We start from the raw sequence: 67,652 nt of genomic DNA, 5'->3' as shown, positions 1-67,652 counted from the left end.
CAAACGTTGGGCTGGTTGTTAATTGTTTAACTTGACATTGGACATATCTCAGTGTCTAGCATATTGATGATTGTCCACATTATTATTCATATGAAGAAAGTAAGTCACATTCTTATTTATCTGATGTTAAAAAAATTAGGCCGTTTTCTGAAAATTGATTTCTTTTCCATTTCTAGAGGGAAAACATAGTTTATTTTCCTACAACGAATGCTGATCTGAATATCTTTTGTCTATCTCAACTGTGATCACTTTTTGTACAGTTTATTGTTGAAGTTAAGGTGATGTTGAGCCTAACATGGATATTTTAACACTGTAACTGTTCGTAGTTGATGTTGGTTGTTGAACTCAACATTCATAACGGAAAAACAGGGCTCAACGAATATGTCCCAAGAATGAGAAAATTGTTGTTATACAATAAATGCATTTCTAAAAAAATATATGATTATGACTTTGGACGTATTCGTGTTACCTTGACCTTTGAGTTAAAGACCTCATTGATACGTTCGATGCGTCGTCATTATTTTCACCACAGTTATATCTTTCGTTTTCAAAATGATTAACCAGGTATTACCGAATTCATCGATGCAACGCTAGGCAAATTTGATACCATGTTTATCTACGTACGTTTGTGACTAATCCTTTATGATTTTTATCTTGTCTAACACAATTATATATCTAGCTTCTTTCTTCAACATACATCCCGTTGTGCAGAATTGTCAACCAGACACGATCAACATTGCAAATTTTGGCTTTAATGAGTGTCTGAATGTGACATTACCCTTACTCTTTGGAAAAAGACAACTAACAATAAACAGCACACACAATCCTGGTTCATGCATGCAACGTGTGATCTCAATGTTCATGACTGCATAATTATTTGAATATTCATCCATGTATAAGCTATAGGTCCGGAAAAAGGAGGAAGTTGGGACACCACACAAATGTAAATTTACATGTTTTTATATCAAAGTAAGAAAATGGAAGATATTTGTATTTTGAAATCTAAAGACTATGACTTTATATGTTTAAATAAAAAATGACATTCCGTTAGCATGAATTATGCATGAATGTGAACATCTTCCAAAATGGAATGAACAAACTTTACTCTATTCTGTGTAAAGACGATGAAAACAGTTGAACCTTTGTTTGAGAACTTAAATATGGTGACACAGATGTGACATGCATACTTCTTTTTGATTACATTTTTTTCTCATTTAAGTACCTCATTATCACGACATGCCTAGCTAATCTCGAGTTATTTCAAGGGAACAATGTAAGAAGAAATGGGGAAAAGAGAAAATTGCATGCTACCTCTCTGTCACCGTACATATTTGAAGTGTGTTATATTGAATTTATTTATTTATTTTAGGTTTGAAATGAGTCTGATTTGCAACGTGTACCACGCGATTACTCTATGAGGCTATTACAATGTTGAGTATAATAATGCATTATATTTGAAAAGTACACAGCTGCAGCCGAGTTTGGTATAGCTTTTGCAAATGTGCTGGAATCAATTAGAGACAGTATAGCTCTCAACCATGTTCAAGACCTTTTTTCGAAGAACTTTGTTGCTTCATAATAATAATAATAATAATAATAATAATAATAATAATAATAATAATAATAATAGCAATAATAATAATGATAATTATAATGAATTTGATAAAGATGTTGGACTTTAAACAATGCAAACCTGGCTAAATGATGAGCGATATTAATTTCATATGAAACTTTTGGACTTGGCAAATGAAAACGGGATACATGGGGTGTGATATGGATTTGAAATTATCTTTTAGGACTCTGGAAATAGAAACGAAGCTAAATTGATTTGAATGCATCAGAAACAGATTTATGTTGGATCGTCACGTAGTGCTAATGCTGAAAGTGAATTGGTTACATTTTATAAGGTATGAAATGATAACCAATATGAGAACACATTTTATGTTTATTTGCTACCCGCCGTTTGTTTAAGATACACACGCATATAAAATCAACTTGAATGATAAATACTTACGATATAGTCAAATATGCTCTAAAATAATCAGTTAGTCACTATACATTTTGATATAAATATCTTTCAGCCTAATTATCACTTTTTATGACTCAAATTTAAGGTTTAACACGCGGCAACACAACAATTTATTATAGGCCAGAAATTATATCTCTTTCTAGACAGAAAGATGAACTACTAGCAGGTTATTATAACAAAGTGTCAACTACATTATCTAAATTGTTTATGATAATTCTGTTTTATCTTCCGTTTAATACCTATATATTACCAACTCTCTGATAGCTAGGTTTTTAGAAAGTATACAGAGATAGCCTTGAAAATGGAAACAATAACTTTGTTTTATCTAAGTATATATATTTAACCAAAAAAAAAAAGTAGTAAACGTCCCTAAAAAATTTCTTTGCTCTGTAAAACACTTTTTTATTTATTTTTCTTTATTTTTTTCATATCTTATATTTAAGTTCAATCTGTTTTTATAAAATATTTTGTGAACGGCTTTAAATGGATTTATTTCTAGTAATTTAGATAATTGAATCTTGAAATTGTAAAATTTTTAGCAAAAATTGTCTACATCGATAACGCACACATTGATGTTTCTTGTTGTTATGTGTCCATGCCAGAAATAACAAGACAAATAATGGGCAAATGATTGAAACAGATGCATTGCGTAACTATATATTTAAAACTGATATAAAGTATACTTCCTGGTTATTTCGGTTATTTCTCAATAGAAAAATGCGATGTCTAAAAGAAAAGTAGTATACAGCAGGAAATACTGGCTACATAGTTATAATATATGATATTGTTATCTATCTTTTTATTTTTTATAATTATTATTATTAGTAGTAATAGTAGCATTTTTTTGAGGGGGGGGGCTGAGTTATGTCTATCTATCATAAGGTGTATACATTTTTCAGAGCTAAATGTGATAGACACGGCGTGAACGGATCTGTCTATTCAAAATATCTTGTTGGATAAAAACTGTTTTCATAAGATCTGGAGTCTGCCCCCATAAAAATCTAGCAGAACGAAACGTTGGGAGAATTTCTAGCACTTGAAAGCCTGCAACAGCTTCATGTAAATCATTACTTATATGACATTTAACATGTCCTATACACAAATTGGTTATATCAGGAAACGTACTAGACATATGATCCATCTTGTTAACAGGGTAATTCCCCATGATTACTACTTACAACAAAATTCTTTTACAGGTCGGAGGCTAGTTTTGTAAGAGATACATGTGTATCCAATATAGTACACAATCAAATATTGGTACACCAAGTAACAGAAAGACCAATGTATCTATTTTATATTAGTCATATTTTCTACGAATAAAATAACTCTGATTTGAGAGACATATTTTTTTTTATTTATTATAAGTTTGTGAAAGGAATTTGATTTTGAAAGATTTGAAAGAAATTAAACATTTAGCATAATTATTAGAATAAATAATAATATTAGAATGGATAAAGAGCAAAACCGTATCTATGTTGAACAACTGCACTCTGTTTATACAATGGCTTTATATTATCTACATGTAGAGTATTAAACAAACTTCATTATATTTCATCATAAGGAATTTGCAGAATTAATTTTTTCAGTCTTGTATTTGATACAAAAACGTGTTTCACAGTTGTTTACCGTTAATCCCTTTAATCTGGTATTAAACGCTAAAATTATTTTGATATCTCAGTTTAATTATAATCATTAATATTTAACTCAGATCTTTGGTATAGTTTTTTGTAAGACAGAGAAAGGCGGCGCAGTAAAATATTTCATATGATACATAATAAAAAAAAAAGATTGAGATGTTATGCAATTTGGATAATTTTGATAGTTTTTTTTTATAATGATGACAAACCATTGAAAATACTTCAACAGCAATTTACACCATTTCAAGTATCAAGTGACACATCTTGAGGGAGTGAATTATCTTAGGATAGCAAATTCAATGTTTTATCTCATATATTTTGATATCTAATTACTGCATTAGTTTTTGTTCCCTACGGCATAGATATTACAGATATTATCCTTGTGTATTTGTTAATTTTATTATCTGTTGAACTAAAATGAATTTGCTTTCTGAAGTTGCTGTCAACAGAACTAATCTGGCAATAAAAATCAAATGCATTTACCGTCATATCATCAATTATTCGTTTGCTAGATTATTTTAGTAACATTGATATCGCAAAGCAATAACACTTTCACTGTTATATCAAGAAATAAACAATTTTCAAATTACATAGAAATTATGAAAGAATGTGTCAATTAAATAGTAACGAACTACAACAACATTTTGACCAGATAAAAGCAATTCTGGAAAGTTTGTGCATTCAAGGAAGATAAACATTTTGTCGTTCCGTGTCTATATTTATTGTTTAAGTTAACACCAATCAAGTATAAAATAGAGAAACTAAGAATCCTTCAAGAAAATCCACACACACAAAATGACAATACTGCAGCATTAGTTTGATTGAGCCTATTCATGGACAGAACTATCAAATGTAAACTCAAGTACACGCCCCTAAGCACCGGCTTTAGCAGAATTCAAATTTTAAACATTAACATTGTAAAACCTTATTAACTCCTTACAATAATAAACCTAGGCATGAATGAATAGACCGCCAAAAGACATAACCAATAATTATGTTTGCAATAAAATATAGTTTTATTGATGTTTTTAACATTGGTTAAATGCTCTTTACATGGAACTATATGCATTGTCTAGAGCGTAGACTAGTAGTTCTTATACGCACTTGCTAATCAAGTCATATCGGCAAAATTTACATTGTGTTTAAATACTTTACGGCTGACCGAAGTTGAGACCTTTCGATATTTAACATGTAGATCTGTTCGTAATTACATGTATTATGCCAACCGATTAAGATTCTTTTATAAGGCTTTTTAGCAAGCCAACGAATTTGCCATTACATAGAAGCATTTTTTTTACAAAAGTATTGTCTTGTCATCAGTGAAGTCAGACAAGGCAGAAAAGTTTATATTAGGTAGATATTGCCGACACATTTTCGGTACAAAATTAAATTATATTAATTATTGTATTAGGTATCCTGAAGTAGATTCAAGGTAAGTTGATATTATAACGCCGCCATTTGCCGTCACACGTAATATCTTAAAATTGTGAAAAGCACGTACACATTTTGATTTCAAAAGTTTAATAGAATCAATGTATACACTGTAAAGAAACTACTGGCGGCATTTATTCAGACAAACAGACGGATAACAAAAGTAAGTGACCCCCTATTAGTGACTGCCAGATCCTTAAGCATAGTGGTTATTTATTAGCTGATCTAATCAGACTGAAATAATCTATTTTGACCGAAATATTAAATCCGACATATTAAATAGTTATGATTTTAATAAAACTTGAAAAGATTGAAAGAAAAGAAATGTGTATATATTTATTAAAGTTCCACAACGCATTATTACTTTCGTTTTTTATTTTTTAGACAATAATCAAGCTTAAAATAATGTTTGCTGTTGATATATTACCGGTACAAAATATAAGAACATATATTACACTTAAATTAAGTCACCTGTGTATGCATGTATTTGCTTGATTGCTAAACCTAACAGAAATATGAAAGTTACTTATCACTATACTACTTCAGAACAAATGGTATGTCATTAGAACAATCATAGCTTATAAGTATCATCAAACGTGCTTAACCGTTTATTCTAGACTATAATATAATACAATGTATATGAAAGGTTTAAATTATCCTAAATTTTGGTCGGCTTACATTATATTATATACATCAGCTGAATACGCATCCGTACAGTCTTTGTGACACATATTTTCCCTATACATCCCTTTGATCATTCTGCTTGTTGCTATTTATTCTAGCATACTAAGAAAGTGTGCACTTACCCTCCAAATTGCATGTGTAGGAGCTAACGAAGAAAACACGTCAGCAATTAAGACTGACTTGCAAATAGATTTCAATTAATCTGAAAGTGAAATTGATGTATTACAGTTGAAAGGTTATGTTAACGTCATTATGATTTGCTTTCACGGAATCTTTTTGAAAAGAACATATCGTTTGTAGAAATTTATAAGTCATGCTACTGCGTTTTTTGTAAGATTGTTGCTACTATATAATCAGCAGTAGTTTCACGGAAGGAATGCATATGACGGAATTGATTTTCATTTAACGGAAGAAAGACAGTGATATTTTTATTCTATACATTTTCTTAACAACAAAACACACTACAACAACACATTTAAAAGTTCATGTAGACTGTATGACATGACTCGTCGTAATACCATTTCTGGGATTTTAATAACCCAAGAGTAATTTGTTCAATATTTGTTGATTTAATTTAATTTGGAATAATCTTAAATCCTGTTTTGAATTTTCCCTGAGGATGATTTCGAAACAAAACCATTATATCTCAAAACGTTCTAGACATTTTTGTTGACAGTGAGTATTTAGTAATACAAACGATGTTATTTTAATGCAAAGCAAAATCACAAGTATTATTTTCTGTCAGAATTAACGTTTTAGTTACTTAAATAAGAAATTCTGACGAATGTTTAAGTTACATTTTCAGTATTTGTTTACCTCGCAATGTCAGTAATCGTATTTTGTCTTGTTCTTCATTGAAACGTGTTGTTCTTCTTACTATCCTAATCTCCTACCGTTTCCTTCAAAACAATTCCGTCATATGCATTTATTATATATCTCGGGGGGAGGGGGCTGCATTAATTCTGCCAACCCTGTACCATTGCCTTACATCATTCAACTTCTTGAAAAACGAAAAGAATATGTTTTACCTTAAGATTACAACTCGAAAATAAGAAATCATGATAAATTTAAAACATCTGTTAAAATCAAAAAATGTTTCTAAGATATTCTCGTGAACAGCTACAGTTACCACGAAATGTCAACTCAAGGATAAAATGCATGCACTTGTACTGACCAGTTGAGAATAGATACAAAATGTATCATAAACTAAAGTTATATAACTAATTGGCAACACTGGTCAAATTATTCTCTTTTTGTTCAAATATTTTTAACCTTATATGTTATCTTAACTTATATTTGTAGAGTCACCCAGTTACTTAACAACTTTTACAACAAACCCCGGTGGTAACAATACAGCAATAAATGAAATGACTATCATAAGGATAACTTATTGTCATTTCGTGTATACAGTAATCGAAAATTGCAAACCCATGGGCAACATATGTCTGCGTGCCGATTAAGAAATGATTTACATGAATAGATGTGATATCTTGAAAACAATGTAATTTGGTAGACAAAACACTTTCTGTAAATCTCATTTAGTGAGACTTAAATTTAAATTTACTTCATGCTATATGAATAGGTTCGTAGCGATTGTTCTTGAAGTTTCTAGCATAAAGTTACTTTACAAATAATCTTTTATGTTTTCATAAATTAATGATCAGCTATTGTGTAACCTATTGTAAACACAATAACTTATTTCCGTCAACGTTTTGTGACGCTCTTAATAGCTTAATCATATTATTTTGATTTTGTTTCAGTTGTGTTAGGATGATGTTCTTTTAAAGTATATAAAGTTATATATCTGCTGGTAAAAAATAATGTTTGACTTTTGAAAAATGATAATTAAAAATGCTGTATGAAAGAACATGTTAGTAGTATTTCCTTATGATAGTCTGACGAACATAAGTACTCTGTTCTACTAAAATACATTTTTTTTCAGAATATGATATCTATTCATGTAATTCGTTTCTTCCCGGCAAAAAGCGAATGGCGAATGTAGCAACTTATTGCAAAACAGATTAAACCCTTCAAAAAAAGCGGGTATTTCTACAGAAAACATTTAATATGAAAAGCAACGAAGTGATATTTTGAATGGTCATAATACTACCAACTGTTTTGTTTTCAACATTGATTAAGTACCATTAGGCATATATAAGGCTTTTGCGACGATTTATCTTTAAATTTTTACGAAATGGAACTGAATAAAGGGGTCACGTGATCTCATATGTCACTCACGCTACAAAACTTGTCACAACAGACATATTAATACTAGTAATTTCAAACATTAATTAGATGTGTTGAATAAATACAATTATATCCTAATTCAAACGGAACTGTTGGTAACATAAAGAAAACATCTTTACATCGATATTGTGTTGTGGGGCCATCACTTATGAAAAATACATAGCTAATGTGTTTGTTTCTCCCTCTGGCATAAATGCGACTTCGATCATGTTAAAGATAATCTGAAATTTAACAGACACCTTCCGCGCCTGTTGATGTGCATTAAACACATGTGTGTATTGAAACTTGTTTTTGCGATACTCTAAACTGTGTTCTCTGAATTTCTTTCTCATATTTGCAATTATAATGTTCGGAAAAGTCAACTGTTTAAGCAAGCTCGTGCAAGTCTTGACTAAATATGACGTTGCTTTGTTTAAGTTTTATTGCTTTAAATTTTAGGTTTTCATGTTTCTTGCATAAGCAGGTGTCTCTATCGGCTCAAGTTGGATGACGAATATAGAATGGTTTCAGTCTACATAAGAATGAATATGTTATTTTTCTTTTTACACTTTCAGACAGGAATTTTGAATAAAGATTTTTTAAGGAGTCTGGAAGTAACCGTATTTTTTTTCTCCTTATGTACAGTTCTTCTACATGTTTTGTCCAGGCTTAACGCGACTGTTATCGTCAAGGCACATAAACTCTTCAGCTTATCAAGAATGGTGCGACGCTTTCCTCGTAATATTTCTCTTTAATAACTTTTAATCTGCCTGTTAGTTGTACCAAGTGCTGATTTTGCCTGTTGTTGCATTCTATATTTTAATTTGCTTTTAATTGCATTGCTTGATAATTGTTTTTCCTTTTTTGACTGTATTTGGCGATACTTTTGTCTGATGCCAGCTAGAAGAAAAAAGATGAAATAAAAGTACTTTTTCTGGTTGCCTTGCTTACTTTTTGTCCTCTCGAAAGCAATCTTGTTTTTGTTCTAGGATAGTCAGTCTGTGCTCTTTGATTACATCTCTGTAATTGCTTACAATATCTTTCTGCTTGTTTTGTGGCAGATTTTAATTTCTTTTATAAGGCCTTTATACGTCTTTAAGATTTTGACCTCTCTCTACTACCCCTTTTCCTTCCAGAAAACATCTTCTGACTAGGTGGTCTCAAAATGATGGGGAACGGGCCAGGTGCTCCTTTGGGGGATGTTGGTGGTGTAATAGTGATTAATTGTTCTTTCTTTCTTTTTCATGTTGTTTTCTTTTCTTCCATTCACGCCTTGTATTTCTTTGCTGTCAACTACTCATTTCACTTATCAGCTTTATATCACCCATATCCTTTATATGCTCATAGCGCTGCATATTTTTACAGGGTTTTCTTTGAGTCTCTGTCTGTAAAGACGAGATATTTCTGTCGCAGATAGTGACATTATATGCTTTTTATTGCTTTATACTTATGTAAAGTAATGTCAGTGTGTCTCTAATTGACGCTAATATCGTCCACAATGTGGCAAACTTCTTCCGCCCAAAAGCACTCCTTCTTCTGCGGTCGGTCTATATCTTAAATTAGCATGCAATGTGTTTCAAGTGTAAGTAAACTTTCTTTACATGCATTTAGTTCATGAAGAGTTTCTTTTCCGGTATGAACCCAGCAAACACATGACGTTGGTTCAACGTTGCTCAGACGTTAGAGTCCGACGTTGGATAGACATTGGAATTTAGTTGTATATGAAAGTTTTTTTGACGTCAGAGTCCGACGTCAATCCAACGTCATAAAATGACATAAATCCAACCTCCATTCAACGTATATACAACAACTTTTCAACCTATTCCCAACATGATTCCAACCAGTTACTTACGTAATACCAACTAGTTTCCAACGTAATTACAACCAATTCCCAACATAAATCTGACCCGTTTTCATTAAATAATTCCCAAATAAAGAGAAAATACAAAACTTTCTATACTCGAAAAGTGATTTTATTATTTTAAGACAGTGATCATAAAAACAATTAAACAAAATGTATAACACAGTTTCTGATTTATCTATCCATGTAAAAATTAATGTACAGTAAATATATATTTCCAACACATTTGTATAACATCACAAAAAATGACTCACTTTTAATCATTTATAGTGATGATAAAATAAAGTTTGATATTTATAAATTGTATATAAACTTTTAAAATTAAAAAAAATAAGAGCTACATGTCTTTTCAAAATTGAAGTTCAACATTTATCAGACCTCTTTCAGTCAAGGCAATAATACACATTGTGTAATCCAAAATTATAACAAAAAACAGTCAACAAATAATTTTCATTTAAAGGTCTACAGTATACATTAACTATTACAATATATGCCAATTAAAGTATTCATGTTTACAACATGCTTAAAAAGGTTTTCTTTTAAATAACTCATAGAAAATGGAAATCATGGAAAATAAAGCTTTCTTTTGCAGTTGATTTCATCGGTAACAAATCGGATAAGTGAGGGAAAATATTCCTTTCTGTCAAAATTAAGTGTAACACACAAAACAATAAATAAATATTCACATTTATAGAAAGTTTTTATTTTATCTTATTTCTTTCAAAACTAACTAAGTATTAAATTTGGAGATATACTCCTCCATGTGAATAATTCTGGTATACTAAACGTCCACCACTGGATCCTGATTATTTTCATCTACGAAGACACTGTGTCAAACTTGTTTTGAGGTTCAACTTGTTGTTTTTTTTTCTCCTTGAAACTGAAAAAAAGAAACAGAAATAAATAGGTGTACATAACAACCAAAATGGTCAATTAAATTATATTAAATAAAAATATTATTACCAATAGATTACCCTAGCATATCATAAATTAAAATCAGATGTCGATTGATGATGTAGAACACTCAAAAACTGTAACTTCAAATACATGTAATTTGCAAAACAGTAACATGTAAAGGTGCAAATTCAATCATAAGATATTTCACGTAATTATTTTACTTTTGATTAACAGTTAATTATGACAAAACAGAAATTACAGTAAATAACAAAATCAAAATCCATATATTACCTTAATTCGATGCACTTATCATTCTTTTATGTCCAAATGGTGTTTTCTGACGACTGTTTTTCATGTAGCTAATTGTCATCACACAAAAATTAAGTGTCAGTCTATAAAAAACAAAACCCAATGATTATTGACAAAAAGTTATAAATTTACTTTGACAGTTTACTTATGTATTGATAGATCCCTACTTTGACCTTTTACATGTAGATCTATTTGAATAACAATAGATTAAATCTAAAATATTGACAGGTGTACCTTTGTTAACAAATACGTTGTGGTGAAATACCTATTGTTATCTAGTCTACTAATCTGATAAATCGAATTAGAGAGATTAAGGTCATGTAGGGATCTTGGCTTAAAATGACAACACAAATAAAACAAAAAGTTTGACAGAATTTCATACAATTTATTCAAACTTATACAATTTATATATCAATTGAATCCCAAAGTACGAGTTAAATGAGGGCGAATCAGACTAAATTAATTAACTGGTTTAGAACTGAGATAATTGAATATCATGAAAATATAATTATATTCTTAATGTAACTAATAATTTTTCAGTTATTATACTATGCATGCAGTAAGTTAAATACTAATCTACCTTCAAAAATATCACTTACTTTCTCACCATGCGAGTTGTCTTCTATGATGTGCATATTGTCCTTCCTTTGTCTTTGTTTGAATTTGAAAACAAATTGTTGTTGTAGCCTCGTTTTGAAATTCATCAAGTTTCCATTATTTTTTTCAATTTATTTAATTAAAATACTAATATTGTTCCTTTTTATGGTCTAGTATAACAACAATTTAAAAAAAAAAATACTATGGATGTGAAAAAAAATGAATAACAAAATTCGAATGATTATATTGACCTGAAATTAGAGCCACCTATCAGGTTTATAGATCAGAACAAAGGGAAGTAACACAATCAAGACTACTATGTTGGATTACACTGAAATCCGACTATGTTGGATTACACTGAAATCCGACGTTGTATCGACGTAATTTCAACACGTTGATACAAAGTCGCAAATACAACGTTGTTTCAACGTTGTATTTAGGATTTTGACGTCGTGACATAAATCCAACTTAGATCCAACGTTGAAACAACGTCAGGTGTTTGCTGGGCGATATTTCATTATTTGGTCACATTCCCAATTGAAAATAGTATATTATTTTCCCAATCAACAGGAATAAGTTCCCAATTGAAAGTTACACAAAAAAAAAATTGAATAAAAAGCTCTAAAATCTTTAAAATAAGGGCTTCTTCACTATTATAATGCTTAAATGTTTGGAGATGCCATCCTAGACATAGATTTTTGCATTCATTTAATCAAGTGCTGCAAATTATCAAAGATGCATTTTCCCCCAATTTTTAACAAATTCCCAATTCAATGGGTATGGGCCATGTTCCCAAAATCCTGGGGGAAAAATCCTGTAATGTTTAATATATCGGGTATTATTTCTAATGAGTAACAGTGTATGCTGTGTAGACGAGAAGAGTTTCATTTTTTTTAATGACTTTTTAGAAATGGAACTTTAACATTGAACAAGTAAATTATATGTATATTTTCCGCTCAAATCAAGATAAGAATATTTTCTGAGGATAAAAGCAATTTTTTCATAGATAAAATATTGTCATTGTATTATAAGCTTTACCAAGCAAGCTAAAGCAGCACATTGGAATGTGTTTCTGCTGTCATTGTCATACCACTCACTGACTTAAGATTTTATGGGAACCTTGCTGCCCAACCTAACCTGGCAAATGTTATAGTAACTGAGCTGCAAGCTTTTATGATAACTCACTGTCAATTATATAAGTTGCATGGGTCAATGTGATAAAAATGTAGCTACCAAAATAAAGTTGTATATAGTTTATGTTTTTTCTATATATCTCATGCAGTACCATTGCCTTATTTGAAAATAAAATACAGGCAGGCAATTTTCGCCGCGAAAAAATTGGCTCAAAGGAAAAATTTGCCAGTGCTAGCCCTGCAGAAGTACCGATTTTAAAACTTGAATACATTGTATAGCATTTTAGAAATATAGATTAGTACACAGTTTGACAATACTAAACTTAAATATTGTCACATAAATTGTAAAATTTGAATGTAACTTTCCAGGTGAAAAATGGTAAAGGTAGAAGAGGTGCCTCTCCAGACGCTGACAATGGCGAGGACGAAGATGATGATGATGATTTTAATGATGAACCAGAAGAGATCGACAGAGATATGGCTGGTCAGTTTGGAGATGAGGAACCTGCAGGTTTGAATCCCAAGTTCTGTTTCAACGATCTTACATAGTCTATAAGTATTTCTTTGGTTTAAGCTTGTAAAAAAAGGCATGCTCTGTGTTGCTAGGAAATATATGTCACTTAATTAAGTGAAGGCTTTTTGATTTATTAAAATAACTTCTTTTAATCAGGTGAAGAACCAGTGATTTTTCTGCTTATATAACAGACTCCGATAAAGGGCCTCTTCCCAATTGAAATTTTTTCTAAAACCATGCAGTTTTCCCAATAATTTAAACTTCAACTTGCTTTTTAACTTCCCAAATTAGCAATTTTAGCGATAATTTTCCCCAAAATCAAGTGGCTATGGGTTCTTCCCAATTAAGTGTGAAAAATCAGTGTACTCTTTGGTTGACTTACAATCATTGGTATCTTACTGCTGTAGGTTTTAATCCGACTTACAACTTTGAATTTTAACCAAGGTTTTCCAAATAAAAGGTTAGTGTTGTACTCTGCTGCCATCTCATGCCTGAAGTACAGACTAGCACCAGACGTTGTCCTCAACTTGAAAATTGAAAAACATTGTTATGACCTTACAAGTGTGACTTAACATACAAATGTACTAAAAAAAAAAAATTCATTGAAAACCAGGAATAATGTGTGTATAACATAAAAGTTGCCAGTGATTTTTAAGGCCAAAAGTATTATGTTTTTCCCTAATTATAGAAAAATGTTCCTCTAAAAATGTTATAGAATATAGGAAACCCCTAAAATTTTGGAGTGATTTAATTTGAGGAAATTTCTACTGATATAAGCAGAGGTATCCTGGTTTCTAGTATTTTGAATATGAATTATCAATGATTGTTTCAAACCTGTCTGATTTCGGTGGAGGCATGGCCATGTGGTTAACGCAATGAACTAATAATCTGAGGATCGCTATCCTCATAGGTTCAAACCCCATCAAGCCATTGTTTCCTTGAGAAAGAAACTTGACACACATTGCTCAGTACTGGTTGGTTCCAGGAATGGATTCAAGAGTTCCATAAGCTTTAGGCAAACTTTTGACAAGTTAAACCAAACCTTGCTGATTTTTATTTTTATTATGCCCCCGCCATGTAATGGCCGGGGCATATAGTGTTACCCTGTTCCATTATTCTGTCATTCCGTCATCATCAGTTTCAGTTCATTATCTAAGAACGGTTGCACGCATTCAACTCAATTTGACATATGGATATATCATGAGAAAATACAGGTCAATTCGAATTTGGTCATGGTTCGATGATTATTGGCAGAGTTATGCCCCTTTTACTTTGAAAATAACATGAAATTTTCAGTTTGCCTTTATAATCTCCCCAACGGTACAACACATTCAATTCAAATTTGACATATGGATATGTCGTGAGAAAATACAGGTCAAGTTCAAATTTGGTCATGATTCAATGATTTTTGGCAGAGTTATGCCCCTTTCACATTGAAAATAATATGAAATTTTCAGTTTCCGATCATTATCTCCCCAATGGTACAACACATTCAACTCAAATTTGACATATGGATATGTAACAGGAATGCGTAGGTCAAGTTCAAAGTTGGTCATGGTTCAATGATTTTTGGCAGAGTAATGTCCCTTTCACTTTGAAAATGATATGAAATTTACAGTTTCTGTTCATTATCTACCCAACAACTCAAATTTGACATATGGATATGTCAAAGGAATGGTCAGGTCAAGTTGGAATTTGGTAATGGTTCGATGATTTTTTGGCAGAGTTCTGTCCCTTTCACTTAGAAAAATAATATAGATACATCTTAGGAATAAGCAGTTTAAGTTTGAATTTGGTCGTGGTTCAATGATTTTGGACAAACTTATCTTTCTTTAATGTTGGAAAAATTTTGAACTTTCACTTTCAGCACTGAAATGTATGTAGCCATTTTTTTGGCTAGAAATATGAAATATGCTATTTTCAAAAGGTTTAGACTGTATAATTTCAGTGCCTTGAATATTGTATGAAAATGGTTTGTGTTAATATTGAAAAGTTTTAAGGGCTTTGAACTTAAAATGAAAAAAAATAATTTGTGCAAACAAATTTGGAACTAAATATTATTATTATTTTATTATAACATCTGAAATTTTGGCTGCATGCGGGGGCATCCATGGCATGATGACACATTTCTAGTTTCATACAAAATTGCTAATAACAACACATTATTCCACTCTTGATGGGCTTCCACCATCTTTGCCAAATATGTGGAAAAAAAATCTCTGATTGTAATATTTTGTAGATGAAGTAGATAAAGAAGAGACTGTCAAACCTAAACTGAGTAAGAAAGAATTAAAAAAGCTTAAAAAACAGGTAATTAACTAGAAATTCAATAAATTAGAAAATCACGCTAAGTGTTGTTATACAAGATAAAAGAATGTTTAAATGTTCACATAAAACAATGTTTAAATGTTCACATAAACAACTAAGGGCCTCCATGGCTGTGTGATGAAGTTGGCCGACTGAACCACTTACACCTTGCCACTGTGGGCTAGAATCCTGCCTGGGAACTTTGGCTTCTTTCATGTGTCAAAGGGGCATCATTTGAAAAGCTATGTTTGTACAAGTTATGCCCCTTTTTAACTTGAATATTTTGTCAACAGAATGATTTCAAACATTTAATAGGTATTAGCATAAACAACTTGCAATATTTGTATATCTTGGCATGGCATAGTTGTAAGACAAGGGGCATTATTCTGAAAATTATATAGTTAGAGTAGTGCCCCTTTTTAACTTGCACTTTTTGTCAAAATTGCTTAATTGTTAATTATTAGCAGGATGATTTTACAACCATCAAAGTTTTCAACTTAAAACTTGTAATACTTGTTTATCATATAAACATAATGTTTAGACAGGCTAAATTTTAGTGTTATACTTTAGGCTTGTCAATGAAAAATGGTTCTTTTTCACTTCAAACGGTTGTTAAATTTGGTATGTGATAAGTAGTACAAAATGTATATTAAATTTGTGCAACTAAAATTATAATTTATTGAACTTGTTCAATAAAATGATATAATGCTCGCAATATAACTTTATTCAATTTGTTCAATAGATTCAGTATTTAACTTCAACTTATTCAATATCCTCTATTTATGGAATAGGTAATGATTTTCTAATCTTGTTTTAGATGGAATATAACAAACAATTAGAGAGTTTGGACCCCAACAGTATACACCAGTTCTCTGTCTCACAAGCTGAAAAATCAGCCAAAGCAGCTGTTCTAGAAAACCAGCTTGATATTAAGGTATGTTATTTGCATTTTCATCTTAAAATCTGAAATTTTCATTGAAAAAAAATGTTTTTTGATGCTGTTCCCCTTAAATGAAAAAAATAAAGTCTGCACGCTTAGTTCAATAGAAGAGCATCTGATTAGAAATCCAGAGGTGGCTGGTTTAATCCTCCGGCGAGGCGTAATTTCTCGGTGACATTTAATCTCGGACATTGAGTTGGATAAGAAGTCTGTCACTTTCAGAGAAATCGGTAATTACTTGTTTGTAGTCAAGGAAAACAAGTTATGTTATTGACTGGCAAGATATGTCCCAAAAATGTGTTAAAATAGGTTTCAATAACCAACCAAACAAACTGAAATTCAAATACTTTTGTAACAGAATTCTGTAGGAAATATTATATACATGTATGGCTTAGTTACTATTTATAAACTACAGCTCATCAGCAATGATACATTATTATTGTGTTACAACAATATTTCAGGTTGAGAATTTTTCTATATCGGCACGTGGGAAAGATCTGTTTGTAAATGCCAGTTCTTTTATATCACTGGCTAGGCAGAAAAAGATTATGGCTTTAGTAGGTTCACCGAACACGGGTCACGAGGCGCTATCCGCACCGCCGTGTGGCGCTCACCTTCGTAAAGAAGTTATCCTATTCTACATAAAACATTTTCATAATGACCAACGACATTTATATAACTAGACTGCACCAGTAGACTCGATTTTGATTGGTTGCATTTGCTGATTTTTTTAAAAAAAAAAACCCTTTTTTGCTTTTGAAAAAAACTCACTACTACTCAGGCTTTCAAGTTAAAAATCTTGCTTAAATGTGGGGAAGTGTCCACACAAAAATAAAATGCCGTCTCGGAGGAAGCTATCCATGTAGTTAACAAAACATCGTTGGTTCTACTTGGGTACCCGCTCATGTCTTAAATACCACCTGAGGTTTTGCTCCACCAGTAAAGCTGGAAAGTCTGCATATTACATCTACTGTGTTTCTGTGACATAAGTCCCAACCTAAAAAGTTAACCTGTTAGACAGCCAGCCGGCATTGCTCAATAGGTTAGAGCGCGTGACTGATAATCAAGACATTGTGGGTTCGGTTCCCGGGCTGGCCAACTTAAATTACTAATCAGTCTTTCGGATGAGACTTTAAATCGAGGTCCCATGTATGATTGCTGAAACACTTGGCACTTAAAAGGACCAGAAAAAGCTTCTGGAATTGGGGCATATTTCTGTATCTGATTCTTGCACTATCCTCCAAAATCTAAAATGTCTAATACTCTTCTGGAGGACTCGCCCATATGGGCAACCAGTGGCGAGTATAAAATACACACATAACCTGTTAGTGCACTAAGGTGACATTGTGATGAAGAAGTGTATGCATAATGGGGAAGGTGCTCTCTCTGAGACACTACATATGGGCAAAATGAATGTGTATACAGAAGTTACCGCCAGCTCTTTCTGCTAAAGTATGCTTTGAAAAAAAACATATTCAGTAGTGTGATGCCACTGATTTATTGCACATTTTCATCGGCTATCTTACAATTTATAGAGAGCAATGATTTTGTATTTCTATTAGATAAGATCAAATTTCACAACTTCAGTGTACCAAAAGGAAATATGGAAAACCTGAATTTGATTAACAAATATCCTAAGTTTTGAGTTAACATAATATGATGTAGAAGATGACAAGTATTAATATCTTTTTTGAGTTGAACAATTGTTTAAAATCTTTAATCAAAGTTTATTATTACAATTACAGACACGGAAAGACAACTTTGTTGAAGCATATATCAGGCCGTGCCCTTAACATCCCTCCCAATATAGATGTCCTATATTGCGAACAAGGTAAGATTTCACTTTCTCTTTGTGAACCTACTTGTATTGTTTTAACAGATATACAAAGAAACTGAAAGTAATAAGTCACTTTTGATTGTTTTTATGTCCTTTTTCTACACAGGTAATTTTTGTAAACAGTATGAGGAAAAACATTGTAAGTATCTCAAAAAGTATTAAAGGGAATGGATTGAAACTTCACACACTTATTTGAGAGCATAATAGGGAGTCACTCTCCAGGGCTTATAACTCTATCAAGGATTTTGACAGAAAATTTGCCATTTGTAAACTATGAAAAAATCTACATTATCCAGGCTCTTGTTTTACTATCAAGCACTGAGAATAGTCAAGCATGCTTTCCTAATGACACCTAGATTTAGTTTTTTTACCACATTCTTAGCACCTCAAATATATGGTTTGAATCCTATATGAGAGGATGTTGAAGGTTAGAGCTGTAATTGATTCAGTGCAAAGCATATCAACGATATATGGACACAGGGGACAAATTTCGATGATATATTGGTTTATTGCCCTTCCATATATATACCTCACAAATGAATAATCAATGCTTTAATTTATCATTTCGATCATTTGATCCAGGCTGTTCCCTTACAAACCCTATTACAAGTAGAGAAACTGATAGCAAACAGCATGGATCCTAATCAGACTGTGCAGATGGACAGGTTGGTCTGGATAAATGCTAGGCGCAAACACACTATGTTGGTTTTGTCATGGCGCGGCTCAATTTTCTCAATTTTGTTACAGAGGTGATAGCTGATGAAACTCCAGCTTTGTCTGTTGTCCTGAAAGCTGATGTAAAGAGAGAGGCTTTGCTGGAGGAGGAAAAAAAACTTGTAAAGGAAAGTGATGCTGGCAACACGAAAAATTCAGAAAGATTAAATCAGGTATACATATATATATATATATATTTTTTTTTTTTTTCTTTTCCTTGGCTTTTATATTCAAAATACCACTGAAAAGTTGCTAAAATTATTCCTTAAAGCAGCTTTCAGCTTTTCTTAAGGTTAACTATTCTATTTTTAGATGAAATGTTTCAATTAGTTGTCAAATCAAAAGAATATGGAAAATGAAACTTGCCAGTGATAAAAATTTTAGACAATAAGGAAACCCCTAGATACCTCTAATCTACCGGGCGGCTGTCTATATGTAAATTAGTAAGGCGGACAACTTGTTTCCTAATTTTCTATTTTTAGAAACAAACATCACTGTTGCTTTATAAAAAGCTCTCAAGACATATTTGAAGAAGGTTTTTCTCAGTGACATGTTGCACTTTTTAAAGCTTAAGTACTGAAATACTTAGTTTGAAACAATACAGAATTGTTTTTTCCGACAGAAAATAAAAGCTGATTGTTTCACATGCTTTGCCGATTTCTAGTACTTTCAGTACTTTGATTTATTGTCTATGTAAAAAATAATTTCAATATAAACAGGTATATGAAGAGTTGCGCGCTATTGGGGCCGACGCAGCTGAACCAAAGGCTAGAAGAATTCTGTCCGGTCTCGGATTTACCGTAGGAATGATGGAACGGCCGACCAAAAGCCTGTCAGGTGGATGGAGAATGAGAGTTTCATTAGCAAAGTGAGTAATGAATGGCTGTAAAATTAACGCTCCCAAACTTATGTGACTTAAACTTAAAATGGTGCCAGTGGTTTTGTATATTCTGAAATTCTTTCAAAAAGGGCAGAATTTAAAGTGTAGATTGATTTTAGAAAGCATTTGAGCCGTGTCACGACAAAACCAACAGCATTCGCGCAGTCTGATCAGGATTCATGCTGTTCGCTATCAGTTTCTCTACTTGTTATAGGGTTTGTAAGCGAACAGCATGGATCCTGATCAGACTGCACGGATGCGCAGGCTGGTCTGGATCCATGCTGGTCGCAAACCCATTGTGTTGGTTTTGTCATGACACAGCTCATTTATTGTTCATTCTATATTGCTGGCGTGATCTTTTTTCATGAATTTCTTTTAGCAGCAAATTTATATAGTAAGGAATCCCGAAATGTTTTCATTGGGCTATCGAAATAAACATAAAAAAAGCTTTACATACATGAAATTGTTATAAAAATAATTCAGTTTGTTATAACTATAAATTTTATGCACATACAGAAAACTGGGAGTTCCCATAAGAGTTACATTCAAACCTCCGTAATGAATTTAAGTATGAATATGTTAACAGGGCAATTTTATAGTCAGTTTTGTTATTTCATGATATAAATACTTGGCAAAAGGGGATGATTATGTACACACAAAAGTGTAATGATACATTTTAATTTTTAGATAAATTATTTTTACTTTCAGAGCATTGTTTTTGGAGCCTACGTTACTGATGTTAGATGAACCTACAAACCATTTAGATCTAAACGCTGTTATTTGGCTAGATAAGTAAGTTTTCCTTTATTTGAAGTTCCTGTTTGTTGTAATTCAGTCTTTATAGAAAATAAATTTCTAATTACCTCCCTTTATTAACATGAGATGTAAATGCGATAATATCTTTACAAATAATACCTTTTTGAACTTTAAATATTGATAAATCTTCATTTGAGCATTATATTTATGATATAAAACCATAAAAATTTTGAGTTACAGGATCTTTAATATTTATTTAGAATTAACCTATATTTTATCTGTTCTTAGAATATGCATGAAGAAAACTTATTTGATCATTGCACATACATTTTAGAAAAAGTTCCCATGCTTGGCTTACTAATGATTTGAAGGGGCCCCACTGAGGTCAAGAAGCCTAAAAAATGTAAAAACTTATAAACTTGACATGTATCAAGTGATGCATTTAAAATGAGAAAAATTTGTAAAAGATAATAATGAAAGAGTTAGAGTTAAATTGTAAATCATTTTTTTTTGCATGATTTTTAGCCTGGTTTGAATGGGAAAAAATTATGACACTTACCATTTTTGGTCATTATGCACAATAAAAATTATTATTCTGGGGAAATGGACTGAGTTAATGATCTGAAACTTTACACAAAAGATATTAGTCTGGACCTTCATAAAATGATGCACTTGAAGTCTTGAAAAATTTATTTCAAGTTCTTTCATGTAAGTAAATCTTAAGTGGAGAAAGTTTAATTAGAGATAGATTTCTTTTATTCAATTTCAACAATATGTAAGTCTTAAAATAAAATATTGTCTATTTATTGTTATGTTACCTACCCACTAAAAAATCTTAGATGGACATAAGCAAATACACTAGAACTTCTGTGTATAAAACTTCCATTAGTAGATTTTCTTGATTTGTTAAAATAAAATGAAAAGTCGTGATTTTCACCTTATATATTATCCAATTCCCTTGAACTGTGACTAGCCGAGGTTCTATTGTACTCTTATCAACATGATTTTATTTACAGTTATCTTCAGTCATGGAAGAAGACGTTGCTAGTCGTCTCTCACGATCAGAGTTTCCTCGACAATGTTTGTTCAGATATTATACATCTAGATCAACAAAAACTCTTCTACTACAGGGGAAACTATGGTGAATATTTTCTTTAAGTATATTTCATTCAGCAGCATTAAAGTGTTCAGCCCGGTCTCTTCTGTCATTGTACTAAACCTGTAAAATTAGTAGTGATGTTCAGATTGGCGCAAGTCGTCAATAATCATTTACTGTTATGTAAATCCTTTCACAAAAATTTGTTGAAAATGTTTAAAAATCAAAGGTAATTAATTCTGACGGTAATTTTCTTTTAGGAACACCTCGCCGATCGCAAAAAATCATCTCAGAAACAATTTGGAGTTGGACAGGCTCAATTAGTGATGTAAACAATAGTACATTGTAATATAATGTGATTTGAATGTTATTATTTGACATCCATTGCAAAATAAAATCTATTTCTTAAAATTATGAATACATAAGGTTAAAACTGTGTTAAAAAGTGCTAAATGAAGTTCATGTTACTGAATAAAATCAAGTGCCTTGTGAAGAAATCTTACTTCCATATTTCTTTTTAATGCGACTTTATTCGAAAAGTTATCGATTATGTCCCATCCGACTGAACCAATGATCGATTGGGACAAATTTCAACCGATTTCCATCACTAAAAATTAGACTTAGGAGATAATTTTACCATGGATAATAATAATTATGTACTTAAAAAAAGGAAGTATTGAGGTTATTATACATTGTTGAGTCCAATACTGATTTCAAAGGGACATGTACACTGCTGTTAAATCTATTTTTGGATAAAGGTGCTAGCTTAGTTCAGTATAAGTTTTGTAGCTGTGCACGAGTTAAATAGAATCTGTATTTGTAATTAAAACTTTATTAAGACCTCTTTTATTTTACACCACCAATTTTTGAACATTTTGATAGAATCTTCATTTGTCAGGTATGATATGAATTTGATATGGATTTTTTTGGATAGAGAAAACTAGGAAGGATTATGTACAATATGGTTTTGATATGGATGAAAACTAGGCCAAATTGATAAGTTTTGATCCAAATAATGATTTATATTTGAAGATCACATGGTTGAAACGCAGGAAGTTGATTGGTTACATTTTTATAATGTTTGAAATAAAAAGAAATACACTGTTTATATAACATGAAAAATTTCAACATCATATGATAAATATCTGTAAAAGATTTTTATTGTATTCATTGCTTTATGTTTAAGCTACCTTCAAGAAGATGTTGGTACAGAAACGAAAGGAACAGTTGAAAGCTTATGAAAAGCAAGAAAAACAAATCAAGGAGGATAAAGCCTCAGGGAAATCCAAGAAAGTTGCTGTAAGTATTTCAACAAGGATAAAGTCTCCAGAGAAGCATATGTTTGTGATTTTTATATTTTTTGGTTTTTGCTGCCCAGTAAGATGGTAAGAATAAAAGCACAAATATTGGAAAATAAAAATCTTTCATATGCATCAGTAAGTGTATTAGCATTTGATGTAATATTTCTTTTATTTTTATTAATTTATGTTGTTGATTTGTCAGCACCTTTGATGCTGAGATGTTACAGGCATTGACTTTAAATCATCGGTCCCTAAAACAAGCACTTATATGAAAGAAAGGTATCCAATTAACTCATATAAGCCATGTGGTTCTGCTTAGGTGCCAGCTAATGTCTGAAACTAATGCAATGGGGTCAGAGGGTCTTCCTCTACCAGTAATGCTGGTAAAGTGTAATAATTATGATATTCACAGCTCGGTGTGACTCCCCCCACCCCCCAAAAAAAAATCATTGGAAAAACTATTCTGTTAGCTTATCACCATAAAAAAGTCTCATTAGGATGGGTCCTGAAAAAGTTACTTCGTGCTGTAATAATTGATACAGATTTTTGGTAGATAGAGATTTTATAAACATTATAATGATTTAGGAATCAAAAGCAAAGGAAGCTCTTACAAGAAAACAGATGAAGAATCGCACCAAGCAGGAAATGTTTGCAGAAGACGAGAAGAAAACCGAGTTGTTACAGAAACCGAAAGAATATATGGTGAAGTTCCGGTTCCCAAAACCAGCTCCGCTCAATCCACCCATCCTTGGTATATCAAGTACGTATCAACAAGGCATTTATTTACCCTATCACCTATCTAATGGCTTAGTGTTCACTAAAAATAAAAGGGACTCCACTGATTGTTTTGAAATGACGGGACTGGAAATAATTTAATCGAGATTACTTCTCCATTCGATGTAGGGCTGTACTACTAATGTGAATGCAAAATTTCAGATCATTTGCTCACACTGTTTTTCCAGAATAATTATTACGATTGTGAAAAATTACGCAAAATATTAAACGCGTTTTACTCAAGTTGGGCTAAGAGTAGCACAAAATACATATCTACATATAAATATCTTCCTATTTTAAAAGCCTCAGCTTTGTTATGTAAAGAATTAGAAATTTATATTTTTGGCCTTTGTACATATTGATCTTAAAATTGATCCTTATTTTGATTTGATTATTTTTATATTTGTATTGATGTTCCACAATTTTATTCAAAAATAGAAAAATCAGCGTTTCTTCACATTTTGTTTGTTTATCAGTTTGTTGTGAGCCTAATATGATCAATTTTAGTTCCATAAAGCAATGAAAATAAAATCTTTTTTTTTTAACACTGGGCCAAGGGCCTATTTATCACTTCCGTCCCATTATATTCCACAGTTAATGTTTTAGTAAGAGTTTGTATGGTTTAAATGGCTTAAACACATTTTTTTGCTTTAAAAATATCCACATTTTTTCTGTTATATATATTTACTGTACCCCAAATTTATTGAGATTGTGTAAGAAATTATGAACTTAATAATCTCTTCAATCTGTCCTGAAAATAATTAGTACAAAACAACTAATGTAATGTTGCTTGGGCAAGGAATAGCTTCTGACAAGGTTTGAATCCCTTGCAGCCATCAGTCCTCATATTTCCAGTCTTGCTGCGTAAACCACTCGGCCTTATTGCCACATGTATATTTTTATACATGCCTATTCAATTTCAGATTGTACATTCAGTTATGGAAAAGGCCCGGCATTGTTTAAGGATTTAGACTTTGGTATTGATATGAACTCAAGAGGTAAGTGCACACAGTTCTGTTTGTATCCAAATCAAAAATGCCTAACTTAGCAGGAAACAGTTTAGAATCAGAATTTTCTCGATATTTTATTCATTGAAAATAGTATATAGAGGATGTTAAATGAGGCTGAGAATTTATTCATTTGTATTTGTGGCTAAAAGAGCAAAAGGCAAAACAATTGGGTAGCCACATAACAATCCATATGACTGTGAGAATGTCTGTCTGTTGGGCAAGGAATTGAATTGAATGGAGTACTTTACTTAACTCTTTCAGTAACTGTAAACTGAAATATACTTAAATGTCCAGAGTTTAGATATTTAGTAAATGTCTATATCTTTCTAACAATAAAAATAATGAACAGGAACGATGCGGTGGCAAATGTGCTCTGGTAAATTCAATATGGCTTACTGCTGTGATCTGGAATGAAAACTACCAACACCATGGTAGTTAATGGTCATAAGCTGTGATTCTTGAATTCTTAACTAGGATATAATAGAGGCTACAGCTTAGCTTTTTGTCAGGTTGGCATCCAAAAAACATTGTACAAATTATAGCCATTGGGACATATGAAGTGTGATTTAAAATAAAAAAAAAAAGAGTAAAATCTTTCTGTATAAAAAACAAAAACTGACTGAAAATATCTTGCCATCAATCCACAAAATATTTGGTAGTTTTAATCTGATTAATATATACATTTACACTATTTAACAAATTTTTCAGTTGCAATTGTTGGCCCCAATGGTGTTGGGAAAAGTACATTCCTAAAACTGTTAGTGGGAGACCTGGAACTGGTAAGTATTATTAATATTATTACATCCTTTGATTTTGTTATGTTTTATATATCAACTTTGATATGATTTACAACAATTGTCATATATAGAAGATATTTAATCGTTTGTGTGTAAGATGAAATTTTATTTCATCGAGTGAGCTTTAAAAACAGTATTGTATTCTCATGAGTGGCGTAGTGGCAGCCATTGTAAGATTCTGATAATATTACATGCATGATATATATAGAGATGTGTAATGCTTATATTACATGGTAAAGACATGTATATGACTACAGCCAAAGCCAGTGACAAAAATTTTAAAATCATAATTTTACTAAATTTATTTCAGTCAATTCTTTTAAAATAGTAAATTTTTGGTTTTGGTTAAAATAGTAAATTTATCGTTCCTCCTCCACCAGTAAAGCTGAAACAACACTATATGTCCTGTATTGTGTCGGTGCAATATAAAATGAAATACCCTCCCAACCCCTTTCAAAAGTTAAAATAAAACATGAATAAAGCAATTCTAAGAACATTGATATTTTAGCATTTTGATGCATTTGTTGATAAAAAAGTGAAAAATTTATAAATACAGTATTGTAAGTCCGTTTAGCTAATTTCTGCCATTACATGTCTTTGTCCTCAAAATGGTGAAGACACGATAATATACTCACATATCACTAATTTGAAGGCTTAGGTAATCTTGTTGATTTTAATATTTCAGACGGTGGGAGAGTTGCAAAAGAATCACAGATTGGTAAGTTATATTATGGATATATCTGATGCCCTTTAAACCTGCTAAATTTGTATAATAGATTTGCCCTGCATTGTATTTGGAATAATCCATTCGATGTTTAAGGGGTTCCAACACATCAAAATACAAAAACAAAGATAGAATCTTCCAACAGTGCAGTCTGATAAAACTGTTGAAATATGAAGATGGTTGGTGACAAACACTAAGCATTTTTGGTTCCTGCAGGATAAGGTTTAAAAATTGCATTGCTACACACAGGAATTACTGATATATTTATCCTGATTTGAACTCGAAAATGGCATTTGATACTCATAATGAATTTTTAGCTGAGATAAAGATTTCAATCGAATAAAAACTTTTTTTCTTACTATGACACTATATGGAAGTTTTGTTTTACATGATTCAAAATAATCATATGATCTTTATATGATAGCTGTCTTTTCATATGATAGCTTTCTTTTCATATCATTGCTATAACTTATAAAAAAACTGCCTGTTATAGACTTAAGGACTGTCACATACCAGAGAACTTACACATATTTAAGGACTAATATATTAAAGATCCGTCACATATAATAGGTCTGTCACATATTTCAGGACTACCACATTATATAAGGACTTATATTAAAGGACTGTCACATATTAAAGGACTCGCATAGCACATATAGATTTTATAGATTTCACATAGTGAAGGATTATAGCAGAATAAATAAATAATAATAATTAAATCAATATTATATGGCATTTGAGTATGTGACTGAAAAAAAATTGTTAAACTTTTAAAGTTTTTGTTTGAATTGTGAATTATATAATAATATTATTGTTTCTGAATTATACACATTGATTTACATAAGTTAAAGGAACAAAGAATTCCTGAAAAGCCTTGATAGTTTTCAATGAGAGTTTAAAAAAGTTTTGTTTTTTAAATGAACAGATAGCGAATGAGTCACATATTACTCAAACTCTTGTTGCATTTTTATAAAATACTAGTCTTAATAATGATACGTTTTTGGCTTTCAGAGGATTGGAAAATATGATCAGCACTCTGCAGATCAACTTACACCAGATGAAACACCCATTGAACATTTACAGGTAAGTTACATGTTTGTTTGTTGTTGTTGTTGTTTTGTTGTTGTTTTGTTTGTTTTTGGTTTTTTTTGGGGGAGGGGAGGGGTTTGTTGGGCCTCCATAGCTGAGTGGTTAAAGTCTAGGACTTCTAATCACTTGCCTTTCAAGACTGTAGGTTTAAATCTCATATCACCCAAGGACTTTTACTCCTTATGTAAGGAAGGTCTTTTGTCAATGGAAGCTTGGGTGGTTCTACTCAGGTTTGTTTGAGTGTAAAATAATGCACAAGAGGAACCCAAGGTCGAGGGGTTAGAGTCAATGACTTCTAATCCAGTTACCTCTCTGGCGTCGGTTCTATCCCCAGGATAATATGCTTTGGTAGTTTAGCACGGAGGAAGGTAGTCTAGTAGTGGTGTAGCTCTCCAGGAACGATGGTTAGGAAACTACCCGCCTATATGACTGAAATACTGTTGGGAAAAGGCGTAAAATGAAACAAACAAACATTAAGCATATTTTCGTTATGGTTAATTATGAAACTTGTTAAGTCAAGAGACCACTTCATTAAAATGACAAGCCCCAGTGTCATATGAGGAAATATAGTTTTGACAAAAACAGATTTAAGGTTAATTGAGAAATTATAAGTCCTTCAAGTAAAATTTCACCGTATGTTAAACTTTGTTTTAAAGACCACTAAATGTCTTTATTATCTTTGATTTAAGCTATTTAAAACAATAAAGATATAAAATTTGTTCTTTTCTTTCAAAGGTCAAATGTCAACTAAATAACGCTTAATCCACTTGGTTTTGTTTGTTGTTTTTTTTCGGGGGGGGGGGGGGGGGTTAATGAAAACTTTTAAACCTTTCTCTATCAAAGTGTTATAGGATATATTTTTTTGAAGAAAACCAATACAAAAGACGGCCTAGGTTTTATTTTCTACCAATATTAACTTTAATATTTCATTATTTTTTATGGGATAAAGTGTCGAGGAAAGCATGTATTCTGGAATTTTTTATTTTTTTTTTATTTTTTTTGGAAAGTAAAACTGTTTGAATTTTTGATTGGTCAAGCACATGGTTTCACTTTCCTTTAAAAATACTGGATTATTCCACTAAAACATTTGATGTATGTGTATGCCCCACACAGACCATAAAATGTCAAATAGTATCAGCATTGTGTCTATTATAGTATGAATAAAATACAAATATAATAAAAAAAACTTATTTTATTTACAGAGAAATTTTAATATGGACTATCAGCTGTGCAGGAAGACTTTAGGAAGTTTCGGTTTACCCGGACATGCTCATACAATAAAGAACCGTGATTTATCCGGTGGACAGAAAGCGAGAGTTGCCCTCGCTGATCTGACTTGCAGACAACCTGATGTCCTTGTTCTTGTATGTGTTTTCCTATTTTTATCCCATCCGCGCAGTCTGATCAGGATCCATGCTGTACGCTTACCAACTCTTTTACAAGTAGAGAACCTGATAGCAAACAGCATGGATCCTGATCAGACTGTGCGATGTGCAGGCTGGTCTGGATCCATGCTGGTCGCAGACCCATTATGTTGGTTTTGTTGTGACGCGGCTCATTTATAGTTTAGTTTAATTGTTTAAATGCAGCCAATATTTATGATTGCAATTTGATTGACATTGATTACTATCAGATTTAACAGGAAAACTATTTAAATTCAATGGATGCCTTTATTTCACATGATACAGTTTAACCTTTGTTTTACAGTTATATATTGAATGTAATCAATTATCAGTCAATTACTCCCTTAAAATAATTGTAATTTAATTGATTTAACAGAGACAAGTCTGAGTAATCAATCATTATGAATTACAATCAAATCTGAAAGTAATTGTAATTAAATAAATTTCTTGTCAATGTAATCATCCCCAGGTCTGCTTGCGGATACATTGACCAGTAATTTCTGGTTAGTTTTCCAGGAAAGTCAGTTAAGTTGATAGACCACGGAGATATAACAAAAAATGTGATAAATAATGAGCATAAAAAAAATAGAAAAACCATCAAACTTTGAGACAACTTGCAGAGTTCACAATAATTTATGCAGGCTCCCAAAATCAACCTTTTAGTCACAGCATAGGTCACAGGTTTGAACTACCAATTTGCAGTCACTTTTTAAATTTGGGACGGTGTTAGAGATATTCACGAAACTTTTCTCTTTAACTCTAGTAGCAGGATGTACTTACTTTGTTTGTTTTATTCTTTATGAATTTGTTAAATGTCACAGTTTTCATACAGAATATGTACAATAAACTTTTTCAAATTTAACATTTTTTGGACCAGGCTTCATTTAAGAAAAAATATGTTAAAATTTTTCAGGATGAGCCTACAAATAATCTTGACATTGAGTCAATAGACGCCCTAGCTGAAGCTATTAATGACTTTACAGGAGGTAAGCTTGTGTTTTATTCTAAATATTATATGTTATTTTGGTTTTGGAGTGATATATGTGGATATATTACCTGTCAAGATTTTAAATCACCCGAGCCGTTAGGCGAGGGTGATATTTTATCTTGGGAGGTAATATATCCACATATATCACTCAAAAACCAAAATAATAATTTTATTACCCTTCCCCTGCGGAGTTAAGACGATTTTGAAATAAATCATTTGCTACTTCAAATGAAACGTTGAAATAAGATTCCCTTTAGGGTACCCCTTCCCCACAACATGACGTCACATAAATACATGACGTAGTTTCTCTCGAACCTAACAAATGTAAACAAGAGAAAAGGAGCAGTCTGTTGAACGCACTTTTTTGGAATTAATATCAAGCTTGCACAAGGTCATATTTGTTTTCAATACTGATGAGAAGATGTATCATTAACTCTATTTTGGTAAATATTTATAATTTGACAGTTACAAAGTGCTTGTAAATCGGAATTTACATCACGTAAAATCAAACCGTACGCGCATCGCCACAGCGCATGTTGTTTACAACGTGGGTACCAAACGGGGAAATTTAGTGTGTATATTACCCGTCTGGCTCGGTAATATCAATTTCTTTCTGGTGATCAATAACCAATCAAAAAGGCGGAAAAAATCTGGAAGGGTAATAAACATGTATATACATTTATGATTTAAATATTCGACTGATGATATGCACAAAAAAGCATTGAAAGCGCAACCGAAAAAAATTTAAAATAGAAGGGTGGGTTAATTCTAAAATATTATTATTTTATGTATTTCAACACTGCACATGGAACATTTATTACATTTTAGTATACACGCATGTGTTTATGTATATAATATCAATTAGATATTTATGGGGGTTTTTTTTGTTTGTTTTTTGTTGAGAAAATATACACACATGTACATTTGTTCAACATCTGTGATCAGCACAATGTTAAAGGGACACCACTGAGACAGGACTGGAAATATTTCTCTCAGATTTAGCAATAACTTGCGTGCAGATTTTCATGTGTTAACCCTTCACCCCATCATTTTTATTGTGTAAATGACCAAAAATGAAAAGTGTCGCAACTCATCACTCAAATCAGCCTTAAAAAATGCACAAAACATTGATTTTCAACTAATTCTGAGTATATTTCTTAATTGTCTTTTGCATATTATTCTGTTTTAAGTGCCTCAGCTGAACTATATCATAATCAATTCAAATTTTATGCTTTAAGGCCTTTGTGCCTCGATGGGGTTCCTTAAGATATAACTGGTACTTAAAATTTTCTCCATGTAAAGTATCAAAACGTGAGACCTTTAAAGTGGCATTAGAAAGAATTTTAGTTATTTTAAATATAGCAGTCAATTGTGGGTCGGTGTGACGTAAAACCCAATCAAACAAACAAACAATCGTGGGTTAGGAAGTTTTTTTGTTAGGTTTCTGTTTGGTGTTTATGTGATGGATTGATAGTTTCAGGAAGGGAATACTTAAAGATTTAAATACCACTACAATTATTACATTGGTGTTAAAAGTAGTTAAGTAGAACTCGCAGCAATTATTGAGTAGGATTACCAAATAAATTTACATTATTTTCCTAGATTGTATTCTATCAGCAGCAGAAAATATCACAGTAACACCTAACTCTTTGTTAAAGTTTTGACCCTTTAAACTTTTGTCGTGATACGCTTTAGTCCTGATTTTTGCCACTTTCACTGTATGTACTTGCCATCTTAAGAAAGAATTCATTGTTTACTGATTTCTTAAGATATCATTAATACAGGGCAAATTAAAAATAAATTGACAATAAAGTATTAAAATGTATTTATCAGATTTTGTATTTAATGGATTAGACAGTTAATGTTTTTCAACAAGCCAGTTTGTATTTGATTATCTACATCAACTCAAGAACATCAACTCTTGTAATAATAAATTTGAAAATAGAGAAGAGTTGATGACCTTGAATTTAGGACAAAGTTAACAACTGGGAAAAATGTTAATGGTGGGAAAGCATAAAGGCACCCATTTAAACATACACAGAAATTATAATACCTTTGGTTCGAGTTAAGGCATAATAAATACTCAAATTTATAATTGACAAAGTTAATGCCCATCTTTTAAGTACATTCAATTATTGCTCTTTGTTTTATTTTAATAGGGTTAATTCCCTTTATTAATTTAAGAAAATGACAAGCAATTGCCCCTTTCTTTTGAAATGATTATGTAGAGTTATATCCCTTGATATTACTGTATTTTCCCATAATACTAAATCAGCGTTTAAAGCAGCATGCCTCAAGATTTATCTAATTTGCATGAAAATTTTGAAAATGTTTTTAAAAGTAAAATAGTGTGAAGTGAACAAAAAAAAAGTAACTTGGCGTAAAATACTAAAAAGATAATCAATATCTGCAAAAAGTGCTCATACTGCTATAGTCATGTAAGTCACAGAGTAGGAATATGGAGATACATATTGCAAAATCAGTTCTTAATCCTTCATGGCATGTTAACTATTACTTCAATCTTAAATCTTTTTACTTTTCTTTAAATTGTAGTACATTTTTCTCATTAATCACATGTAAACAATTACTTGACTCTTTTTTGCTTAAGCATTTTTTTTAAGTTTGATTTTCTTCATTTTTTTTTTTAAGTTTGATTTTCTTGAAATTGTTTACTCATATGGTGAAGGCATTTAGCTTTACTAGTATTTTATCACCATGTCGTTGCTTATTTCAGGTGTGGTGATTGTCAGTCATGACCAGAGATTAATCTGTGAAACAAATTGTACTTTATGGGTGGTAGAAGATAGAACTATTAACGAAGTGGACGGAGATTTCAGTGATTATAGAAAAGAACTTTTGGAAGAACTAGGCGAAACTATAGCAACGCCAGGAAATGTAGGGGCAAACTGATAATTTATTATCATGCAGATAACTGGACATAGCTTGTTTATTTATTTTACGAAAGTTTCCAGTCATGAAGAGGTTATTTAAAGAGTTTCATTTCTGCATATTGAAATGATCTTGATTTCTGTATGATCTTTACCTTTAAGGTCAAATGTAGGAATTTTTCTGGGTTTTCTCTCCTTTTTATAAACAGATTTAGGCCATAAAAGCTCAAGTAGTATTTCTGTCAGACAGATCACACTGGGTGACAGATAAATCAAAATAAATTTAAAAAAGGATTTTTTTTAACTTTATATACTGTATATTGACTTTTTTTCTGGTCTTAAAAGATAAATTTTATGAAGAAGAAAAGAAAAAAAACTTTACTTGAATTTTTTCTTATAAAGACTTATATTTAGGGAATGATGGAAGGTAGTTGTTATTATGTTTCTTTATTCAAGTTTTTAAAAAAATAAAAGTTCAAAACTAACATCTACTGCAAAGGAGATATTCCCTCACTAGAACTTAATTGTCAAACTGAGATTGTACTGTTCATATTTATATGACAAAATTTTGATTGATGGTCAGTTCTGCAAGTTTGTGTAAAATGGATATTTAAATTATCAGCAGTTCGAAATGAAATTAATGCTATGTTAAATTATATAAAAGGTAGGAGACTCAATAAAAGCTGAAAAGATTGAATTGTTTGTTTTGTCTTTATACAATGTACATGTATAGGTGTGGTTCTTGTATTTTAGATGTTGGTATCCCTGTCACACTTGGGTAAAGGTTTTGCATTCAAGTTGGTGTCTCCACAACTACAAGGGAATGGGTTGAAACTAAACAAACTTTTAATAGGCGGTCACTGTTTGAGACCCATAATGCTGAAATGGATTTTAATCAAACTATGACCCTTTTTAGCTCACCAGAACCGAAGGTTCAGCGTGAGCTATTAGTATCAAAGCAGGATGCTCTGGTGTCCGTCATCATGTGTCAACAATCGTCTTCTTCTCTGAAAACTGCTGGGCAGATTTACTTAAAATTTTAGGGGTCTCGAGAGCTAAAAATAGAACAACCTTTAGACATCTTCTACAGAACTAATGGATGGATGATCACCAAACTTTGTAGCATTCTTGGGTAGTCTTTTATCAAGTTTGCTCATATTAATTTGATAGGGGCCAACAGAGCTAAAAATAGACAAAAAAACCTTTAAACATCCTACTACAGATCTAATAAAACTTTGTCTGTAGCATTCTTGGGAACTCTGTTATCTTAATTTGATAGGGGCCACTAAAGCTAAAAATAGAAAATATTGAGAATGGATAATTTCCAACATTGAAAAGCAGTTGTTCCTGGTGAGCGGCTCCGGGCCATCTTGTTTATAGTTTATTTTTTACTTTTTCCGGGCTATTGTATTACTATCAAACACAGTCGAGCATGGTGTTCTACCGAGAGTTCTTGTTTATCAGAGGAGGTTCAGCAATATATGTTTCAAATAAAAGGAGGTTTCACATGTAATTCGATTCCATGAGTGGGTCACAGGTCAAACTTTTGCTGATTTTCACTATTTTTTGCCCGAATTACACTGACAAAAGGTGAGGTAATATCAGAATCTCAGACTAGTTATAAATACTAGCCAAATCATGACCTAACTCCATGAGCGTGTGGAGGACATAGAAAGACCCAAAAACCACGATTTATTTGTCTGTTGATAATTGTCTCACTAAATGGTCTCTTACAAAGAAATCAGAGGCGTACTATACTTTTTCATTTCATAAAATAAGAGCCCCGTTAGATGAACAGGGAATTGTTTCTAGAAAAGGTCCAGTACACACCCCCTACGCCCCATAGTACTGGTGATATATAAATGTACGAGATATTACAGCTTTACGGTTTCCGCTGGTCATTTTTTCTCAGAAAGTAAATCCCCAAAAAGTACTCCATTTTGCAGAAGATAGAATAGAATCAGAGCGCAGCAGATAGTGACTTTTGTATCAGCGTCATTAGCCTTTTTATTGAGATGTCAACTGTTAAAGGGACGTAATGGTCATTTACGTGAATGACCGTGGTCAACGGGAGATAAGTCAGTTTGCTTCCACTTTCTTTCTTATTTGTTATTCTTGTGTGAATGTATAAAACTTCGTGTTGTTCCGAAATGTTCAACGTTGATTCTTTTGGTGATTTGTTTGAGATATACTTCCTAACGTATCCATTATGACAGATATATTATGTTAGCAGTGAATAAAATTTTTATAGTATTGATTATGACACGTTTTGGGTATGGTTTATATATATTATGATGATTATGATGATGATGATGATGGTGGTGGTGGTGGTGGTGGTGGTGATATTGATGATGATGATGGCGATGATGACAACGACGACGATGATGACGACGATGATGATGATGATGAATTTACAGAACTAATCTTGAGTGATCTCTGCCTAATGATAAAAGGTATGATAATAAATCAGATAAGAAAACACATATGCTACTAGCTCGACAATATTACCAAATAATTGTGTTCGCGATTTCATATGACAAAATTTTGTCGTCTGCATTTTTGCGACGGACGCGCCCTCAGGCGCGTTCAGAGCTAAGTCATCTACACATGGGATTTCGTTGGCTACACTCGCGCAATGTGTCCTAAACCAATTAACAGCCCAAGAAATAGTTCATGAATTTGATCCTTCAAAACTCCCATACTTTGTCTGGATATCTTAATGTCTTCCATATTTAGTCTTTTCAATTTCAAATTAAGTTATCCAAGTTAAAATATGAACGTATATTATTGATAAAAACGTTGTAGTCCCGTAGTATTATTGCGCAATATGCAAATTACTGCTGAAACGATTTACCGCTGTCGAAAAAGTAGGACAGCAAATTATACTACAATAAAGGTGTAACCTCTGAGTTCCGAGACATTATTAGTAGGAAATAAATATTTCTACATTATACAAAACATTATTATTAACAAATCAAAAGTTTTCCTGACTCAAGGATAACTCGCGCATTAATAAAAGAAGAACTATTTTCGTGACTCATACCGCGGGTTTAGCTGAATATTCAGCAGTGATTAATATATTAGATACAGTACAATGGCTAGTATAAATATCTATTTTTTGAAAATGCATGTAAGACACTTTACCGCCATGTAGTCTTTCATGGTAAGGAAGTTATAATATCAGTTCTACTTCCGATTCTTGTGGTTTGTTTACATATTTTACTAGGTCATGATATGAGTTAACCTTCGCTATTCTAAAAATAGTTTCTGCTTCACCCGTTCTGATTTTTGGACAGGCGATTAGGAAGTACACATTAAACATGTAATTAATAAACCAGCGGAATTACATGCAATACTTTAAGAAATTCTATACAATTGTAAGAAGCAAACAAGTTGAAATGGAAATTTAGTGTGAAAGTTGAAAAGGACAACTAAACACTGTAGTGCTTAAGTGACATTTAAATTAAAATAAAAACGATGTGCTCTGGCCTCTACATCTTTACCTTGTAAATAAAAAAATCTAAGAAATACACTATTAATTGCTGATGATTTTAACCAATTTTTTTTTTAATGAGACATATCCAAGAGAAATAAAAATACAAATGACTTATATTTTATTGTCTGTATGCCCACTATGATATAACACGAAGCAATTCTAAATAGCATTCTCAAATGTATAATGTATTATGTTTGAAGTTTATTTGCCTGGATTTATTCTAGAAATATTTTCGTTGATAGTTTTTATCTATTTACATATCATTTCTTAGAATAAATCGATAAGGACACTGATTTACAAGTTTGACCAGAGTTTTTAGGCATAAATTTCATTCTGTATTTAAGTGCTTGAAAGTAGAAAATCTGAATTATATCAATTTGGGACACAAAATATATTGCTCTACAAATCTCGAACTTGTATGGAACAAATTTTCTCTGTTATATATTTTGTGTTTTGTTTTTGTTTTTTTTTTTTCTAAAAGAAGCCTTAATGTCTCTCCGGTTGCATGTCCGTCGCATTCAGTGCTGCAGCACTTTGATTTTGAAATATTGTTAATTTGTTGTTCTCACACAAAGACATATGAGTTTTGCCTTGCCATAATAAAGTTGTTTCTATTACTTCGACAACTCCATTTTCTGCACAAATGTAACGGAAATTTAGATGTGCACATTTTTTAAAGGAACGGCTGCAAGTTGTTGTTCACAGTGACGGCAATAATTCACCGATTATTATATGCCATGTCTTGTTAGAAAGCTAATACCCCCTGTGTTTAGCATATATGCCATTTATTGTAATCGAGCGTAAATGACAGTCACAAAATGTATGTTATAAATGTTTGCGTTTTCGTGTGTATTTCAACGTAAATTTAGATGCGAACAGTTTTGCAAATGGTTGTGAAACAATGATCGCTGTCGCAGAAATGGTTCGCAGAAAATTATATGCTGTGTCTGGTATAACAGCTAAGATCTCCTGCTTTAAGATTGACTGCAATTCATTGCAATCGGGCAAAAATCATTGTCACAAAAAATGAGCTATTTCGTGTGTATTTATTAGTCTGAGTAGAACATTTGTTTCGGCAAAAAAAGACAGTAATAGCCAAATATTAAATATGGCATTGAAATGTAAGTCAAGTGGGATCACTGAGAAAGTCAGTTTATCGTAAAGTTTGTGGCTTAATGCACACGTCACGTTGTAAGAGACGTTGTCCGGAAGGAAATTTTGAGCTCTGCGCTGTTGACATGCGTTTGCAAACTACAGGGATCCTTTGCACGAATGTTCTCTAACTTCAAGAATAGGTCGAGTTCTAAGCATTTTGGTAGTAGATAATGTATTTTACTTTGATATTGCATACAAACCAACTTGTGGATCAAACGAGAATGTAAGAGGATATGACATGCCAAAACCGTTGCGAACGTTTTGAAGCAAACTTGAATATCGGAACTAGTAAATTTCATAACGAAATGTGCATAACGAAGTGTGCATAACGAAGTGTGCACGAATATTCAAAGTAGTTTTCTATCTTATAATTAATTCATACAATTGATATAAAAAAAATATAAATGAAAAAAAATGGAAAAAAATTCTCTGAAAAAATCAGAAATGTACTATACTATTTCATTTCATGAAATAAGAGCCCAGTTAGATGAACAGGGAATTGTTTCTAGAAAAGGCCCAGTATGTACACCCCCTACTGGTGATATATAAATGCACGAGACATTACAGCATTACGGTTACCTGTGGTCATTTCTTCTCAGAAACAATCTCATTAAAATCATATCCTAACTGTCGCTTCACTACCCTACGCTCGTAGCGAAGAGTAACGGAGCAAAAACGATGATCTGATTTTAATGAGATTGTCTCAGAAAGTAAATACATGTACCCCAAAAGTGCTGCTGTTTTGTCATATCGAAAGACATGATGCAGATCAAATTTCAGCCTTTTGTATCAGTCAGTCAGTCAGTTTGAGTTTATTTATACTCGGCGCCGGTTAAACCATCTGTCCGAGAATATAGCATCCATGCCGGTCCACTAGGGTAGTCACATCGGGGACGTCTTTTTCATGCTGAGTCTTTCCTGAAGTCCTATTCTTCGTTCGTTGGTGGTAGAGGAGTACGACAATAATGGCCAGGCATCAAGCTCCATACTGGTCGATAACAAAAACGGCTCTCGTTAGCGCCAACCCTCCAGAGTTAGTCACGACAGGTCAACCAATCACCTCTGGTACTTAAGATGATTTGACCTTGACCTGCCGTGTGCCTTCTCCGCGACGTGCACGCCTCTGGAGGGATTTGGAGAAGGCCTTTTGTATCCGCGCCATTAGCCTTTTTATTGAGATATCGAGTGTTAAAGGGACGTAATCGCCATACGTTAGGTTCTGAATGACCGTGGTCAACGGGAGATAAGCCTATTTGTTTTTACTCTCTTTCTAACTTGTTGTTCTTGTGTGAATGGTATAAAACTTCGGGAACACTTTGTTCCAAAATGTTCACGGTAGATTTTTCTGAGATATACTACATTATGTATCCATTATGACAGATAGATTATGTTAGCAGTGAATAAAAATGTCTTATTTTTATAGTATTGTTTATGACATGTTATAGGGATGAATCATGTGTCTGATGATGATGATTATGATGATGATGATCAAATTACACAACTAATCATGAGTAATCTCTGGCTTATGATAAAAGGTATGATAATAAAACAGGTAACGAAAACACATACATGTATGTTACTAGTTCGACAACATTACTAAATAATTGCACTCGTGAATTCATGTGACAAAATTTTGTCGTCTGCATTTTTCTTTTTTTAAATATTGTTCATTTAATGTTCTTACAAAAAGACATATGAGTTTTGCCTTGCCAAAATATACTTGTTTCTATTACTTCGACAACTCCATTTTCTGCAGAAATGTAACGGAAATTTAAATGTGCACATCTTTTAAAGGAGCGGCTGCAAGTTGTTGTGAAACAATAGCCACAGTGACGGCAATAATTCACCGATTATTATATGCCATGTCTTGTTGGAAAGCTAATAAGCCCTGCGTAAATAATATATGCAAATTGCAATCGAGCGCAAATGACTGTCACAAAATGTATCTTATAAATGTTCGCGTTTTCGTGTGAATTTCAACGCAAATTTAGATGCTAACATTTTTGCAAGGAACGGCTGCTAATGATTGTGAAACAATGATCACTGTGACAGAAATGGTTCGCCGAAATCTTATATGTTGTGTCTTGTTTGACAGCTAAGATCTTCTGCTTTAAGAATGACTGCAATTCATTGCAATTGGGCACAAATCATTGTTACAAAAAGTGAACTATTTCGTGTATATTTATAAATCTGAGTTGAACATCTGTTTCGGAAAAAAATGCCGGTAATAGCCAAATATTAAATATGGCATTGAATTGTAAGCCCCAGTAAAACCTACTAAAAGGGTTTAAGCAACGCACGTTGTCCGGAAGGGTTTTGAGCTCTGCCTGCTGACATGCGTTTGAAACTAAGTGTACTGTTATGGCACGAATTTCTCTAAATGCAAGAATATTGGGTTCTAACATTTTCGGAGTAGATATTATTTTGTTTTAAATTTTATAAAACTAATTTGCGGATAAAGAGAAGTAAAGCAGGAACATGGCATCAAAACGTTGCGAACGTTTTGAAGCAAACATGAATATCGAAAGTAGTAAATTTCATAACGAAATGTGCAGAGTAGTTTTCTATCTTAATTCATATGGTTGATATGAAAAAATAAAAAGGAAAAAATGACAAAAAAAAACTCTGTCTCAGAGTGAGTCCAGCCTGTTGAACACTTTAATTTAGTCACATGTATATTAAATTTGAAAATTAGATTTTACATTGTTAACGAATTGAAAAATATGGATTCCTAAGGCATAATGTGCCTTTACTGTTTACAAATCAAAGCATTATCGATTATTTTTATGATTTTGGTAATATTTTTGACAAAATTGTAGAATAACACCCGCAAACTTAAAAATAAAAACAACAACAAACATCATCCCAAAAAGGACATGCTCTTTGTCCAGCGCATAAATAATTTTATCAATTTCAAAGGGAGTGTTTTTTTTGTTTACAAAGGATAGAGCTAAGGAGCTTTTATGTTCATCAAATAGTAAAATACTGTTTGTAATTCATTTAATAAAAATCCATGATTTTTTAAGATTGATTTTGTTGATTGATTGATTGATTGATTGATTGATCGATCGATCGATCGATCGATCGATCGATCGATTGAAACCAGTTTAGTAAGGTTACCTTTTAGATGTAATAGGATGACACGGTATATTATGATAAATTTGTATTACAATGTATATCATAGGCATCAAGTTCGACAATTTATTCCTTTATAACATGCAATGCAATACAAAATAATGCAATGCAATACAATATAATACAATGCAAAACAATGAAATACAAGTGCAATACAATACAATACATTACAATACAACTCAAGTGCAATGCAAATCAATACAGTTCAAGTGCAAATCGATGTTTTGTGAAACAATGCTGGTCATGAAGTGAAACACACCTCTTCCTTTTTTCTGAGTGCATGGATATTACACTTAGTATCACATAGTAAAGATGTCATCATCATCATCACCATCATAATAATTATGGTGATAAAATATGCCTTGTTAAGATATTTAATTCTTCTAAAAAGCGGTGTTTGGTGTACATGTATATTAAAGAATTTATTAACCGAAAGCGTTAATAAACGAGTCTTAAACATCTCAAGTTTTAAGAGAATAAAGCGAGAACATGTAATTTCAGCATTCTAAATGCGTTTAGAAATGTATGTGTATGGAATTATAGTCACAGATATTTAACAAATACGGACTTGTCATCTTGAGATTGAAATAAAAAGAAAAAAACACTAAAGACTTATTTTGTCAATTCTGTAAATTACGATATACTGCCTTTTCTGAAGACTAATAAGGACTTTCAAATCACTTTGGTACCCGATTACCTGGTTTTTTAAGCGCTAATTGTAACACATTTTTGGGTAGTCCACCTAATCGGCTTTCTTTGATAACTAACCGGTTAACAAGTTACTGTTCTTTTTATTTGTGGGACTTGTATTAAGGACATTCGGTTGCCTTTTAATATTATATTTCCGATTGTGTATGTAAGGGGAGCAGAGCCATAATCATTCAATATGTTAACTTAAAAGAGGTGTGTATATTAAAGGGACTCCACTGAGGTTTTTTGAAGTGAAAAGACCGAAAATATTTTTTAAAGACTTTAGTATACTAGTAACTAGATGGATGTCTAGACCAATAACTCATGTACAAAATTTCAGATCATTCGCTCACTCTGTTTCCCGGAAATAATCAATTTTATTGTGCAAATTGGCCCAATAAATGAAACCCATTTAAATGCTTTTCACTCAAATAGGCCAAAAACTCGCAAATTATCAATTTAATACCGTGTAAATTTAAATATTATCTATTGTTTGGTTTCAAATTTATTATTTTAGGCTATTGAACCTCAGTGGAATTCCTTTAAGAGATTAAGGAATTAAGAATTAAGGAAAATGTAACGATGGAAAAACATTACACACTTGTTTCTTGCGCTGGCAAACAAACTATGACGTAAATTTAAAATATTCTATACTGTAACAGCAACCTAAATTATTTATATTATAAAAGTAAAAATGCCAAAGACATATCAAAAAACTAAAAATTTTAATAAAATGAGAATATATATGTTCATAGAAATTTCAAGCGCAATTTTTTATGGCATGTGAAATACATTTAAATATACAGGGAGTGTTTATTGATATCAGAAGTTAAAATATGACTACATCTACCAAAAGAATTGTCTTGCGGAATTTTCTTTCCGCTAGTTATACAATTTTTGAGAATTTGTGAAAGCACTCATGATCGCTTAATAACAGAAGATATTAAACAGCAAAGTCAATGTCTAACATGTATGTTATAGACAGTATATTCGGGAATTATCAGTTAGGTATTGAGGAATTGTATAATAATAAACTTTCTCTTTGTTTATCTAAAAATATGTAAAAATGCTGCATAAACATCTTGCTATTTGAATGTGTACATTGTAGTCTACAGTCCCGACGGCATATTTATTTCCTGTGATATGTTCCATATTAATTGTCAACTGACTGTTGATATATTTAGCACACATCTGAAAGAATGTTATATTTAATGTTTAAAGTTGAAAGAACCTGAACTGTTTCATAAAAATAGAAGGGGAAAAAATCTTCCTAAATGTTAACGGATCTATATTTCCATGATTTAAACAATCATTGATGCTCTCCGATTCGCAAGTGTATGTAAACGTCCCCTTATATTAGAAGATTTACCAAAACTATTTGATCGTGCAGCTCGAAATTCTACGGCTAGATCTATGGTGTTCTGGCTGAGCGTTAAACTTTTCCTGAGACCAATAGATGAATCCTGTTTGTCACGTACAGCTGCCCTCGGAGACAGGAAGTAGTTCTCGTGTTTATTGGCGGGAGAATTGTCGTCTGCAATGAACCAATCCTCGTTTTCGGTTTCATCCACTAAGCTTAATGAACTAGTTGGGGTACTCAATGGGGAAGCCGTTGACATTTCGTCCACATCGGTCACCATAATGTTGACCGTTAATTGACCCTCAGTTTTCATGGAACTGTTTCCTTTAAAGCACATGCATTTCAAAAAAGACATCTTACTCAATTTTAAAGACAAGTCGTTGTAGTGGCCTCTTTCTGCCAATACTCTACTAAGTTGTTTCAAGGCATTGTGATGGGCGTTCCCTCTGTTCACTTCATCGGCAAGCTTTTCCCATAGTTCTTCTCTACTTTTGTTTTCGGAGACGATTTCGTCATACAGTGAATCAGAAATAGCATCAATTCCCCACAAATGATCCGCAACCATTTTGATGCTATCCGACTTCTTAAGATCACAAAAAGTACACCTTTTAATGTAATTTTTCCTGTCCTTCATAAGTTTCTCATAAACTTGTGAGATCGATTCAGCAACATCAGGATGGAGGTTCTCAACGCATTTCACAAAAGTTTTCAAAACATTATACGACCTCCCGCGAACAATTCTTATCAAGTTGCGCACGCAATCTTTTTTACTTCCGTTTCTTCTGAGATCAGAACTTTCTGTTTCCGTTAAACAATCGGACGCTATCATAGTGTCGATTATCTCGGTTTCTGAGCATGACAAATTATCGACCAACAAGACAATGTTCTGTTGTATAGCTTTCCTTAAGCAATCCTGCTTTATTTTCTTTGAACCTTTTCTGCACAACAAATGAACGTCTTTTTCTGAAATTAAATACAAAAAAAATAAACAAATCTGAATTGATTTTAATGAAAAAAATTCTGCGAGGGGCATAAATAAATGTATAGAATCGTTTGATGGAATAATAAAATTTTTATTCAATTTATAATTTTTCCAGTATTTATGTTTTGTTTATATTATTTGCTCTCTTTATATCAACTCCTTCATCAACTCATGCAAAACCCTATCAATTCATTCATTCATTCATTCATTCATTCATTCATTCATTCATTCAATCAAATAATCAATCAATCTTATATAGAGAAAAGAAAACAAGATTTCCCAGACATTTTGAGACCGTTTCAGTCACATGGTTTAAATGAAAACTTTATTTGTAACCGCTCCTCTCCGCGTGACTGTTACATTTTAGTAGATTGGTCAAAATCTTATCTATGATTTAAAAATAATGATTTGTAGGATTTTTAAAGTTTCTATCAAAGGGATGGGGTGTTATACAAGTAGATGAGATCAGTTTGCCTGTGGTTATGACTTAAATATAGATAAATAAATATAGACAATAAATATAGATAATGCATATCGTTTTAAATTAACTTTTCCGCAATTGCAAGTATTTTAAGTGTAATTTGATACTATTTTTAGAACTGCATCAGTTTCGGTTTGAATTAGTAACTTATAGTTATACATAAAATTCCACAATGATACACAATAAAACATTGTAATTGCGAAAAAAGGTTGGGTCAAATGTTGTAACAACATTATGTAAATCACGAAGAAATTTATGCATGTCAAATATTCAAGTTTTTTCTATACGGGATTAGAGTGGTATGAAATATTGTAATTTCCATACTACAAGATGAAAATAAATCCTGTTTTTTTTTTTTATAGAAAACAACTTTAATTTTCTGTTTATTATATACATTTTTTCTATTATTTTTTTCGACTTCTTTTTGATATTACAATTTGACTTTCTCACCGTTAAATATTGCAGGGAAAATACAGGAAACATGTTAAACTCCAGGGAAAAATAAATTTTTACAGTGAAAATACGGAATATGAAAATACGCATTTTATTTCATCAATATTTCTCAATATTTCATTTATATACATGTATATATTTTAAAAAATTGAATTGTTAAAATGGACATATCATTGATATTAGCGACAGGTTTTTCTATACATGGTATTTATGAAAAGGTGCTTTCTAACACAGGGTCTACTTTAATTCGTCTATACCAAGCAAGACATACTGCTTTTTCTAGACACCTTTTCATGCACAAAAATGATACCCGTGGAGAGGAATATGAAATTAATTTGAAATAATCCTTTTTTCCTTTTAGTATTTGTACTGGAAAATAATCTATAGACTATGGTAATTAACAGTGAATCGTGACTCGTTGTTTTTTCAGCGAAAAGTTATTTCATCATATGAAATCATATATCATAAAAACTTTTAAAATATCAGTTTCACGTTTCCCACAGATTCGTATCAAAAATCACTTAAAATGTAATGTACAAGATCCGGGTAGACAGACATTAGACGAGTTATTAACGCAACGATGCATACAAGTTACTTAATATTGTAATGACGTTTGAAAGTTATTATATGAAATATAAAAAAAAATCACACGGTAAATTGCTAATCTCCCTATAATATCTTAATTTATAAACTAGGAGGACTTGCGGTTAACTCGGCGTTACAATTTGAAATTAATAATATTCAAATTTTCATGATCTTCGGGATGACAATATAAAACCCCCTGCTACATGTATAAAGGTCCTCGCCCAGGTGAGACATAATCCCCCTGCTACATGTATAAAGGTCCTCGCCCAGGTGAGACATAATCCCCCTGCTACATGTATAAAGGTCCTCGCCCAGGTGAGACATAATCCCCCTGCTACATGTATAAAGGTCCTCGCCCAGGTGAGACATAATCCCCCTGCTACATGTATAAAGGTCCTCGCCCAGGTGAGACATAATCCCCCTGCTACATGTATAAAGGTCCTCGCCCAGGTGAGACATTATCCCCCTGCTACATGTATAAAAGGTCCTTGCCCAGGTGAGACATAATCCCCCTGCTACATGTATAAAGGTCCTCGCCCAGGTGAGACATAATCCCCCTGCTACATGTATTAAGGTCCTTGCCCAGGTGAGACATAATCCCCCTGTTACATGTATAAAGGTCCTTGCCCAGGTGAGACATAATCCCCCTGCTACATGTATAAAGGTCCTCGCCCAGGTGAGACATAATCCCCCTGCTACATGTATAAAGGTCCTCGCCAAGGTGAGACATAATCCCCCTGCTACATGTATAAAGGTCCTCGCCAAGGTGAGACATAATCCCCCTGCTACATGTATAAAGGTCCTCGCCCAGGTGAGACATAATCCCCCTGCTACATGTATAAAGGTTCATCGCCAAGGTGAGACATAATCCCCCTGCTACATGTATAAAGGTCTCGCCCAGGTGAGACATAATCCCCCTGCTACATGTATAAAGGTCTCGCCCAGGTGAGACAGTCAGATACTAATGTTGAAAATATCCCGCCAATACAAAACTGCCGCATTTCGCCTGAACGCGACAGATCGGGGACAGATGAGATAGAAAAACTTGGCTTATCAACACCGCACACACCCCATTGATACTCCCAGGGGACTGGGACCGGTGTTATAATTGACATGTATATAAGACATTACATCCGCAGAGATCGGGTCACTGGGTGAGGATTGTGTATTTACCGTGGTGATCAGGCTTACGAATACATGAATAATGTTGTTGTTTTCTGTCAAATCGTAAACCCTAACCTACTGAATTTCTTAAATAGACTAAACCAGTTTAAAATATTGAAACTGTCCATTATTAATTTAGGGAAATCAGGATGAAAAATCTAAATTGGTCAGGGAACATTAAAGAGCCCGGCCAGATTGCGAGGATGCAGGGCGTACCTGGCTCTATACTGGTGGGAAAAAACACTAATAAACTTTCGGTTCTAGCATTCACAAAAGTAAGTGTGGGGGAGATGGCAGTTACTTGGGAAATATACATGTTAATACCCGAACAGACTACACAAAAGCTTCGGTATAATAAATAATTGAAAAACGCGAGCTAAATGATTGAATTACTTAAACAAACAACACGAACATTAACAAACGAACGAACGCACGTACGTACGAACGTGCAAACAGACAAAAACAAATTACCTCTGTCGTTTGTAGCAATATCAACATGTCCTGTATTTGAAGGTGTAGCGCCGTTTTCTCCTGCACGGGTTTTCCGTGCGTCTGTGCCATTCGATTGGCAATCTTCTTTAAGTGACGACTGACAAGAATTACAACTCAGTGATTTTTCCAGGGTTCGATCTTTGCAAGATAAAACACATGTAATTTCATGGTCGGAATTTTCTGTCGGCCGTCTGCTGTCTTCATTTGCTATGCTCTTCCGTGGTAAACATTCAGCATTGGTACTTTGACAATTTGATATGTGGTCAGAAAACTGGCGAGATAAAATTGATATTTCATCTTGAATAGTTGCAACTCTGTCAGATAATACTTTCAACTCGTGCAGAATTTGCGAGTGCATTATTTGTTCCATTTTGTACATGTACCTGAATCGAAAGGGAAAAAAATGATAATAATATAAAAACTATTAAAACTAAATATAGCTCTAGGTATTGCAGACTGTGCATGCGCGAAAAAGTACTACTTTCGGTCGATCTTTCATATACACTCAGAGGCACTTACATTTTTTCTATATAAATTGGTTATTTTTTAACGGATTTTGTTCTATAGATAATTCTAAGTAGAAAGTATGATATGTTGAATTTTGTATGGTCTAAATTTGAACAAAATCCGTCACAAATAAATAACCTATTTATACAGAAAAATGTACGTGTCGGGTTATAAGTTCCTCTGAGTGTATATAACATGAATATTATAATTGTTATACATTAACTGTTAGATTTTCTAACGGCAGTTATTGTTTAATAAGAATAAGTACCTGGAAATTAGCAAAATACTACAACTATATAGTAGAAAAAGTAAGTAAAAACTGACGTTTACTGACAGAGAATCTCGGGCCTAAGAACTATTAAAAAAAGGGAAGTATGTCCTAAGACAGAACTAGACATTTTAAGACACAATAACTAAGACAGGAGAATTCAAGACATGGCAATTAAGACAGATAGAAAACTTAAGACCTGGTTACTAATACAGATATTATGATTGTAAGACATAATAACTGAAACTTTGCAGATTGTTCTCTGGCTTAAAAAGAGGACCACAAATCTGTTTATTTCAATACCTATTAACAATTTAGCCTCGTTTTCATTTTCAAAGTCCAGAAATCCATATCAAATGCGTATCGTACCCTAAACAGCCTCGTTTTCATTTGACGAATTCAAAATCTCTATATCAAATGCATATTGTACCCTATACAGCCTCGTTTTTCTTTTGAAAAATCCAAAATATCTATATCAAATGCATATTGTACCCTATACAGCCTAGTTTTCTTTTGAAAAACCCAAAATCTCTATATCAAATGCATATCGTACTCTATCTGGTCTCAGGAGCAGATTAAAGAAGTGTTTGCTGTATGTTTTCATTTGTTTGCTTCGAAATATAATTCTTTTATTAAACGAATTTCGAAATAAGCAAATAAAAAAACAGCATAACAGCAGCCGACATCTTCGGGTAATTAACGGTCCAAGCAATTTTGGTGAATGAATCTTATTGTATTCGTACACACAAAAAAATTTAATTTACGGACATTAATTTTGGCTATCTTAAAAGCCGAAGATGCTCATAAATAAGGTTATCGAAAAATGTATAATAATTTTAAGAAACATATTAAGTAGCGTAATTTGATAAATACTGATAAACTGAACCTATAAACTTAATCAAAATCCAGTAAAAACTACAAAATACATGTATAAAGATACAAAGTAAAAAGAATGAAATTTACTTACTCAAATATGTACGTGATATCAATTAAATCGCACGCGGGTTACTGATATTATATTATACTTATTTAGTTATGCTAGAAAACCCGATTTACACCATTGCGTAGTTTAATCTTGATCGAAGGACGTTTATCTCATAAAATGATAAGTTTCTCTTCCGGATTGTTAATGTTTATGCGATTTTTGTCATTTAACAAGATCAGTACATCAGTATTTATTTTCAAAGTTTATATGCTATACCAAGTGAAATTTAAATACAGTAGTTTTTTTTCAACGATCACACTGTATAACCGGCTCCAGTAATGACAGGTTGCTGCAGTGATAACAGATTGCTGCAGTAATGACAGATTGCTGCAGTGATGACAGATTGCTGCAGTGATGACATATTGCTGCAGTAATGACATATTGCTGCAGTGACGACATATTGCTGCAGTGATGACAGATTGCTGCAGTGATGACATATTGCTGCAGTAATGACATATTGCTGCAGTGACGACAGATTGCTGCAGTGATGACATATTGCTGCAGTGATGACATATTGCTGCAGTGATGACATATTGCTGCAGTTATGACATATTGCTGCAGTGACGACAGATTGCTGCAGTGATGACAGGTTGCTGCAGTAATGACAGATTGCTGCAGAAATGACAGATTGCTGCAGTGATGACATATTGCTGCAGTTATGACATATTGCTGCAGTGATGACAGATTGCTGCAGTGATAACAGATTGCTGCAGTAATGACAGATTGCTGCAGTGATAACAGATTGCTACAGTGACGACAGATTGCTGCAGTGATGACAGGTTGCTGCAGTAATGACAGATTGCTGCAGAAATGACAGATTGCTGCAGTGATGACATATTGCTGCAGTTATGACATATTGCTGCAGTGACGACAGATTGCTGCAGTGATAACAGATTGCTGCAGTGATGACAGAATTGCTACAGTGATGACAGATTGCTGCAGTGATGACAGATTGTAGAGTGATGACAGATTTATAGAGTGATGACAGATTGCTGCAGTGATGACAGATTGCTGCAGTGATGACAGATTGTAGAGTGATGACAGATTATAGAGTGATGACAGATTGCTGCAGTGATGACAGATTGCTACAGTGATGACAGATTGCTGCAGTGCAATCTGATGACAGATTGCTACAGTGATGACAGATTGCTACAGTGATGACCGATTGCTGCAGTGATGACAGATTGCTGCAGTGATGACAGATTGCTGCAGTGCTGACAGATTGCTGCAGTGATGACAAATATCGAAATTCGGAGAATGATATGCCATGTAGATTTTATTAAAGTTTCCAGAAAACGTAAAGATGTTATACTTTGGTTTGAGATGTTACAGTTCTGGCGGCGTTTCCCGGTTAACGAATTCAGCGATGAAATGGACGGTTTCATCGTGAAACAGAATATTCTAGTGCAAGACGAATATTTTTGTTTACAGGGATATTGCAGTACGATACTCACGAATATGTTTTGCACTTATTTGGTGAAGTATTTGTTTATTATACAGTTTTAAAGTTTTTGATTTTGATAGTGAAACATTTTTCATATAATATTGAGTATTTATAATAGGCTTCAAATAAAATAACACATTCCATGAATTAGGATTTTTTTACAATCTTTCCTTGTTTTGGGCACATTAGAATCGCTTTTCTTCTCGCACGCCTACTCGATGTCCATTTTGTATCTCAATATAATACATTATAAATGGCGCTCTGTCGAAATTTTGAGATCTCCATATTAATTAGATTAATTAGAAGTAGACCAGAGTAACCTTGACCTTCATCCATAAATGACCTTGACTTTCAAGGTTAAAGGTCTAGTTTTGCTTGTTTTTTGTTGTTGTTGTTTTTGTTGTTTTAATTTTTTTTTTTTTTTATTTATTTTTTTTTTTTGGGGGGGGGGGGTCGGTGGTTGCTGATTTTTGCTATAAGTGGTTTTACAGTTCGCCAAAGTTTGTCTGCCAATAAAACCGCTCTATTTTGTTTAAATTTTGCCGAAATATTTACCATACAGTGTTGTAACTCAGCTGTATGTGTTCAATAAGTTTTTTTTTGCTGTAACTGGCTATAATTTTGTTATCTTTATTGACTTCATTTTCAGACACAACATTAAACATGGTTCAAAAAACAATATTGATCTTATTGGACACAGTTGCGAAACCTATATTAGACTCGGATAGCGCCTCGTCCAATATAGTTTTGACAGCTGTGTACTCGTCCAATTAAATTCAGTATTGTACGCAACACTGTATAATATTAATAACCTCAGAGTATACGCTAGCACAAACGCAGACTATATATAAACGTCAGAATTCAAAAACTTTTATATTAGAGTAAGTTGGTCCTTACTCCATCTGATTTATACTGATTTATAATATACATGTATGCCCCCCTCGATCAAACCATAATTATATCCTCGTGTTTAATGCTCTTTCTATTACTTAGAACTCCTAAGTAAATCTTTCTAAACGAAGTTCTAAACAAGAGTATTAAATGCCGTTGAAGAAGAAGCAACTCCTTACTTTGACCTAAAGCATAGTTGATAAACTAAATTAGGAGTTACGACTTTCTTAGTCATTTTACTTTGTTACTCCTAATTAGGAGAAATAAAACATAAAATTAGAACTTTATAAAATTTTACTCTAATAAATAGTTATAAGGAGAAATAAATTTAATAAGGACCTTGTATGTCTTAATTAGAATTCTTAAAAACTTAGGAGAAGAAATAAATTCTAATTTTTAATTTGTACAAAAAAAGCTTATTAGGAGCTCAAACTATGCTTTTTGTTAGAGAATTTCCAACGTGCGACCACCTACATGCATCGAGGACATGGTGGAAGTAAAGTGACCGTGCGACCACTACACAAACCGAGGACATGACATGATAGAAGGAGAGTTACCGTGCGACCACATACACGCATTGAGGACATGTTGGAAAGAAAGTGACTGTGCGACCAAAAACACGCATCACTGGATTCCCTTTTTCGTGCGAGTAAGATACAAAGTGCTGTCCGCCCCTAAATCTTAGGGCAGACTTGAAATATATTCCTTTTTAGCTCGACTAATCGATAAGAATAAGTAGAGCTATTGCAGTCACCCGAGCGTCAGCGTCTGCGCCGGCGTAACCACTTATGTTAAAGTTTTTGTAATACCTCAAATATTTTCAAAGTCCATTGACATATGGCTTTGAAACTTTGCACACTTGTTCACCATCATGACCCCAACCTATAGACAGGAGGAGGTAACTCTATCAAGCATTTTGACAGAATTATGCCCCTTTTTCGACTTAGAATTTATGTTAAAGTTTTTGTAATACCTTAAATATTTTCCAAGTCCATTGACATATGGCTTTGAAACTTTGCACACTTGTTCACCATCATGACCCCAACTTGTAGACAGGAGGAGGTAACTCTATCAAGCATTTTGACAGAATTATGCCCCTTTTTCGACTTAGAATTTATGTTAAAGTTTTTGTAATACCTTAAATATTTTCCAAGTCCATTGACATATGGCTTTGAAACTTTGCACACTTGTTCACCATCATGACCCCAACTTGTAGCCCCAACAGGAGGAGGTAACTCTATCAAGCATTTTGACAGAATTATGCCCCTTTTTCGACTTAGAATTTATGTTAATGTTTTGTAATACCTCAAATATTTTCAAAGTTCATTGACATATGGCTTTGAAACTTTGCACACTTGTTCACCATCATTACCCCAACCTGTAAACAGGAGGAGGTAACTGTATCAAGCATTTTTTTTTTTACTATCAAGCACTTAGAATAGTCGAGCGTTGCTGTCCTACCGACAGCTCTTGTTCTTCTTGTTATTGACAAGGAGGCAAATTTGGGCAAACAGATCTGAAATTGGTATATATATAACTATAACCATGCAAACCAAGCGATGGATCAATTTCCGTCTTTTTAAGTTTGTAATAAAAATTTTAAAAGATCATGTGAGATTAATAGGAAAATTTTGAATTTACAGTTTTTTTCTACTTTTCATTTTACGCATAAAATAGATTTTAATTATTTTTGCAAGAGATTCATGAGCGTTGCAAAAACGTTTTATATGCATTAAAATTCACACTAAGTTTTGCAAATATTAACCTGAGGGCATTTTGTCAATTCTTAACTTACCGCACTTATAATAGAAATGGTAATGTGATGGACTGCAAAGTATATAACATATGACACTTGAGCAGCCGACAGTTTTGGTACAACTCAATCAATTAGTTAGTCAGTCAGTCACATTGAAACCGTCTCTGAGCATGTTTTGGTAACGTTTTGGACTGCAAATTTGGTAAGTTTCTTTATTCACATGCTTAGCTTCCCATGGCAATTTTCAGCTGTATATGGCCGATGATTTTTTGTGGATGGGGGCCTGGGACCAGTAAATGTCAGTTGATGTTTTATAGAATGACGAACGATATACAAAAAAAGCGTTTTATAAGCATCCCACGAACAACTGTTAATTTCGTCAATGCTGAAATCAACAGTAACCATGTTCCTGGAAATCGTCATGCATTTCTCGAGGAACTGAATTTACACTAAGTTCGCTACAAATTTCTGTCTGTTTCTATGGTGTCCTGTTTGAGGTAGTTAAAATATCGCCTGTTATGATTTAAGCTTGATTAAATCTCTTGTTTACACTCGACTATTCAAAAATAGTGACAGCTGTTGTAATTGTTAATTTTGACAGAACTATGGTCCCTTTGAACCTGGAAAATATTTTCATTATTCAGGCTCTTGTTTTATTATAAAGCACTGAGAATAGTCAAGCGCATTGGTTTTTGTTAATAGATAATAGCAAGATTTAACATTCTCTTTCAAAGAACTATAGACACTGGTACTGTAAAGAAGTTACAGATCTCGAAAGAGATATGCGAAAATTAAGATTTATCGTCGCGAAGATTTTTACATTTTGATTCGCACGAGAGGATTCAAGTATGAGAAAGTATAAGCATGAGACAAATTCAACGTTGAATGGCGCGAAAAGTTTCTGACTGACTGACTGACTGTTAATAAGTTAGTCAGCCAATAGTTCAGAGCCTGATCACACTTCACGGATGTTCAGTCTGGCTTGACTCAATACTAGTTAATTCATTTCGGTTCCAGCAGGGTAAAAATGCAGTGTTGTTAACAGTTGCCATATTTACACAATTGCTTTTCAAAATTTAAACAAACTCTATTACACAGTTTTCAATCTGCCTTTATATGTAAATTAGTGTAGTATATGCCTTTATAACTTTCATTTGTTATATTTTCTCAAGATGGAAAAGGTATTAATGTAATCGATGCGTTAAAGAAACTCTTATAAAAGATACACAATAAACCTAATTTAAAATCAAACGAAGTCCGTCGTTAAATATCTCCAGTAAAGCAAGGACAAGAGCGATCAGTGATCACATGTGTCGCCTCATGATGGCCAATTTCATGTTAGGACAAGTTTTGTGACAGACGGACAGACAGACGGACAGTGCACAACTAGACTTGGTACTGATCATTCCTGTAAAGTTTGGATACAATTGCACCAGTAGTTTATGAGGACAAGTTTTGTGACGGACGGACAGACAGAATGACAGACAGACAGACGACGGAGAAGTGATCCCTATATGACACAAAAAATCTCTTTTTTCTTTGCGTAATAAGAATACCAACCAAGTTCATAACCCTACTTTAGTAATCAGTATTTTTTTACTTATGCCATCACTGCAGCAATCTGTTATCACAGGCGCCGAAATACGGTGTGACGCTCAAACTTTTGGCTTGTAAATACAAGATGGTCACAAATGGCCTTAAATTACTCATCTGATTCCGATTGGTCCAATGATCATAATTTCTACAGTGCAACTTTTCCTGTCGTGAAACAAATTTAATCCCAGCACGCGGATCCTTGAGCTCGAGTCTTGTTTATTGAATGAGTTGTCTTAGACCCTTTATGATGATCATTTATAATAAACTTTAACTTTAAACAAAAATATATGCAAAGATAGTTAAGAAATATACTTTGGAATAAATTGAAAATCATATTTTTATGCTTTTCGTAGCCCGTTTTGAGTGAAAAGCGTTTAAACGTCTTTTATTTTTTTACAATTTGAATAATTATTCCGGAAAAACGAAGTGCGGGAAGGATCGGAAATTTTGCACAAAGATTAGTGGTCTAAACCTACTTCAAATGATCCATTTATCTGGAAAAAATATTTTCAGTCCCATCATGTCAAAAAACCTCAGTGGAGTGCCTTTAATATTAAGAATTCTGATTTCAAGAAGGTTATACACGAAATGTACAAAATTTTGAAACAAAACTGACTTTCATATTATTTTCAAGTGGTCATCCAATTAAAACTAGAACTGTGTCCAAAGGACACGGATGCCCCCACTGACAACATATATATGGTATATAGTGAAAAAATCAACAAAGGGCCATAATTCTGTTAAATTTGGTCGCAGCAAAAATTCCTTCCTTTACTACCATCTACACATTAAGGTTGTTCATCCCTGGAAGTTTAAGCAAAATCTGCCATCCGGTTTAAGAGGAGTTGCGTTCACAAAATTTCTATATGGTATATAGTGAAAAAATCAACAAAGGGCCATAATTCTGTTAAATTTGGTCACAGCAAAAATTCCTTCCTTCACTATCATCTACACATTAGGGTTCTTCATCCCTGGAAGTTTAAGCAAAATCTGCCATCCGGTTTAAGAGGAGTTGCGTTCACAAAATTTTTACATGGTATATAGTGAAAAAATCAACAAAGGGCCATAATTCTGTTAAATTTGGTCGCAGCAAAAATTCCTTCCTTTACTGCCATCTACACATTAAGGTTGTTCATCCCTGGAAGTTTAAGCAAAATCTGCCATCCGGTTTAAGAGGAGTTGCGTTCACAAGATTTCGGGACAGACGGACGGACGGACGGACAGACGTACGGACGGACAGACGGACGGACAAGTGCAACGCTATATGCTCCCACTCTGTGGGGGCATAAAAATATTAACAAAGTAAAAACGGAAATTAAAACACTATAATAAAAAATAACAACAGACCTACAAGAAATTACAAAGAAATAAATGTATATACATGTAGGTAAACATTTTTTTTCAACTACATCATATTAAAGCAATTTTAGGGAAGACATTTATACTTATTTAACAGGAAGGAACATTTTTCCCCAATTCATTCATATTTCATCAAAACTGTCATTTAAAAGAGCGGTGCAGGGCCGACGGCATTAGAAATTTTACCGCGAATTTAGGACTTAGGACTCGTACTCGCGAAGCCGAGGTCGGTAAACCGAAAAGTCTACTTACCGAGCGGGAGGATTACAAATACGTACTGGTTGATGAGGGGGGGATGTATACGGGAGAATTGTTTTATTTATATTTTAGTCTATGTCCTGTACATTTAACAAAGCAATGTATGTGTAAAAACTTATACCTAGAAAATATTTCGCGCTTTTGAAATAAGAGCTTTTCGCGGAAAAAAATGTCAAGTGTGATTATATTTGTTAATTCATGATTTTACAAAGCTATATTTAGATCATTATGAATCCACTACTAACGAATTTTTTATGTGGGGGTTTCCCTCACTTATGACACAATAGATAACAACTTGTTTTTAAATAATCTTGAAGTGGAAATTGCCATTATTGAAGTGCAAACCTCTAAAAGGCGTTCACATATTATTGTAATTCAGTTTCTAATAGTATGTACACATGCACGCAAACCAAAAAAATGCAGTTTCTGTTGTTGTTTTTTTTTTAATATGCATAATTATAAAAAGAATTCTTTGAAAATATATTAGTTTAAGTTAAGCTTAAAGGTACTTCACTTAGGTGTTTTGACAAGATTGGACTGAAAATATTTTTCTGAAGATATATATACCAACTAATGTAAGTCTGGGCCTATAACTTGTGTTCAAATTATTAGTTGATTTCCCCACCCCGTTTTTTCACGAATAATCCTTTGTATTGTGTGAAATGAGCACCCAAACCGGCTTAGAATCGCACAAATTCGATTTTCAAATTAATTCTAGGTATATTTCTTTGTTATCATGAGCATATTTTTTCTATTTTAAGTAATACATTTTTTTTCTCAAATTTTGTTTTAAACCTCTGGACCTCAGTGGAGTTCCTTTAAAAACATGCATTTTGCGGTAATTAATCTCTGGATCAAATTACTTTTGTTGAGGTCGTTGAAATTTATTAATCACAAGGTTTTGTTAGTGCAAGAGACTTTTATAAGCACGAAGTAAACAAGGTTTTCCTTAAATTTGACCTATTTTTTAAATAATGCAGTACATTGTAACCGAGCCTACACATTAGATTTTTTTCGCACGCGTTACAAGTCGGTTAAGCACCCCCCCGCACTTCATGTTCTGTTATTACAATCTTTCAAATAACTAACAGTTCAAGGCTGCAGTTTTCTCCTTGCTGACGGTGCAAGGCCGAAGTTTATTTCTTTTGTGCCATAATAATGTGTATGACGGTATTCCTATTCATGTATACCTTGTGGCAGATATGCGCAATTTGGCTTCATTAAGGTTTTATAAATCTGACAGTACAAGGCTGCAGGTTTCATAATTAATCATTACATATAATTTCAGATTGAGTTCATGCTACTGCATGGATATTAATATCACTAGTTGAATGGATTTATGTAAATGTTATAAGTACATTTGTACTGAAGGTTTTTATGTATTATTGTAGAAATGTTTACATTCACATCTTGTTCAAAGGTCTTGTTATTTTATAATTTTTTGGCAGAGTCTAGTCTTGTATAGAAACTTTTTTTCTATTTATCCTTAATTAATACATTAATTTATATTTTTCATGCAACAATCATATAATGAACAAATTAACATTAGACACGTCACATGTATTTAGATCAAATGCATAAATAAGGTTTAATTAGATATTTTACAATTTTAATTTCAATTCTACATTAGGTTTAACTGATAATTGGAAAAACGTATAGCGAAAAAATTGACATTTACATCTATTTTGGTCTAATGCATTTTAAAGGTTTAAGGAATAAATGATTCGAAAAGAATTGGCATATCCGATAGGACTTACGCAAATTGAAGATACTAACTGAAATTCAATATGTCACATACCTTACATAGGAGATGTGTATGTTTAAATGTCTAAGGTGAACACTGTTGACATACTCCAGTCTATGCATTAAAGATTTTAATTTACAATCTACTAGCCCAAATTCCAGTTTTGAATTCATACTACTATATGTTTAACTAAATTTTTGTATATTTTTCACTTCATGAACTAAGTTTCACAGGCTAGGTGACTGTGCTAAGTTTGATGACTGCAACCATGCAATTTTGGCTTTTTACTATTGAAGGATATCTGGTTGCTGATACAATAATAGTCCATTTCTAATTTAAAAAGAATTTTTTCTAGTTTCATTGTCATTGATGACTAGTATATCTTGTAAAAATTTTCCATTACACATAATTTGAAACTTCTATAAATTTGATTCATGCTAACTCTATTTGTTACAATCAGTTTAGACGTTGAAACAGCCCTGATAATGTATACTGTCGGATGTCTCAATAATACATATATAATGTAATTGTTATAACTATTTTCACAGCTAATTATTTGGTCTACTAACTCAGTTGCTGATTTACAATAGCATTTCCTGTAATGTGCCTGACAGTTTAAGGCTGCAGTCCACATATATTTAAAGAACCAGTCAGGATCCATTTAAATGTAAGACATTAATTCTACACATATTATAATATTGTCATTAGATATATGATTTGTCGTAACATTTTTGTCCTAACATGACTTGATTAAATTAATGGTAACTTCAGAAAATTTAGCCCCTCTGTTTCAATCATTATCACAGGTCAAGCTCATACCTAGTCAAGTCTCTCTGGGTGGCGGAAGGTTCCCTTTGTGGCGGTTTTTACCTCCCAGTTTGGTTATTTCGATACAAATATGTACATGCCATGTTTGTTATTATGTAACATTTGTCATGTTTGTTATTATGTAACATTTGTCATTTATGGCTTTTAATTAATGCCCTATTTCATTCAACCTAAGTGTTGTGTTTTATCTTATACCAAACAAGTTCGTCTTGCCAGTTATATTTGCTTGACCTGGACAATACATAAATAAAGATTTTATGCCCACATAAAATAATTTATGTCATTGGTCTGTCCCTATTCTCATTACTGTACAGAATATTACGGGGTCAGGTTTTAGCCATTGCGGGTCAGGTTTTTAGCCAAGTACGTCTTAGCCAATCGATATCAAGACTTAAATCATGTGATGTTAATTAAAAATGATTACATTGGATCTATCACAAAGAAATAATTTTGGCAAGGAATGATTCTCGCCTTTCTGTATTACTAAAATCCACCTCCTCCAACTCCATCCTCCTCTTTCAAATTTTGATGTTGATATAAATACCATTTCATTTATTCTTAATGAATCAGTTGTTTCACTTATTGTTTATCTCAAATTTTTTGTGCAACTATTCATGATATACACTACATATATATATACATGTATATTGTTCATGCAAAGATTTATAAAACTAGTCGATGTTATATTATCTCTTTCAAATATTGTTCTATTTGTTGTCATAAATACTTATGATCTAGTCATATGTAATACACTTATTCTTGTATAGAATGTTTAAAATATTTTCCAAGGATGGATCCCTACATCAAGTGGTACTAGACACAAGATAAAAGGGCACATGCAGGTTTCCAAACTATGGTTTTTCCTGGGCGAGTCGACCACGATTTGGAAATTTTTTTTTTTTCTGGTCAATTGTTTTTGATCAGCAATCCATTTTATTATTATTTATGTAGATGGTTTTTGGTTCAACTTTGTCATCTTACATAACTTTTGTTAAGATTGTTATCTATTTGAATTACATTACAATGTTATCATAATCTGGCGGTTTTTACCTCCCAGTTTGGTTATTTCGATACAAATATGTACATGCCATGTTTGTTATTATGTAACATTTGTCATGTTTGTTATTATGTAACATTTGTCATTTATGGCATTTAATAAATGCCCTATTTCATTCAACCTAAGTGTTGTGTTTTATCTCATACCAAACAAGTTCGTCTTGCCAGTTATATTTGCTTGACCTGGACAATACATAAATATCTGGTAAGGACATTGATTGAAATAGTCTTGTCTATGAAAATGAAGATTGTAAACTGATTTTACAATCTGGATTTACATCATGTTATCTTTTATTTGAATTTCCTAAGACTTGACATATTGACCTCAGTTTTGGTTCTACATACATTTTTCTTTTGACCTAGTTTATTTTGGTTCCATATTACCATGGACGTTTCCGATTTGACCTAGGTTTTGGTTCTACTTTACCATGTTTTCATTTGACCCAGCGACCTAGTTTTTTTCTTCTATATCATCATGAATGTTACCTATTTGACCTAATGACATAGTTTTCTTGTTTGTTTTACATTACCGTAAACTTTTCTCATTTGACTATGTGACCTAGTTTAACATTATTTACAGACCAAATCTTTCATTGAAAGCCTTTCTCTGTGATATAAATATTTAGTTTTTGACTGCTATGATAATTAATATAGTCCATTTAAATATAATCTATTTTAAGAACTGACACGTGATCTTGTGATTGAAGAGCTCCGTGGATGGAGAATGGGAGAAAGCATGTCTAATACAAAAATAAAACTTACCTTCTTTAAAGCAACCAACGCTCATAAGATCATAATCTGGGGAAGTCATACCATCAAAACATTCAATCTCCACTCTGTTATCCCCTCAAGGGAAAGTAAGTGCTGCAAAGAGTGCCAAACTCTGGGACCTAAAATATCCCAGGTAAAATGGAGATTTTTTTTATGGAAGCTTGCGTACCAACCCTTTTTAGATGCTGTTAATGTCTTTGCAGTAAGTATTGAGCCCGGTCCGACTACAAGGATGTGGGAGCTCGTAGCTCAATTTTTATATTTCCATGGACACTGAAATCCCTTAAATTTCAAATGGACTGTTCCAAACTCAAAGAAGGGCAAATTCATTACACAAATTTAAGGGGTTTTAATCCTAAAAAACATTATACAAGGAAAACATCTCTATAGGCGCCTGCAACCGTTTTTTCAAATTTATTGAAAACGAAGTAAAAATGAAGGAAGAAAGTTCTACATGAAAATAAATTTTATTTACTATATTTTTTTTCAAGATGAATAAGTTATAATAATCAATTTAACACAGTTAACTCTCTTCCCATGATTGAAGGTATAACAAAAAGTTCAGTATTTATATAAATACACAATTATGTTATAATTATATTAACATATACATTTAGAATATCTATAAACAATACACATTTTCAATAATTTAAAACATACACAACAAAATTGCACAGATTTTCATCAACAAATGACTCACCTGTATACAGTACAACACGATATGCCAAAACAAACAAAAAAATCAATAACACACAGATACATTACACAGTAAGTCTTAGATACATTACACAGTAAGTCTTGCTGCATATATGCAAGAAAAAAATATGAAAGTTTTTGCTAAAATTGAAATTTCTGGCGGAAAAAATCTGAAAGTTCTATTTCGGAAAAAAGTTACCATCTCATTCACTGATTTTGTCAGGTTTCTAGAAAAAATATGGTTTTTTTTGCTATGATTTTTATTCCGCCCATAACATTGTCAGGTACACCTTGAAAACAATACATTACAAAAAATGTCATCTTTCAAAAAATGTCGCCAAATGAACATAGTTATATGACATCACATAGTTATATGACATCACTATGATGTCATAGACATCATTAGCCACTCAACAAATTTAATCTTTCAACTTGCACTGTCATCTTTGTAATGGTTTCTACTCAGTCCATCTTAAGCACTTATCAAACTTTGCACTCTGGTATTGTCAATGACAAACAATCTTAAGCAAGGTTAATTTAGAACAGTTGGTCCAGATAGTTACTTGTAAGTAAAACATAAAGCCAACAAATTTATCTTGCCAGACAGTATATCAATACAACCAAATTTAAATCTGGTCAAGTTTTCAGTTACAGCTTTTAAAGAGTAAACAGCTTTTTTAATATCTGCTTTAAAAATTATTGTTTGAATTTAAAAAGAATACTTCCAAAATGCTTGTATGAAATAAACATGGTAGATAATTGCCTTAAAAGCTAATGATGTATGCACAAAATTATTGCTTAACGGATAAAACTCTACTTAAATTATCAATAATATTTTGTTCCAGAACATTTTATTCTTTCGTGCGTTAAATAACACAGACATTCTATGTCAAAACTTTTTTGTGAATCAACCATATAATAATGATACTAATATAATTCTACTGTTGAATGATTTTATAAAAATATTTCATAAGATATAGATTTATACCCTTTAATTGGCAGAGATTGATCCTAAAGGCCATTTTGTGCATTATTTCTGGCACAGACAGGGACCTGTGTGGAACAACCTACCCATATCTGACCTAACCTCACTCAGAACTCTGGAAAAACACTACAAAAGAGAACTACTAAGAAATCTTCACACAAATAATATATATCCTTTCACTAAGTCTGAAAGATTTTCTTCAGGTTCAAATATTCTCAACAGCATTCATGCTAAGGAAGACATCTTTGTTATAACAATTACATCACCACAATTGCCTACTAAAATTGCAGCTACAAAAAAATGCCTTGTTTTCTAATGTGTAAATTGCACATACTTGTCCTATGCAGAATGATGAATTTGTTAACATCTTTGTAACACATGTCAATCTTGACAGGAAAGACTTATTTTAAAGGAATATGAACTCTTGTAAGAAGTATAACAAGAGTGGTCCATAACACAGCATGCTTGATTATTCTCATTGCAACTCTGTTATCATCATGTCTAGAAAATCACAGAGAACAATAGTGTGAAGTTGCAACTTATTCCCTTCAGTAATTTTAGAGATATGTACTTGCATGTGAAAATTTGACCCAAGTGTGACACCCACACTGGGGCAAATACAAGAGCACTTCCTATTCTATGAATAATTAACCTTAAAATGGTCGCAGAAGTACAGTAAAAACATATATAGAGACCAGTGTAGGAAAAGGAGATCTATCTTGCCATTGGCCTCTAAGTATCTCAACAAAGTATATTTTTTTTACTGCCATTTATATAGATTGTAAGCCAATCTTTATGTGTGCCTTTTGTGGCTAATTTTCAATGTATATTCTTAGTTTAAAGTGACATTATGCCCATTCAATGGTATATAGTGAGTGATCAGGAGAAAGTCAAAATAAATTTTCATTTTTCCACAATACCTTTCAGTTTTATAATTTACTTATCATGAATAATAAATAACTAATGTGGATGAACGAAATTTTTCTATAAATATCCATCAGAAATTTACTGTAACATTCAATTTACAAAATGAGTAGGACAATCTTTTTATATTTTAGGGCACATTTCTATTTTATGCCAAATATTTTCTTATATCAACTGTTGCTAAATCACCATTATAACAGTCAATCTTATGAAATAAACATGTATAGTCTATTCAGCTCAACTTAACAATGAAAATAAAGAGCATAATGTTACTTTTACAAATTTATTTCAACTTAATGTTGAAACAAGATTTTTGCAACTTCTTCCTGGATCTAACCAGTACTAGGACAGTAAGAGGAGCATAGTATGACTTCAACCCTGAAGGGGAGCGGTGGCCTATTGGTTAAGGTGTCTGCATCTCAACCAACGGATCATGGGTTTGAGCCCTAACCATGTTTGATTCACATGACACAAGTACTGGTTGGTTCCAGGAAGTGGACGAAAAAGTGACTTATTTAAGTTGCAAGAACTTGTTTTGTAATCGAGCTTAAATAAATATGTTTAAGCCAACTCTGAATCCAGGAAATGTGAGGCAAAATACACACTAATATAAGATTATGATCTTAATTTATAGGAGAGTATCAGCATACGTAATAAAGTGTTAATGTAATTCCTTTACATTTCAACAGTCTATCGAAATCACAATTAAAACACACTGTTGTTTATCCTGTTTTTTGTTGTTGTTTTTTTAACAGTATAATTATGATATTGGCTACTGGCATCTGAATTTAATGATTAAAGTAACATGAAAAAGTAGAGACATAAAAGTTAAATATCTCACATGATAATAGTGATGGTTAAACTAAAGGAGTTCTAATGACACATTTTTTCCACTCCAAAAACTGATGAACGCCTATCAATATATTTCATTGGCATCCAATATGTTTTGCGTTTTACTCCAACTATCTCCTTCTATGTACTGACAAGCCCGAAAACCCAGCCACCCTGCAATATTATATCAAGCTATACTGTATACTATAATATTTGTAACCTTCCCTTACAATATTTACACGGGTGAAACTGTTTCTCCATAAAACTTGCACTATCCACCAAGTTTGAATGTCCGATTTCCGTCAGTAAATTCAGAATTTTATGTGCCGTCACTTCTTCCTTGTCGTCAGGAGACTTGGAATGTGTCGAATGTGTTGAATGCGTTCGCACACGTTGGGTTTGAGAGTCTAAATGTACGTGTGCATTGTCTATATGATTGGTTAGTGAATTATTGGTATTGTTTATTTCACTCGTGTCCGATGTACTATCCATCGCTACATGTCCATTGTGCACTACAACGTCGTCCTTTCCGCCTACGATCGTCTCCACCTCACTCTCTGTGTCCGATTCCGAACTCGTGTAATCTGGCCAATCTGAAATAACAAACAAATTCCATTGTTAAACTCCATTTTATCACATCTAAAAATCACACTTGTTAATTTTTATTATTATCACTCACATTTTTTGTAATTTTAATTTTCCATAGGCCAAGGAGTGTTATTCTGACTGTTATTAAAGTGCAACAAAAACTACCATGTGACTAAAAATTTTGTACTGTTACATCTATAGGTACAATACTTTCTTCACAGTTAAAAAATCTAAAGAATAAAAATCAATATAAACAGTGCCCCAATGAAGTACTTGCTCAGGGTAATAAAATAAACAACACATAGGATTATGGGTAACAGCAAAAATATCCTCCCTAGGGTAAAATTATTTTCCTCGTGATGATATTTTTACTGTTACTCACAAACCTATGTGTTATTTATATGCTGTAAACTCTTTTGAGGACACAGTCATAATAATTGGCCACATCATCCACGACAGAAATCCGAGAATCAATAACTGTGTATCACATGAATCTGTAATCTTACTTACACCATGCAATTCAAACAATAAAGGACAAGAACTCTTGGACAGATCCCACCACTTGATTATTTTCAATGCTTGCAAAAGATCATGCATTAAAGTTTCTACATTAACTTAGAGAAATAATTCCATTAAAAATTCATGCCATACGTGAAGGTCCCTGGTCTCCGGCAGTGTATTTAACATACAAAAATTTGGCCGTTAACTCATGTCTGAAGTTGCAACTAGAAAACATTTAGGGACAGTGCAGAATGAATTTGTAGTCAATACCTTTTTCAGTTATTTTTATCAGTTCCTGGGGAGAATTCATCAACAATCAAGGTAGGATTCACATGTCTTGGACAGGTATTTGCATTACCAGGAATTTCACCAGTTCAAAGGAAGAATTTTTTAACAATCAATGTAGTACTCACATGTCTTGGATAGTTATATACAATTATGATGCTGTAGATACATTTTAAATTTCACAGTTCAAGAGATATGAACTTGCATAGGAATTAATTTCTCACCAAACAAAAGCAACACTATTTCTTAAATACAAATATGTACACAAATGAACTAAAGAGTGGCAGTACATTGTACTCGTTTCTGATACCTGGTTTTCTGTTTGGTTATTTCTTTATTTGGAGCCACAAGTGGGCTCCAGAGTAGAACAAGTGCCCATCTGTAAGCAAGTTGGATAGATTTCTCACATGAAAAATCCCTAGTCCATGCCAGAAATTGAACCCATAGCCGTGAAGGAAAAGTGACTTGAAGTTGATGACCTTTAACACTTGACCAATTATCCCCTGCCTCCCACCCGCTGCACCAGTTTTTTCTTTAAAAAAAAATCTTGTAATAAATACTAAATTCATGACAACAAAAATTCCTGAAAAACAAAAACATATTAATATTTCCCATACCATCATGTTTGTTATGAAGTTTCTGTGTGGCTACAGGAGGGTGTATGTTAGGAGAGACCGGTCTCTCAGACTCCATATGATAACTCTGTAACATGTTCTTCTCTCCCATCAACTGCATCACCAGTGTCTGTAGCTCTCCTAGTTTGTCCTGTATAACAAAAATAAATGGTCATTATTCCTCTCTTTTATTCTTTATTTGGTTTTATGTTGCATAAACATAGTAAAGATCATATGGCAACTTTCAAGCTTTACTGGTGCTGGAAGACCTCTGGTGTACATCTGTGTATTATTTCAGGCACAAGTGGGCACCTAAATAGAACCACTGACATTCCACAAGCTAGCTGGATAACTTCCTCACATGAAAGAATTCAAAGTCTCTTGCTGGATCTGAACCCACAGTGGTGAGGGGCAAGTGGTCTGAAGTCAATGACCTTTAACAGACTTAATTGCATACTAACAAACATCTAAGAAATTCAAACTGACGCTCCTATACTCATGAAATTTTAAATTTTGATTTCCAAAATCATATCGGGATAAGAGTATTACACAAAGTCAGGAAAAATAAAGGAGTAATTAAGATAAAAATATCACATATAACAATTTCCAATTAAAAATTTAAGAAAACTTGTATTTCAGTAAGATTACCTGCAGCTCCTCTCTATCTTTGGCCAGTTGTTTAATGTAATCATTTTTCTGTAATTCCCGCTGCTGTAACAGTGCCCTCTGGTGGTGATATAGTGATATATACTCGCCTGTAATGTAACAGTAAAGTGTGACTTTCTGGTGTAAAAATAATAAAATCACAGTGTATAACAGTTACCTGTTATGACAGGTTTCCAAATATAACACTAGTATCTACAGTGAAGGTAAACAACAGGGTACAACAGTTATCTGTAGTGACAGATCCATTGGTATGATACTATCCATATAGTATATGGTTTTCAAGAATAGATACAGTTCATGTCTATAACTCTAGCACCAACAAAAGTAGGAAAGAAATCACAGTGTATAACCATTACTTACAGGGTCTGTTTTCTGTTGCTACTACAGCCAAAGTAAACAAATGTTAATCCAGTTATCTACAGAGTCAGTTTTTCCTTCGACTATTGAATCATCAATAATAAACAGTGACCTATTGTGTTAATTTTGCACTGCAACTTTAGCAGCAGCAAACAGAAATAGAAATTATGTTGCATAACTGTTATTTTTTGTGTCAATTTCCCACTGCTTTGACAGTTAAATTAATGAAAAGATAGAAAAACCACACTGTATAACAGTTATCTACAATGTCAGATTTGCCATTACATTGAGCATCAGCAAGAAATGAAAATCACAGTATATAACCGTTACCTTTAACGTCAGCAAGAAATGAAAATCACAGTATATAACCGTTACCTTTAACGTCAGCAAGAAATGAAAATCACAGTATATAACCGTTACCTTTAACGTCAGCAAGAAATGAAAAACACAGTATACAACCGTTACCTTTGTCAGCAAGAAAAGAAAATTACAGTATACAAATGTTACCTTTAATGTCAGCAAGAAATGAAAATCAAAGTGTGTAACCGTTACCTTTAATGTCAGCAATAAATGAAAATCACAGTATATAACCGTTACCATTAATGTCAGCAAGAAATGAAAACCACAGTGTATAACTGTAACCTTTAATGTCAGCAAGAAATAAAAATCACAGTATCTAACTGTTACCTATAGTGTCAGTCTCGCCTTGTAGCTGTAGCACCAGATGTTCTAACTCATCAGCTTTGTCAGAGAGGTCAGCTTTATCTCTCATCACACGATTATACTTGTCCTAATTAATAGAATTCAATAAACATTTTATTACACGTCTTTAATTTAAAATAAAATAAGAAATCATTTGTAGGGTAAAGCTCAAATCTCTTCAATGTAATTCAAATTCATATACTAACAAGATGTAATTTATTTTTC

At 32.6% G+C, this 67,652-nt stretch overlaps 3 protein-coding genes across 3 annotated transcripts in view; 1 reads left to right on the top strand and 2 right to left on the bottom strand.

Annotated features, from left to right (window-relative positions):
* The first annotated feature begins 13,159 nt into the window (after nt 1–13,159).
* Nucleotides 13,160–33,515, top strand: LOC132756352 (ATP-binding cassette sub-family F member 1-like). Its single transcript, XM_060747407.1, has 18 exons — nt 13,160–13,315; nt 15,558–15,628; nt 16,443–16,559; nt 17,027–17,141; nt 18,292–18,396; nt 19,150–19,289; nt 19,836–19,984; nt 20,705–20,788; nt 21,769–21,893; nt 23,035–23,147; nt 23,735–23,909; nt 24,847–24,921; nt 25,642–25,712; nt 26,416–26,448; nt 27,466–27,537; nt 28,746–28,907; nt 29,860–29,932; nt 32,669–33,515. The coding sequence occupies exons 1-18, from the start codon at nt 13,282–13,284 to the stop codon at nt 32,842–32,844; spliced, it is 1,890 nt and encodes a 629-aa protein (XP_060603390.1). The 5' UTR covers nt 13,160–13,281; the 3' UTR covers nt 32,845–33,515.
* Nucleotides 33,516–42,316: 8,801 nt separating this feature from the next.
* LOC132756351 (uncharacterized) lies at nt 42,317–48,704 on the bottom strand. The gene is made up of 3 exons (XM_060747406.1): nt 48,558–48,704; nt 46,795–47,198; nt 42,317–43,621 (listed from the first exon to the last, which is right to left on the bottom strand). The coding sequence occupies exons 2-3, from the start codon at nt 47,192–47,194 to the stop codon at nt 42,600–42,602; spliced, it is 1,422 nt and encodes a 473-aa protein (XP_060603389.1). The 5' UTR covers nt 47,195–47,198; nt 48,558–48,704; the 3' UTR covers nt 42,317–42,599.
* Nucleotides 48,705–63,606: 14,902 nt separating this feature from the next.
* Nucleotides 63,607–67,652, bottom strand: part of LOC132756350 (golgin subfamily A member 2-like) — a gene marked incomplete at its 5' end in the record, with an annotated part of 23,217 nt that continues 19,171 nt past the window's right edge. The window contains 4 exon segments of the mRNA XM_060747405.1: nt 63,607–64,307; nt 65,706–65,853; nt 66,351–66,457; nt 67,413–67,515. Coding sequence (XP_060603388.1) covers nt 63,919–64,307; nt 65,706–65,853; nt 66,351–66,457; nt 67,413–67,515 — 747 coding nt within the window.

Source organism: Ruditapes philippinarum, unplaced genomic scaffold, assembly GCF_026571515.1.
Source record: "Ruditapes philippinarum isolate M1 unplaced genomic scaffold, ASM2657151v2 ctg4133_1_1_1_1, whole genome shotgun sequence".
Taxonomy (NCBI): Eukaryota; Metazoa; Mollusca; class Bivalvia; order Venerida; family Veneridae; genus Ruditapes; species Ruditapes philippinarum.
The sequence above is the reverse complement of the archived record's forward strand: the minus strand, read 5'-3'. Positions and strand labels throughout refer to the sequence as shown.

Bases quoted from the DNA above. Each gene is read 5' to 3' on its own strand.
- LOC132756351 (XM_060747406.1), bottom strand. From the start codon at position 47,194: ATGTACAAAATGGAACAAATAATGCACTCGCAAATTCTGCACGAGTTG. The intron at 43,622-46,794 runs GTAATTTGTTTT...ATTTAATTTCAG, and splicing joins TATTGCTACAAACGACAGAG to AAAAAGACGTTCATTTGTTG.
- LOC132756352 (XM_060747407.1), top strand. From the start codon at position 13,282: ATGGCTGGTCAGTTTGGAGATGAGGAACCTGCAG. The intron at 23,148-23,734 runs GTAAGTATTTCA...ATAATGATTTAG, and splicing joins GGAAATCCAAGAAAGTTGCT to GAATCAAAAGCAAAGGAAGC. The intron at 25,713-26,415 runs GTAAGTATTATT...TTAATATTTCAG, and splicing joins TAGTGGGAGACCTGGAACTG to ACGGTGGGAGAGTTGCAAAA.